Source organism: Triturus cristatus, chromosome 9 (assembly GCF_964204655.1).
Source record: "Triturus cristatus chromosome 9, aTriCri1.1, whole genome shotgun sequence".
Taxonomy (NCBI): Eukaryota; Metazoa; Chordata; class Amphibia; order Caudata; family Salamandridae; genus Triturus; species Triturus cristatus.
Genome location: NC_140592.1, coordinates 872,540,357 through 872,612,445, shown reverse-complemented (window position 1 = coordinate 872,612,445; position 72,089 = coordinate 872,540,357).

The following is a 72,089-nucleotide window of genomic DNA, read 5'->3' as shown; positions in this document are numbered from 1 at the left end:
GACAAGGCCAGGCAAGCTTGCAGGCCTAGGCTTCAAAATGGCCACCAGCCACATGGCCAGGCCCAACAACATCACAAAGGCCACCCCCAAATAACACACTTCCCCAACTCAATCCAATGCCATCCATGCCCTAAATGATGTCTAAATTCAACAGATCACACAGAAAACACTTGATTAATAAAGCTGTGGCTACCTGCTCTGATCCTAGTGGATGAAAAAGCAGGCCTGTTGGCAGACAAGGCCAGGCAAGCTTGCAGGCCTAGGCTTCAAAATGGCCACCAGCCACATGGCCAGGCCCAACATCATCACAAAGGCCACCCCCAAAAAACACACTTCCCCAACTCAATCCAATGCCATCCATGCCCTAAATGATGTCTAAATTCAACAGATCACACAGAAAACACTTGATCAATAAAGCTGTGGCTACCTGCTCTGATCCTAGTGGATGAAAAAGCAGGCCTGTTGGCAGACAAGGCCAGGCAAGCTTGCAGGCCTAGGCTTCAAAATGGCCACCAGCCACATGTCCAGGCCCAACAACATCACAAAGGCCACCCCCAAAAAACTCACTTCCCCAACTCAATCCAATGCCATCCATGCCCTAAATGATGTCTAAATTCAACAGATCACATAGAAAACACTTGATTAATAAAGCTGTGGCTACCTGCTCTGATCCTAGTGGATGAAAAAGCAGGCCTGTTGGCAGACAAGGCCAGGCAAGCTTGCAGGCCTAGGCTTCAAAATGGCCACCAGCCACATGGCCAGGCCCAACAACATCACAAAGGCCACCCCCAAAAAACACACTTCCCCAACTCAATCCAATGCCATCCATGCCCTAAATGATGTCTAAATTCAACAGATCACACAGAAAACACTTGATTAATAAAGCTGTGGCTACCTGCTCTGATACTAGTGGATAAAAAAGCAGGCCTGTTGGCAGACAAGGCCAGGCAAGCTTGCAGGCCTAGGCTTCAAAATGGCCACCAGCCACATGGCCAGGCCCAACAACATCACAAAGGCCACCCCCAAATAACACACTTCCCCAACTCAATCCAATGCCATCCATGCCCTAAATGATGTCTAAATTCAACAGATCACACAGAAAACACTTGATTAATAAAGCTGTGGCTACCTGCTCTGATCCTAGTGGATGAAAAAGAGGGCCTGTTGGCAGACAAGGCCAGACAAGCTTGCGGGCCTAGGCTTCAAAATGGCCACCAGCCACATGGCCAGGCCCAACAACATCACAAAGGCCACCCCCAAATAACACACTTCCCCAACTCAATCCAATGCCATCCATGCCCTAAATGATGTCTAAATTCAACAGATCACACAGAAAACACTTGATTAATAAAGCTGTGGCTACCTGCTCTGATCCTAGTGGATGAAAAAGCAGGCCTGTTGGCAGACAAGGCCAGGCAAGCTTGCAGGCCTAGGCTTCAAAATGGCCACCAGCCACATGGCCAGGCCCAACATCATCACAAAGGCCACCCCCAAAAAACACACTTCCCCAACTCAATCCAATGCCATCCATGCCCTAAATGATGTCTAAATTCAACAGATCACACAGAAAACACTTGATCAATAACGCTGTGGCTACCTGCTCTGATCCTAGTGGATGAAAAAGCAGGCCTGTTGGCAGACAAGGCCAGGCAAGCTTGCAGGCCTAGGCTTCAAAATGGCCACCAGCCACATGTCCAGGCCCAACAACATCACAAAGGCCACCCCCAAAAAACTCACTTCCCCAACTCAATCCAATGCCATCCATGCCCTAAATGATGTCTAAATTCAACAGATCACATAGAAAACACTTGATTAATAAAGCTGTGGCTACCTGCTCTGATCCTAGTGGATGAAAAAGCAGGCCTGTTGGCAGACAAGGCCAGGCAAGCTTGCAGGCCTAGGCTTCAAAATGGCCACCAGCCACATGGCCAGGCCCAACAACATCACAAAGGCCACCCCAAAAAACACACTTCCCCAACTCAATCCAATGCCATCCATGCCCTAAATGATGTCTAAATTCAACAGATCACACAGAAAACACTTGATTAATAAAGCTGTGGCTACCTGCTCTGATACTAGTGGATAAAAAAGCAGGCCTGTTGGCAGACAAGGCCAGGCAAGCTTGCAGGCCTAGGCTTCAAAATGGCCACCAGCCACATGGCCAGGCCCAACAACATCACAAAGGCCACCCCCAAAAAACACACTTCCCCAACTCAATCCAATGCCACCCATGCCCTAAATGATGTCTAAATTCAACAGATCACACAGAAAACCCTTGATCAATAAAGCTGTGGCTACCTGCTCTGATCCTAGTGGATGAAAAAGCAGGCCTGTTGGCAGACAAGGCCAGGCAAGCTTGCAAGCCTAGGCTTCAAAATGGCCACCAGCCACATGGCCAGGCCCAACAACATCACAAAGGCCACCCCAAAAAACACACTTCCCCAACTCAATCCAATGCCATCCATGCCCTAAATGATGTCTAAATTCAACAGATCACACAGAAAACACTTGATCAATAAAGCTGTGGCTACCTGCTCTGATCCTAGTGGATGACAAAGCAGGCCTGTTGGCAGACAAGGCCAGGCAAGCTTGCAGGTCTAGGCTTCAAAATGGCCACCAGCCACATGGCCAGGCCCAACAACATCACAAAGGCCACCCCCAAAAAACACACTTCCCCAACTCAATCCAATGCCATCCATGCCCTAAATGTGCTTGAAAATGAAATACATTAAAAAAACAACAAAAGGAACAGTTGCTTCATCATGCACACACCCATGAGGCCATGCCCATGGCTAGCCCGGGCCTACTACTACTACCCACAATTAAAAAAAAAAAAAAAAAAGGAATGATGATAATTAATTATCAAAAATAAATTGTAGTTACAACAACTGCAATGCCCACAATCAAACAGACACAATAACCACTTACTTGTAAAATATCCTATTCCAAAAATCCTCAAATCCAATTGCAATGATGCAGCAGACAAAAAGAGTGATCTTTCCAGCTCCAAATCAAAAGGCAGAATGAGCAGGAGATGGACAAAGCACTGGGAGGAGCCTGCTGGACAGGAACAGGAAGTTGGAGATTCTGTGTCACTTCCTCCCTCTCTCCACCTTTTAAAAAAAGGACTCCTTGCACAAAAAAGGACAGCCAAATGTCAATGTAAGGAGTTGTTTTCATCCAAAATCAGCATTTGCAGAAGGTTTCATGCTGCTAGAGCTGATATTCCTCTCCAAATTGAAAATTTTACTTGTTCGAGTTCTCGAGCTTCACATTACTTCCACCGGCGTGTCGAAAATGACATGATCGCGTTCTCTTTGTCCCTGTCACGTTGGATATGACGTGTTCGGGGTCTCTTTCTCCTGTTCGCGTTCGATTAGATGTGCCCGCGTCCTCACCCTCTCGCTCGTGATGTAGAATGACGTGTTCGAGATCTCAATCTTCTCATACTCGCGCGGTGCATGATCGCGAGAAGAAAGACGTGATCGCGCGACAAATGACAGCGAGACAGCGCAAAATGGCTACCAACAATCCAACATCTCGTGGAGAACGCGACCGGGTCGGGAAAACTGGTCGGCGAACGCGGGGATTCAGGTAAGAAGATCGCGGGCACTCGAGAATGTATTTTTTTACAGCGCGAGCAAGAAACAAATTATCGCTAAGCTGCGGAATGCGAAAAATTTTACATTTTCGCGCTTTCCGCGGAACGCGAAAATGCCAAAATATCGCAATTTCCGCGAACGGAACGGAATTTTGGCCCAGGCCTAGTGTCTACTTGGAGAGTACCCACCGGCGGGGGTGCCGAGATTAGGCACGGTAGGGCGTCAGACACGTCAGAGCTTCACTAGCGGTGTAAATACATTCCATGTGGATTCATTCTATGCATAGTCGCCTTTTAATGAATATCACGCAAATCATCATGGTGATAGGTACATACGGTTTGTCCAGCATGTCCTAGGTGTGTCTATAAATATATATTTTTTAAAAATAATAAAAAACAAAGGCCGGCCCCGGGGGATGGGGTCCCCGGGGCCATAAGTGGCCTGAGGAGGGGGGCAACGCAGCCCCTCCTAAATATTTGTTTTTTAAAAAGGTCATGACCCGGGGGTTGGGGTCCCCGGGGCCAATTAAGGCCTTGAGAGGGCCAAATTTATTTTTTTCAACAAAAAAAATGAGGGTGCAGGCCCTGGGGGATGGGGTCCCCAGGGCCAGTAAATTAGAAAAAGAAGGGGGGCCACACAGCCCTCCTTCTTAAAAAAATAAAATAAATAAAAGACCGGCATCGCGCCGGAGGCCACGCCCCCTCCTTGCAGAACTCTGCAAACGCGCTCCCCTGGCCAGTTGTAAGTTGGGGAATTAATTCCCCTTCAATACTGAGGATCCCTGAGGGCCAACTAGCCCAACAGGTATCTCCAGTATGCGCCAGGGAGCTGCGTTGCAGACAGGTGTTCTGAGGCCACGCCCCTTTTTACACCTCTATGCAACGCAGCTCTGTGGCACTTACTGGAGGTACCTAGTGGGCTAGTTTGACCCTAGGGACCCTTAGGATTCAAGGGACTTAATCTCTCAACTTAGAACGGCCACAGTGCACATTTACACAGTGGTAAAGGGAGGGGATGGGGCCTGAGGTGACGTGTGCAAACACGCCCTGTGGCACGTTTTAAGTTGGGGAAATAATTCCCTTTCAATCCTGAGGGACCCTGGGGGCCAACTAGCCCACCTGGTGCTTCCAGTAAGCGCCACTGCTCTGCGTTGCAGAGAGGTGGTGCAGGCCGTGCCCCTTTTTACACCTCTCTGCAATGGCGCTTACTGGACGTACCTAGTGCGCTATTTTGCCCCTAGGGATCCTCAGGATTCAAGGGGACTTAATCTCCCAACTTAAAAAACGGCCACAGGGCGTGTTTACACAGTGGGGAAGGGAGGGGACGGGGCCTGAGGTGATGTGTGCAAACACGCCCTATGGCGCGTTTTAAGTTGGGGAAATAATTCCCCTTCAATCCTGAGGGCCCCTGGGGGCTAATTAGCCCACCAGGTGCTTCCAGTAAGCGCCACTGAGCTGCGTTGCAGAGAGGTGGTCCAGGCCGTACCACTTTTTACACCTCTCTGCAACGCAGCTCTGTGGCGCTTACTGGAGGTACTTAGTGGGCTAGTTGGACCCTAGGGACCCTCAGGATTCAAATGAACTTAATCTCCCAACTAAAAACGGCCACAGGACGTGTTTACACAGTGGTGAAGGGAGGGGACGGGGCCTGAGTGAACATGTGCAAACAAGCCCTGTGGCGCGTTTTAAGGTGGGGAAATAATTCCCCTTCAATCCTGAGGGACCCTGGGGTCCAACTAGCCCACCAGGTGCTTCTAGTAAGCGCCACTGCGCTGCGTTGCAGAGAGGTGGTCTAGGCCGTGCCCCTTTTTACATCTCTCTGCAACGCAGCTCTGTGGCGCTTACTGGAGGTACCTAGTGGTCTAGTTGGACCCTAGGGACCCTCAGGATTCAAGGGGACTTAATCTCCCAACTTAAAACGGCCACAGAGTGTGTTTACACAGTGGGGAAGTGAGGGGACGGGGCCTGAGGTGACGTGTGCAAACACGCCCTGTGGCGCGTTTTAAGAGGTAGTTTTAATCCACTGCCCTATTATATACTAGGGGCTTACAGAGGAGGTCATGCTGATCACAGGGGGACTCAAATAAACGGTTCAAAGCCAGGGGGTCGCAGGGAAAATTTTAAGACCAGACAGGGTTAATTCCCCAACAAATGTATCAAAAAACAATGTGAACCCCTGGTGGAATACTTTCAGCAATTTTTTTTATATTTCGTCTGCCGTCCCTGAACTAGTTTTAATACACTTTCCTCACTGCATCATTTGTCTAACAGCACTGCACCCCTCACTCATACAATTAGCTCATCATTTGTGGATTTAGTTCATCCTCTAGTGTATTACTAAAACATCCCTGAGCTCCTCCCTCTCAGAGAGGGGGTTGTAGCCCCCAGAGAAACTAGGTTTTTTCTCTGTGAGGAGAATCCCAAATGATGAAGCATGTCACCTAGGGTGAGTGAGGGATTACGTCCTTAAAAGGGATTGCCCTTTGACTTATTCAACTGGGCCTAGTCCGTGTTTTATACTTCACCTTATTAACTTTGTTTGTTTAGATCTCAGAGTTTCACATTGTTTTTTTATACATTTGTTGGGGAATTAACCCTGTGTGGTCTTAAAATTTTCCCTGCGACCCCCTGGCTTTGAACCGTTTAGCTTTACGAGCAGCTTTTTGGCTGCGGGTCTTGATATATTTTGACACATTAGGAGTGTCTAAACTGTTAGCGGTAGAATTTTCCCTCACTGCTTGTGGTTGGTTTTTCTAAAAAACACATATATAGATTTTTTTGTGAGCCAATATCTTTTGAGAAGGTTGAGACTGACTTTCTTTTCGTTTTTCTTTTTGTTTACAACACTATGGCAGAACGCCTAGGCCTAACTTTTGATGACACTATGGCTCAGGCCATTCTTGATACACCGAGTATCATTGACACATTTCAAGGGCCCTCAATTAGTTCGGAGGTAGACTGGACTAAGATTCTTACCTTGAAAAAATCACACTCACGGGTGTATATCCACGGAGCTATCATGACTGAATATTTGAGAGCTAATTGTGCTCCTACAGGACTCATCGTGACCAATGCACCTAGATTGTTTTTGGATGATAAAACCTTTCTAAATGATTGGTCTTTGATAGCTTGGAGGTGTACCCGGGATTGGCTTATCCTTATCATCAGCACTGCCAAACGGGTAGACGATGCTATCTTGATTGAGATTCAGGCATTAGACTCACAAATAAAAGTGACACTTACAGGCGCAATCTTCAAAAAACAACAAGAAGAGTCCAATAAACATAACAAAGATTTTATGGATTCTGTACTAATGACTAAGATTAACAAATTTAAAAAAGATCTGGCTCGCTTTTCCCTTGAAAAAGTGTACCCATACACACGCACAGACTATGTGCCTCCACAATACAACCGACAGGGTCGCAGATATGGGTCCGACTACTCCACATCAGGGAGTGATGAATGGTCTAGCGGTTCAGATACTGCCCCTGGTGAGGATTCCTCGTTTAGAGGTAATAAAAAGAGAGGTAGAGGCAACAGGAGAAGCCTTCGAGCTGTACCCACGACTATGTATCCTTCTCAGTGGTGGCCACCTGGCCCTTACAATTATCCACCATTTCCTCCTTTTGGACAACCTTGTCCTTATCCCCACCACCCCAAATGTACCCTAACCAGTCTTTCTTAGGGTTTGGCCGTGGCCGGTCAAGGGGAAGAAGACAAAATCAGGTCCATTGGGCAGATCAACAATCAACGACTCCGGCACCGAACCCGAGAGAGACCCAAGCAGTTCCGAGCACAAGCACAACTTAGTTATCAATTTGTCCAATAAGGTCTTGACACCAGAGGAATTGTCCCTTATGAACAAGGGTCTAGGGTTTGTACCTTCTTTCAGAGGTGACTTGTTTACCATTAAACAGGAACTTGCTCAGTTTTTCAGAAAAATTTGTTTGAATTTTTTCTTCCAAAATGATTTCAACACTGAACCTGACAATCAAGATCACAACACGGGATTGCGCAATAAATCCACTTTCAATCCCTTGTCAAGTCAAGTCCCCTCTCAGGTTCTTACGTTTGAGAAAGCGGTGTCCACACAGGTGTCGAACACTTGTTCAGTTGAGAGCCGCCAGTATCAGAATTTGACTAGATCTGAACGACAAGCCTTGAGATCTCTTACCTCAGATGAGACGATCACGATCAAGCCGGCAGATAAAGGTGGTGCCATCGTGATTATGGACAACACCGCCTATCGGGCCGAATGCTTGAGACAGCTCAACAATGATCGTTCATATCGTCCTCTTAGTGAGGATCCCACCAAGAGACTACAACTGGCTATTCAGATTCTGGTAAATGAAGCCAGCACTAATGGCTGGATCACTGCAAATGAGGCCCTATACTTGGCGAAAGCATCTCCTATTGTACCTTCTTTTTACATTCTTCCAAAGGTGCACAAGAATATCAACCCTCCACCAGGCCGCCCCATAGTCTCAGGACTAGGATCCCTCTTGGAACCTTTATCAGCATTCTCTGATCATTTTCTACGTCCTTTGGTTGCAAAAATGCCCACACATCTCAAGGACACCAAGGACATTTTGATTTTGCTCAAGGACTTGTCCTTTGATCCCGAGACTGAATATTTAGTCTCATTTGATGTTGAATCACTTTATACGTGCATTCCACAGGATGAAACGTTAGATGTCATCGAAACTCTCCTGTTGGACAATCCACCTGATTCCATCACTCCAGTCTCCTTTATCATTTCGTGCGCTAAGTTAGCCATGAAAGAAAACTTTTTTCAATTTGAGGAACAGTTATTCCTACAGGTGTCAGGAACATCTATGGGGAGCATTTTTGCTCCCAGCCTGGCCAATCTGTATGTTCATGTTTTTGAGGAGCAGCACATCTTTAGTATCAACAATCCATACAGAAACCAGATACGTATATGGAAAAGATACATAGATGATGTGTTTGTGTTATGGCACGGACCCTTAACTTCACTGCTTGAATTTAAAAACTGGCTGAATGACTGCAATACATTTGTGAAATTTACCTGTGAGTACTCTAAGACCAATCTCCCCTTTCTGGACATTTTGATAACTCCTTTTGAAGGTGGTCTAAGTACTGAATTGTACAGAAAACCTATGGCCATGAATGCTCTTTTAAAATATGACAGCTTTCATCCACAAGCATTGCGCGACAACTTGCCATTTGGTCAGTTTTTACGCCTGAAAAGGAATTGCTCCTCCAGTGAGAAATACCAGGAGCATGCACAAAATATATCCAAACAACTTCAGGCGAGACAGTATCCTAAAAAATTGATCAGAAGAGCGTCGAAACATGCCTCTAACAATAATCGGGAGGCTCTGCTTGAACCCAAGGTTTCCAAAACCACTGATAACCGGTTGACCTGTGTACACATCTTCTGTAAGTTTTCTAACCAAATCAAGAAAACTATTTTGACCAACTGGAAAATTCTGAATATTGGTGAAGTTAAGTTACCTAGACCTCTCTTTGCCTTTAAACGTAGCAGCAACATCAGAGACCAGCTGGTACATACCCGACCTCGGATTCACAAAACAGACACACAACACACCCTTTGGGGTTTGAAACCAGTGTTGGGACATTACCCCTGTGGTTCTTGTGCAGCTTGCGGACATACATCTGTGACTAAAGAGATCGACATAGGGTCCATTAAACCTTGGATGCTTAAAAGTCACACCAACTGCAATAGTTCCAATTTGATATATCTTATAACTTGTCCGTGTCAGTTACGGTATGTCAGAATGACCACCCGTCGGGTTAAAACCCGTATTTTGGAACACAAAAGCACAATTCGGTGGGGTCGTTCTTCGACCAAACTGACCAATCATTTTCTATCAGCCAATCATGCCCCGAATGACCTGCAATGGACAGTTCTTGAAAAACCTTTCATACCTCTCCATCTCACTGATTGCTCTTCTTTTTTGTTTAAACGTGAGCAATGGTGGGTTTATAAACTCAAGACGCACATTAGTGGGTTGAATGATGAAATCCCGTGGCTGCTATTATGAATCCCCTAGAGACAGGCTGTGCTCATACCCTGTTGGACTTTGTCTGTGCATTACTTTAACTTGTCTGCTATATCTGTGCTTCAGGATTATTATTCTCTACAAATAGTGGTATACCACTCTGAGTGTGGTTCTTAGTTCACTCTCGTATCTCTATACCAGTGTATGCCTTAACTAGACATCTTCCTATGTGCCTACATAATTATTAGTCATTTTGGTTTGGCACAGTTGTGTTATTAGGTGTTCATTTTACCATGTGACTCGCCCATCACGTTTCTCATAATACACATTTTATCATTTTTCTCCAATGTGATGACTGAATACACATTTTATATGGAGGTTTCTTTTGTTATGTTTTTGTTTACATAATGCATGCGCATCACCATTTGGGCCGGCGCTTGCTTACACACTTAGTTATTCCATCTGAATGTTTCGCGAGTAATTTACTAGCTTTGTTCATGAGTTCCCCTCGCCATAAAGCATATTGTTTTTATTTTCATTTTCATTACCCGCATAAATTTTACTTTATCAATCCGAGCGACACATTACCCGTTGTCAAGGGTAACAGCGGTCCGGGAAATAGAGCCACTCGGATTGGTCCATTTACTATGAGCCTTTTGATTGGCCGATCCTTCCAGTAATGGACGGTTTATATTTTACACGCCAACAGCCCTGTGGGACCTCCGGCTTCAGGCTCATACAAGCCTCGGTTCCCCGACGGAAAGGTAGGCGTTCTGTTTTGATTTGTGAACGGTCCGGTTCATTAATTAATTTTTTCAGTTTTCTTGTAGCTTGGGCAGTTACGTGTTGGGCGGTTGTATGCCCTGTTAACTCACTATCGTGGTGCTGCGCATCTAGTTCAGTATTGATTTTGACTAAATCTAGAGGCAAGCATTTTTTTCCATGTTCTATCGGCGTGGAATGTGGATCCCTAGCGGATCATATATTTGTTTTATTTACCCACTGGGTTACGTTAATTGTTATACATGAACACACATTGGTGTGTCTCGTTGTAAGAGTCCATTCTAATATAGTCCTTTGGATTCTTTCTCTAGTTAGTTTAGTTGTCAGTCTCCCTTTGAGAGAGTTTTTATGTCTCACTTTAAGTTGATTATTTAGTATTACAAGCATAAAACACACGTTCGTGAATTTCTTGCATCGTATTTTTTCAGAGCGGTGTTCCCTTCCTGAGCAGCTGCCAGGTGGAGGTTATGGTCCCACCCAGTTTTTACGGGTGAGTGGCTCTGTAGTTGACATTTATATATACTATGTGCTTCTGCAGTATGTTTCACAGTGCACCACTATATTCTGATGTACTGACATTCAGATTTTGATTTTCTTTGTTTAGGTGAAGTTGAGACGCTATGCTGACGCACACTTATCAAGCATCTTGTGTGTGTTCGCTGTATCCTTTTTCTGTGTAGGAGTCACACAGTTTTTTTTTTGTGCAGTAGCATGAGTGGTCCTGATGAAAGCCTAGCCTTGTTAGGCGCTGTGGCTGAAACATGTCGACCATTATTTTTTGTTTATTCACCATAGTCTACATTGTTGACTGTTGGTGTACACTATTTTAATCCTGGTCATGTACGGCTGTGGAATACTTTCAGCAATTTTCTTTATATTTTTTCTTTATATTTCGTCTGCCGTCCCTGAACTAGTTTTAATACACTTTCCTCACTGCATCATTTGTCTAACAGCACTGCACCCCTCACTCATACAATTAGCTCATCATTTGTGGATTTAGTTCATCCTCTAGTGTATTACTAAAACATCCCTGAGCTCCTCCCTCTCAGAGAGGGGGTTGTAGCCCCCAGAGAAACTAGGTTTTTTCTCTGGGAGGAGAATCCCAAATGATGAAGCATGTCACCTAGGGTGAGTGAGGGATTACGTCCTTAAAAGGGATTGCCCTTTGACTTATTCAACTGTGCCTAGTCCGTGTTTTATACTTCACCTTATTAACTTTGTTTGTTTAGACCTCAGGGTTTCACATTGTTTTTTGATCACAGGGGGACCCCAACGGATAGTGTTCCCTAGTATATGTAGGTGTTTTCACTGTATTCTGATTGTCTTTTAACATAGCACTGGCTCTAGGACTGGTTAGTCAGACTCAGTTACCACCAGTATCCGTCTGAAAAAGTTGAGGCTACAGGATGATTTTGCAACAAGGCTTCTTTCTGCTCTTCTGTTTGTTCTTTCTGCATGTTATCCTTCTTCCTGCACTTTTCTTCGTCTTTGAGGACTTCTGTTGCTTCTTTCTGCATTTCTTTTTTTTCTTTCTGTGCGTTTTTTCTTCTTTCTTCACATGTCCTATCTCAGTAGGCATAGTTAGAAATTAGCATTTAAAAAACCTTTGAAATTCACTGAAAAAATCATAGGTTTCGGACATGTTATAGTTAGGAATTAGCAGTTAAAAAACCTTAGAAATTCACTGACAAAACCATAGGTTTCAGGGGCGTTATAGTTAGCTGGACTTTTCACTCGTACAAAACCATTGAAATTCCCCCGTTATAGTTAGTTCAGCTATCAGTGATGTCATGAGTGATGTCACTGACCATGTCATGAGTAATGTAATATGTGACTTCATCAGCAGTGCATTGCGGGCCGGCGAGTTATAGTTAGCTGATCTAACTATAACGGGGGAATTTCAATGGTTTTGTACGAGTGAAAAGTCCAGCTAACTATAACGCCCCTGAAACCTATGTTTTATTCAGTGAATTTCTAAGGTTTTTTAAATGCTAATTCTTAACTATAACGTGCCTGAAACCTATGGTTTTTTCAGCGAATATATATCCTATCTCAGTAGGCATAGTTAGAAATTAGCATTTAAAAAACCTTTGAAATTCACTGAAAAAATCATAGGTTTCAGACATGTTATAGTTAGGAATTAGCAGTTAAAAAACCTTAGAAATTCACTGACAAAACCATAGGTTTCAGGGGCGTTATAGTTAGCTGGACTTTTCACTCGTACAAAACCATTGAAATTCCCCCGTTATAGTTAGTTCAGCTAACTATAACTCGCGCGCCCGCAATGCACTGCTGATGACGTCACATATTACATCACTCATGACATGATCAGTGACATCACTCATGACATCTCAAATGACATCACTGATGACATCACTGATGACATCATCCTTGTGATAGAGTGGCAGACCTCCTCTCACCCTAATATAACCTTTGATACACACATTCAAAAATAGAAACTAAAATTTTCAAAACAATGGACATACCAATACCAGTTACAACAACCTCTTCAGTAATTCTAAGATCCACATACACATCCACTCATTCACCAACAGTCCTATACAGTCACTCATACATGTACTCACTCATCATATGTACTCATACACCTATACATCCTGTTACACAACGCCACTCATCCATAGAGTTACTCACACACATAGTCACTCATGCTAATAAAGAATCAAACATCCATTTACTTTCATATACAGTTATACACACACCACCACACTTACTTCTACAGAAATGTATACATACTTAGTCTTTTAAACAATCACTTATAGAAACACATACTTATTCATGCAGGAACTCTTTCAATCTCTCACTCTCACATATACTCACTTATATACACCAATAGTCACATATACTAGTTTAAAACATATGTAGTTACTCATAAAGACACTATTGAGACAGTCATTCACTCACTAACACACCCATGCACACACTCATCCACCCATACAGTCCTGCACACATGCTGTCTTCAACACATACAAACAGTGAGTCACTCATTCATGCACCTATGCACTACGTAATACCCCCACCGAACCATACAGACACTCAGACACTCATACTGATACTCAAAAAAACAACTAATAACCTATATAGACACTAATGTAGCTACTCACCAACCCATGCAGCCACTTATACACAAAGTGAGAGACTGATACAGATATTTACATATTTAAACATTACTCACTAAGCCATGTATTCACTAAGATACACTTAATCAGTCAGTTATACAATCAATTTTTAAAAAACAAATCATCCATTTAGACACTTATATACCCATTTATTCTTCCATCGACCTTGAGATATACATATATAAAACATATGTAATTTTCAGAAAAACACACAGTCACTGGATGATGTTATCAGTGATGACATCAGTGATCAGTGATGTCATTTGAGATGTCATCAGTGATGTCATGAGTGATGTCACTGATCATGTCATCATTCTTTTTTACACAGAATTCTGTGGCAGTAGCACATGGCCTTAAACTTGAACCTCTTCTCCACAGGCAGCCAGTGCAGGGTTGCCAGGGCCCTCGCAGCTATTGCTCTTTTTGGGAGGTTCAAAACTAAATGAGCTGCCGCATTCTGTATCGGCTGGAGCTTGGTCAGTACTTTTTTAGATGCTTCCAAATAGAAAATGTTACCATAGTCCATCTGGGAGCTGACCAAGGTTTGTACAATTGTCTTCCTCGCAGTAATGGGTAGAAGGTCAAGGAGTTTTCTTAGGACTTTAAGAGTCCCAAAACATTTCCCCTCCACCTTCCGGATTTGGCTTTCAAACGCTAGTTTTAAATGTATATATATATATATACATATATATATACATATATATATTAATATATTTATATATATATTCGCTGAAAAAACCATAGGTTTCAGGCACGTTATAGTTAAGAATTAGCATTTAAAAAACCTTAGAAATTCACTGAATAAAACATAGGTTTCAGGGGCGTTATAGTTAGCTGGACTTTTCACTCGTACAAAACCATTGAAATTCCCCCGTTATAGTTAGATCAGCTAACTATAACTCGCCGGCCCGCAATGCACTGCTGATGAAGTCACATATTACATTACTCATGACATGGTCAGTGACATCACTCATGACATCACTGATAGCTGAACTAACTATAACGGGGAATTTCAATGGTTTTGTATGAGTGAAAAGTCCAGCTAACTATAACGCCCCTGAAACCTATGTTTTTTTCAGTGAATTTCTAAGGTTTTTTAAATGCTAAATCCTAACTATAACGTGCCTGAAACCTATGGTTTTTTCAGTGAATTTCAAAGGTTTTTTAAATACTAATTTCTAACTATGCCTACAGAGATAGGACATGTGAAGAAAGAAGAAAAAACGCTCAGAAAGAAAAAAAATAAATGCAGAAAAATGCAACAGAAGTCCTCAAAGATGAAGAAAAGTGCAGGAAGAAGGGTAACGTGCAGAAAGAACAAACAGAAGAGCAGAAAGAAGCCTTGTTGCAAAATCATCCTGTACCCTCAACTTTTTCAGACGGATACTGGTGGTAACTGAGTCTGACTAACCAGTCCTAGAGCCAGTGCTATGTTAAAAGACACTCAGAATACAGTGAAAACACCTACATACAATAGGGATCACTATGCGTTGGGGTCCCCCTGTGATTAGCGTGACCTCCTCTGTAAGCCCCTAGTATATAATAGGGCAGGGAATTAAAACTACCTCTTAAAACGCGCCACAGGGCGTGTTTGCACACGTCACCTCAAGCCCCGTCCCCTCCCTTCCCCACTGTCTAAACACGCCCTGTGGCCGTTTTAAGTTGGGAGATTAAGTCCCCTTGAATCCTGAGGGTCCCTAGGGTCCAACTAGGTGCCTCCAGTAAGCGCCACAGAGCTGTGTTGCAGAGAGATGTAAAAAGGGGCACGGAATAGACCGCCTCTCTGCAACACAGCGCAGTGGCACTTACTGGAAGCACCTGGTGGGCTAGTTGGCCCCCAGGGTCCCTCAGGATTGAAGGGGAATTATTTCCCCAACTTAAAGCGTGCCATAGGGCATGTTTGCACACATCACCTCAGTCCCCGTCCCCTCCCTTCCACACTGTGTAAACACGCCCTGTGGCCGTTTTTTAAGTTGGGAGATTAAGTCCCCTTGAATCCTGAGGGTCCCTAAGGGCAAAATAGCCCACTAGGTACGTCCAGTAAGTGCCATTGCAGAGAGGTGTAAAAAGGGGCACGGCCTGCAACACCTCTCTGCAACACAGAGCAGTGGCACTTACTGGAAGCACCTGGTGGGCTAGTTGGCTCCAGGGTCCTTCTGGATTGAAAGGGAATTATTTCCCCAACTTAAAACGCGCCACAGGGCGTGTTTGCACACGTCACTTCAGGCCCCGTCCCCTCCCTTCACCACTGTGTAAACGCACCCTGTGGCCGTTCTAAGTTGAGAGATTAAGTCCCCTTGAATCCTAAGGGTCCCTAGGGTCAAACTAGCCCACTAGGTACCTCCAGTAAGCGCCACTGAGCTGCGTTGCATAGAGGTGTAAAAAGGGGCGTGGCCTCAGAACACCTGTCTGCAACGCAGCTCCCTGGCGCATACTGAAGATACCTGTTGGGCTAGTTGGCCCTCAGGGACCCTCAGTATTGAAGGGGAATTAATTCCCCAACTTACAACTGGCCAAAGGGCGCGTTTGCAGAGTCTTGCAAGGAGGGGGCATGGCCTCCAGCGCGATGCCGGTCTTTTATTTTATTTTTGTATGAGGGAGGGCTGTGTGGCCCCCCCTTCTTTTTCTAATTTATTGGCCCTGGGGACCCCATCACCCAGGGCCTGCACCGTAATTTTTTTGTTGAAAAAAATAAATTTGGCCCTCCCAAGGCCTTAATCGGCCCGGGGTCCCCAACCCCAGGGCATGGCCTTTTAAAAAAAAAAATCTTTAGGAGGCGGCTGCGTTGCCCCCCTCCTCAGGCCACTTATGGCCCCGGGGACCCCATCCCCCAGGGCCGGCCTTTGTTTTTTAATATTTAAAAAAAAACCATATATTTAGAGAAACACCTAGGACATGCTGGACAAACCGTATGTACCTATCACCATGACGATTTGCGTGATATTCATTAAAAGGCGACTATGCATACAATGAATCCACGTGGAATGCATTTACACCACTAGTAAAGCTCTGACATGTCTGACGCCTTACCGTGCCTAATCCCGGCGCCCCCGCCGGAGGGTACTCTCCAACACCCTTGTCGTTTATTTATACTAACATGGGTAGCTATTGACTGGCACATTTAATACACATGCACACCAAGCCATTCAAAGGGGATTCGACCAAACTATGCAAGAAACCCCCCTCATGGTTAATAAAACACACATCCACTGCCGGATGTGTAATACTTTTTATTTTACTCTCTGGAAAGGAGACGAACCTCACTTGAGAGTCACAGCGTGCTCCTGGCTGAGCCCAATGCTGTGTTACACCCACCAGTGCCCGCCGAGTGCCACACACCTCTGTGTTGTATTCCACCAGCTAGTGCGTATGCTATGACACTCTCTAGCCCATGTGCACTGTAACACCACCCCGTGAATATGTCATGCCACGCTTGCCTTCGCACGGGTTATATTGCCCCATCTAACGTTGCTTCCACGATGCCTATGTTATAACGCACAGCGCTATGCCACACATATTACAATCTGGGTTTCCATATCTTTGTCACAGTGCATATGCAACGTTACACTCCCCAGCACATATTTTATATTACAACTTTAGAGACTTGTTAGGTTACACAACACTGCCCTGTGCATATTACACTCCAAGGTGCATATTGCATAGCACGCGCTAGTGCCTGTGCTATCTCGCGCTCTCCAATGAATCTGTCATTGCGCACAATGTATTGCATATTATATTTCACGCCCCGGTTCATCTTATATCACACTTTTTGGTGCATAGTTTATACCATATACTATATCTAGTTTTCATTTTCAATCGTGCTCTCAGGACTATGTTCTATATAACACTGCGTCCACCTACCCTTTTCACGGGCATTACATTTTGCGATGGGGGTGGAGGGTCAGGGGTGTTTCGCACAGACACACATTTTAAAAACAATAAAGTTCCTAATACCCACCTTCTCTGAACAGTTAGCTTCCTGCCCCAACCACCTCCTCCCTATCCTCTGTTGTCTGAATCCATGGACTAGCCTACTCCCTCCTGCAATGCATGGTCTGATGTGCTGTCACTGCCCTCCATTTAGCATGATGTACCAGTCCACTCCTCCTGCACTCCATTGTCCAATTCTATGGCCCATCATTGACCTCCTACTTAGCCTCTGTGCTTAGCTTGCTGCCCTATTTCTCCTTCCCCCTGCCCTCCGATGTCTTTGTGCATGCCCCTGCTCCATCCTTTTTGCCCCCCATGTTTCATGGACCTGCCACTCCTATCTACTCTGAGTGTTCTGTTGAGCTGCCACTCCCCTCCCACCTGCCTAGCATTGTCAGATGACTGTAACCTGTCCCTGCCACCTCTACCCTGCCTGTCCACATGCCATGCCCCATCCCCTTCCTCCTGTCCTCCATGGTCCATTTTACTGCCACACCCTTCTGCCCTCCCTGGTCTGTTGTGCTGCAACTGCTCCTCCTGCCTGCCCCACACGGTCTGTTGTGAGGCCCCTTCCCCTGAACTCTCTTGTCTGTGCCCAGGTCCTGACCCTCCCTTCTACCCTCCATGGTCCTTTGTGCACGCCCCTGCACCCTCCTTCTTGCCCATCATAGCCATTGTGCTGCCACTACCTCTCCCGCTTGCCATGCATGGTCTTCTGTGCAGCCATGGCCCCTCCCACCTTCCCTGTGTGGTCAGCTAGCTGCCCCTGACCCCTCCGACCTTCCCTCCATGGTCTGTGTGTATGCCATCATAGTCTCACTGTTGCTCTCCATGGTGTGTCTTGTTTCTAGTGCCCATCCTGCCTGCGACCATTGTCATCTTGCTGCTCCTGCACTGCCCCCTTGCCCCCAGCCCTCTGTTTCCATGTGCAGAAACCTATTCCCTCCCTCCTGGGTTGTCTGTTCCATTGTAATGCCCCTGATCCGTCCCTCCATCCCTCCTGCCCTATATGGTCTGTTATGCTGCAGCTTTCTCTCCTGTCTGTCCATTTTGGTCAGCTAGCTACCATTGCTTCTTTCCCCTCTGTTCTCTGTTGTCCATGTGCATGGTCTTGTCCCCTCCCTATTGCTTTCTATGGATTGTTGTGCTGCACTCCCGTCCCACATGCCCTGTGTGGTGTATTGTGCTGCTGCAAACCCTGATGCCTGCCCTGTAGGGTCAGTTTGGTGCATCTCTCCATGTCCCTCCTGTTATCCAAGTCCATTTCCCTACCCCAATTCCTCCTGCCTACCATGATCCAATGTACCATACTTGCGAACATTTTGAACTTGGTAAGAGGGAGATTTCGAAAAAAAAACTGGGGTATTGATTTTCCCCTTTGAGTTACATTGAAAAAGAGGAGATTGTAGACAGGAGACAGATCAAATAAAGCCCATTTGAGCTTAAAAACATTGGACGTTTCCTGGCTCAATCGGGTCTGTTGGCATGTATGGTTGTACTACCACTGCCTCTTCCTTCTGCCCACAATGGTCTATTATATTGCCACAGCCTCTCTTGCCAGTCCTGTGTTGTTGGTTTGTTGCCCCTGCCCCCCTTTCCACTGCCCTCCATAGTCTGTTGTGCTGCCACTGCCCTTCCTGCCTGCCCAGTGTGGTCAAATTGTTGCCTCTGCACTTTCCTACCTGCCTTCAATTTTCAGAGTCCGTGCCCCTGGCCTCTGCCTCTCAACAGTATCCCAATGAACAACTAGATTGCTAACATTCTATATTTATTACAAAAGTGTGGAACGCCTGACGTCATCTGGATGTAATCAAAACTGTAATACCTAGAGCATTTCCTTTCGAAATTATATATATGAGAGGGTCTTATTTGCATCAAAATTATGGCTAGTGCTCTAAAAAACTAAAATGAGGACATATTTTCTGAGTTTTCAAATAGCGACAAAGAACTTTTAAATTATTTGTAATCTTTATGTTTTTTTATCCAGTTGGAGAGGATGTGGTGTTACTTCCAGAGCTGCAGACTTTGCAACTGGGGAACCAGCTTGGAGTTTCTGCTTGTTATGTTATGTTATGTTAGTAAGACTTTTATAGCGCACAGCTACCCTAAGGTGTCCCGGCGCTTGCTGCAGTCCTCCCAACAACCGATAAGCCAGCAAATCAGAAAAGCCATGTTTTGAGCGCTTTCCTAAATGACAATAGATCCTTAGAGTTTCTCAAACTAAAAGGAAGCTCATTCCAGGCCTTGGCTGCCCCCGCCACAAAACTTCTACCACCCCATCTAGCTCTCCTTGTGATGGGAAGTACAATTAGTTTTGCTCCTAGAGAGCGTAGCGATCTTCCTGGCACATTCGACTGAAATTGTTGTTTAAGATGAAGTGGGCTTGTATCCTGAAGGGCTCGGAAAACTAAGCAGAGGGATTTAAAAAGAATTTGCTTCTTTACCAGCAACCAGTGAAGCTTTTTTATTGAGCCAGAAATCTGGAGAATCTGATGTTTTTGTAAATTGCACTCCTGCATATTCAAATAAAGACTGTTGCAGTAGTCAAGTCTTGACATAATCAAGGCCGTAACCACTGTACGCTTACAATCTGCCGGCAAAAGAGGTATAACTTTCCTTAAGGTCCTAAGGATATAGGAGGTGGCAGAGACCACGGCATTCACTTGGTCACGCATAGTGAGATGTTCGTCCAGTACTAGACCCAAGTTCTTAACTTTTCTGGAAGGTACTGGAAGAGTCCCCATAGCCTCTGGCCACCAGCAAGGAGTCCAGAGATTAGCAGTATTACCAAACAAAAAATGCTTCAGCTCAACATTCTGTGATTCTGGTCAAATCACTTAATCTCCCCATGTCTACAACCAAAATTAATTTGATCTTGTGTGATGTAACCAATGCTCATGTAAAGCACTCCAATATCTGACAAGTCTGCACTATATAAAACTGCAAATACACAAAAAATAAGTGTTTTGCACACTTCTGTCATTGGGCTACATGTGGGCTACATCTGGGTGATATTTGTGCTGCATTTGGGCTCTTTTGTCTCTGGTGGCCATCTTGGGAGATTTATTTGTTATGAAGTTTCCTAATTTCCTCATTTACTGCAGTCTCCTCAGTAGGAAATACTTTTCGTTTTTTACTTTGGTTCCATCAAGAAGGCATTCAGATGTTTCACACATTTGCGATAAATTCTGAATGTTAGCACTCTAGTTGCTCATTAGATCACTGTAGTAAAGCTACTGCTCACCACGGAAGTCTGCTGCTGGTATTAAAAGTGCATGATTCAGTCTGCATATCAGAATATTTTAATGAAATAGAAGAGGATTTGAGAAGTCACTCAAAATGTGCCCTAATTTTTCTTTTTTCAGCACTAATCATAATTTCTATGGAAAAATGAACCCCCTCATTGTGTTCCTTTTTAAATTAAATGTTTTAAGTGTTACCAGTTTATTCCAATCAAGATGGCTTCAGGTGTGCCATACTTTTGTCATAAGTAAGACAGTAAGCACTCTAGTTGTTCTTAAGAACACTCTGGGACATTCTGTCATTGGGCTTTACTTGGGCTACATCTGGGTGATATTTGGGCTACATTTGGGCTCTTTTGTCTCTGTTGGCCATCTTGGGAGATTTATTTGTTATGAAGTTTCCTAATTTCCTCATTTACTGCAGTCTCCTCAGTAGGAAATACTTTCAGTTTTTTACTTTGGTTCCATCAAGAAGGCATTCAGATGTGTCACACATTTGCCATAAATTCTGAATGTTAGCACTCTAGTTGCTCATTAGATCACTGTAGTAAAGCTACTGCTCACCACGGAAGTCTGCTGCTAGTATTAGAAGTGCATGTTTCAGTCTGCATATCAGAATTTTTTAAAGAAATAGAAGAGGATTTGAGAAGTCACTCAAAATATGCCCTAATATTTCTTTCTTCAGCACTAATCATAATTTCTATGGCAAAATGAACCCCCTCATTGTGTTCCTTTTTAAATTAAATGTTTTAAGTGTTACCACTTTATTCCAATCAAGATGGCTTCAGGTGTGCCATACTTTTGTCATAAGTAAGACTGTTAGCGCTCTAGATGTTCGTTAGGACACTCTGGGACATTCTGTCATTGGGCTATACTTGGGCTACATCTGGGTGATATTTGGGCTACATTTGGGCTCTTTTGTCTCTGGTGGCCATCTTGGGAGATTTATTTGTTATGAAGTTTCCTAATTTCCTCATTTACTGCAGTCTCCTCAGTAGGAAATACTTTCAGTTTTTTACTTTGGTTCCATCAAGAAGGCATTCAGATGTGTCACACATTTGCCATTAATTCTGAATGTTAGCACTCTAGTTGCTCATTAGATCACTGTATTAAAGCTACTGCTCACCAGGGAAGTCTGCTGCTAGTATTAGAAGTGCATGTTTCAGTCTGCATGTCAGAATTTTTTTATGAAATAGAAGAGGATTTGAGAAGTCAAAATGTGCCCTAATTTTTCTTTCTGCAGCACTAATCATAATTTCTATGGCAAAATGAACCCCCTCATTTTGTTCCTTTGTAAATTAAATGTTTTAAGAGTTACCACTTTATTCCAATCAAGATGGCTTCAGGTGTGCAATACGTTTGTCATAAGTAGGACTGTTAGCGCTCTAGTTGTTCTTTAGAACACTCTGGGAAGCTGCAGTAGAACACAAAGGAATCAACTGACAGTCTCTGCCCTTGTTGGATGTACATGTTTTACTGAGAATGTCAGACTTCATTCTCACATGACTGAGAAAGATAATGTGAATTTACAGAAAATATGCTCTCAGTTTAGCTTATAGATCACCTTCCAAACCTCTGTGGGAAAAGCATAAGAAAATAGTTTTCTCTCAAACATGATTGATGATATCACAGCAGAAGGCTTTTTCACATGGTAAAATCACCTTAGAACACACCACAATTCCTAAAATGAGTATGGTACCATCAACAAATGATTTATAATGTATCTAAAGTCTTAAAAACTTCTATTAACTGCAATGCTTTTTAATGAGGTGATATCATGTATATTGGTCCCAAGATGGCTGCCAACACTTCTTGGATGAAGTACTGACAGCCAATCAGATCTCACGATGAGATGTGCGGTTAGGCTCCGCCCAGATATATCTATCTTTTTAACTCTAATTTTCTCAGGAACTACTGAACGGATGTACACCATTTAAGCAAAAGGCACTAGTCTGAACTGAGGACTACCTCTTTGCCAAATTTGGTGTAATTCCGTTCAGAAGTTCGGGCTGTAGCTGCGTCAACAGGTCCTATGGGAAAATGCATGGGGAAAATGCGTTTTGGGAACTCCCTTTTTTCTCAGCCCCTGCTTGACGAATCACCATGAAATTTTCAGGATAGAAGCGGTCCTGAGCTGGCCAAAAGTTTGGAATATTTCGCGAAGATTCGTCAATCGGCGCCAACGTTATTCCAAATAGAATGTTGCAGATTTCCTCTGGAAAATAGGTCCTAACTATAACTACCTACTGGCGACTGCCAGTAGGTAATATATATATATATATATATATATATATATATATATATATATATATATATATATATATATATATATATATATTATCTACTGGCAGTCGCCAGTAGATAGTTATAGTTAGGACCGTGTTTCCATAGGAAATCTGAAAATTCTATTTTGAATAATTTTGGCGCCGGTTGACAAATCCTCGCGAAATTTTCAAAAATAATGGGGCGCTCCGCTCAGCTCTTACCCTGTAAGTCTCGGGGGGATTCGTCAAGCGGGAGCCGAGAAAAAAGGGGGTCCCAAAACGCGTTTTCCCCATGCATTTTCCCATAGGACCTTTAGTCGAAGGTACAGCCCGAACGGCTGAACAGAATTACTTGATATTTGGCAGAGAGGTAGTCCTCAGGTCAGGGATGTGCCTTTTGCATAGATGGAGTCAATCTGTTCAGTAGTTCCTGAGAAAATTGCAGTTAAAAGCACACACATATCTATAGCCACGCACCGTTCGTGCACCGTGCGCGCACCATGCGAGCACCCTAACGTGCACGAGCGTAATTCTGATTGGTGGTTACATGTTAGTCAACGTTCGAATCGGTCGAAATCAGGAAGTGTCGGATGCCATTTTGTTTGTTTTCAGTGCGAGAGTGAAAAAGGAAGGTGGCGAATGTGAAAAGGGGGCAGGGTAGAGAGTTCCTGACCCCCTAGCCTTTGTCAGGGGGTCCCTGAAGGACACCGAAGGCAGAAAATATAAAAAAACATTTTGTTTTTTTAAATCGCGGGGGTGCGCGCACAGTGCGCGCACGGTGAAAAAGCAAAAAAAAAAATGTTTTAATACGTAGTTTATTGTAAAATAAATATATAAAAAAATTAATAATACATACATAACTTAGCATTTAAAAAACTGTACAAATTCACTGAAAAAGCCATAGGTTTCACACATGTTATAGTTAGGTGGATATTTCACTCATAAAAAACCAATGAAATTCCCCCGTTATAGTTAGTTCAGATAACTATAACTCGCGCGACCGCCACTCTATCACAAGGATGATGTCATCAGTGATGTCATGAGTGATGCCACTGACCATGTCATGAGTGATGTAATATGTGACGTCATGAGCAGGATTGCGGGCGTGCGAGTTATAGGTATCTGAACTAACTATAACGGGGGAATTGTATTGGTTTTTTACGAGTGAAATATCCACCTAACTATAACATGTGTGAAACCTATGGTTTTTTAAGTGAATATATATATATATACATATATATAGTCAAGGTACATACATGTGGAGCTACATATTAGGGGTGGGCGGAATTTGCGGAATTAACCTTCGCAAATTATCGCGAAAATGTTTAAAATTATCGCAAACAAGCAGAAATATCGCGAAGATGCGGAAGTTTTTTTCCGGCATGTTCGCGAGATTTTCTGCATGGTTGCGGGTCGCCAACTTACCCATGTGGTTGCTTGCGGGCGCGGCCATCTTGTTTTGAGTTGTTCTCGCGGTGCATGATCGCGAGAAGAAAGACGTGATCGCGCGACGCATGACGTCACTGCGGGCGCGAACTGTCGCGAGACAGCGCAAATGGCTAAAAACAATACAACATCTCATGGAGAACGCGACCGGATCAAGAAAACTTGTCGGCGAACGCAGGGATTCAGGTAAGGCGATCGCGCGCGCGCGAGAATGTATTATTTTACAGCGCGAGCAAGAAACAAATTATCGCCAAGCTGCGGAAACCGGAATTTTTGACATTTTCGCGCTCTCCGCGGAACGTGAAAATGTCAAATTATCGCAATTTCCGCGAACGGAACGAAATTTTCGCCCAGGCCTACTACATATAGTAAAACTTTGCTTACATACAGACACTTACCCACACAATATTTATGTACTCAATATTCTGGGCTCAATAATTTGTCCCAGCATATTCTGTCTAACCACTGTGAAATTATAGAACATTATGTGAGATTACGCAGAATTCGGTGTGCTACCCAGCATTTAGCTACATTTTCTCAGCATAAAATGCATCCTCATGTGCAAAAAGAACCTTAGAATTTAGTTTGTGCTGCGAAAAGAATACTAAATGCAACTGAACTCAAACTGCAGCAGCAGCTAGAAGCCACTCGTGCTCACTAAATGTTTTGTTTCTGTGGTATCATTGTTGTGCCCAATTACTCATAACTACACAAATGGGCTTAATCAGGTCATTTTTGGTATTTTCACATCAAAAGAGTAATGTTAAATTACCAAAATTAATCCTATTACTCTGCCATAATTAAAATGTTGCCCAGTCTTAGTCATTATACCAAGGAATGCCTCCTTGCTACCTCTTTGTTACCAACTGTTTACTGTGTTTGTAATAATTTGATTCACTATTATATGTATCCTTCACTGGTCAATGGGGCCTTTTCTCTAAGTCCCCCAGACAGTTTAGATAGTAACATCATTCCTGATGAAGGGACCAGAACCTGGCCTTCTTATGTGCTGGGATATGTCACAGAAAGCAATAACTCCTGGTGAAATATAACAACTTTCACTTCCAAGTGTGTATGGGTGAAAATGTATTCTGATCCTGTAGACAGTGAAGTATTTCACAGGCTTCAGTGACAATAACTAAGGCAACACTCCTGGCTTCCACCTGCAGCAGTTCAGAGAAGCAGAGAATGCTCTACCTGGATATGCCCAAACCTGCATGCACCTTTGCCCTTACCCAGTTCTCCCTCCCCCAACTTTCTGCCTGGTCAGATGATGCAGAAAATTCAGTGTTTTCCTCCAGAATCAGGGACAACCGCATGCTAAAAAGTATGGTATCCCTGTGTAGTTATTGCCCATCCTGAGGGGGAAAAATCTAAATTGCCAAACTTTAGCATAGATTAGGTCCTCCTCACTGTCCCCGCTCCTGCCCACTAGTAATGAGGGCTGTATTGGGCTCATGCTAGTGGGCTGAAACATGTTGGCCTGATGTTAGGGTAGATTTATTACCTCTACTTTTTTAACCTTACCAGTTGGCGAGCACAATAAAGTTCCTGATCAGCTATTAGGTAATTGTATTTTCATGATTTGGTCCCTCAACTTTCATTATTAAGAATGGTTTATCTCTGTGAATTTGTTACCGATTTTTCACAGCTTTGCTACTTCAGCTACATGAGCTTCCACAGCTTTAACGTTCTGTCTACTCATGCTTAAAAACTTTGACTCAAGTGCTCTGTGATGACCATGCTACCCTTGGGAATGGCCCAGCATTCTAATAACTTGGGAGTCCGCATTATACTTTGTTACTGAACAAATGAGGCAAATATATATTTTTTTCCTCTGTGGATGGGTTTTTGTTTTTTGGAGCCCAATGAAAATTAAGATTAGATTTAAATAAAGTGAGGCTAAGGTGTAGGCAAGCATGAAGACTCTACATTTTGTGCCATTCTTTCAGGTGAATTAGTAAAACATGTTCAGCAGTGAAAGGTACTGATTTGATGGTTAGTTCGTGGAGGGATCCATTTGATGGATGGATAGACGGTTTAAAGCAGTTTTGAACATTAACAGGAAGACCATTGCTTTCAGCTTGCCACGGACAGGCGAGGAGTGTGGGGGTAGTTTGGCAGAAACACTGCATGTATATGCCATAGAGCAAACAATGGTTGAGTGAAATCAAGAAGCATGTGTGTGCTTCATTTTGTCACAATGTAATCCTTGATATATTAAGTCTTTTCTGTCCTTACTGGGACAAGTTTTGACCACACACAGTGGTGGTCATTAAAGCACATTTTTTGAAGGGGAGCTCGCTTATATCAATCATCATACAATTTCCACATTTCTGTAATTGACATGCCTTCTGTAAATTAGTGATCATCTGTATTGTTTTAATCTTTTTTTTTTTTAAATAGCTTGATAATGATGAATTTGGTTTTGATTGCCCATCATAGGACCGCTGATCCTAATGTTGTTCACAGAAACAGTATTTCTTTGTCATTAGTACCAACTAAACTCTAGTCTTGGGTTCAGGAGTAGTGTGCTACTCACTGCAAAGTGCTTCAACACCTTGTCAGAGGTATTAAACGCTATCTAAATATGATTTACGATTACAATTACAGTCCAAACTTCGCAGATCTACTCGTTAGCAGCCTTGCTTTTTAGATTTGACTCTTTAAAATGCAGGACACTCCAGTAATTTTTGTAATTACACTAAAGATCGGAGTGAAGTTTTGTCCAATTTCACACGATTCTAATGAAAACGATCAGTGGTATGTTGTTTTGTTGAACAATAAATATTGAATATAGACAATCTATTGAAGCAATGATGGAAATGAGACTCTATTGGACATTAAAGGTGGAGACAAAACCCTCAATCCTCCTACCTACTTAGCAGACATTTAGTTACCAAAAACAGACAACCCTGTGTTTGGCCTTGATAAAGCCCTTAATTTATCACTTAGGGCAAAACTTGTTTGGTTGGATTGTTATCACACTGAACAATAAACGAACAATGACAAGCGGAATATTCATCTTGTATTTATCAAGCAACAAACTAAATAATAAGTTGAACACAGCTGACTTAGGAAATGTGCGTTAATTACTCATTATGATTAATCACTGGGGTGGGTGCAGAGGTCATCTCCATAGGACCCTATAATGACCCTAACCTAAGAAACTGAAAAGCAATTTAGACTTGGGCGTCTAGAGACCTCCAATATCTCAATACACATACTAACAAGGTTAGACTTAGCGACCAGAACTGGTCAGTGATGGCAATACCTAGACTGTTTCTTATGGAGAAAATCATCAGTGGCTAATCATTGCTTTTGTAAAAGTGCTTGTGTCTGCAATGGCACTGTCTGATTTTATGTTCCTTTATTAGTCTTTCTCAATGTACACAAGTGACACAATACTGCTTGTCTGTCGTCATTACAAAATAAGAAAGCCCTAATAAAATGGACTACAGTGGCTATCTGCAGGAAAAAATCTTCTTGCATATCTCCATTTATATTGTAGAACACTGTGACTATATCAAACCATAGAATATCAAATGGAAAGGTATTCCTCGTTAGTGTACGTTTTTTGGTAGCTTGTATTGTGTCAAATGTTGGTGGGAAATTGTCTGCAGGCATGTATTCGGGCCACGGAGACTATGAGCCTAATTATGATGTCGGGCAGATTGCCACCGACAGGCCATCAGTGGTGGTCCATCCGACATCGGAGGCTGCAGTCGACCGCTCGATTAGGGTACCAGCAGTCAGAGCGTAACAGTTGGAGGGACTGACTGATGCTTCCTACAGGCTCAAGGAGCCCATCCGGGTGTTGGTCAGCTTGTAATCCCTACAAAGAAGGCAATGCCTGCGCAACCACTGCCATAGGGATTATGATGTCCCTTTCCAATGACGCTTCCATGGCAATCTGACCTCCATGGAAAGGCTGTTGGAAAGGGACTTTGGAGGCCCTAAGAGGACCCTTGTACCGTGTGGGCCGCCTATATGTGACCCTGCGGGCACCTGTGGTGCCCCCACAAACATCCATGCACCGAGTGCAAGACACTACATGGTGCCTGACACATGGTACAGGGATGTTTGAAAAATGCCCTTTACTATTTTGGCTTGTGCAGGGGCCCTTTTCCTGGACGGCTGCTCAAGGCACAATGGTGAACAGCATTTTACAAATACCTCCATGGCAGTCGCATCTTAATTGGGCTGTCTGGACCACCACCTCCTTGTTGGACGGTCCCGTGCCTGAAACGATGGTGGTCGGAATGCTCGTCTGACCGCCATCATAATACGGCCCTATGTCTGGGTCTGAAGAGGAAACAGAAATAGAGGTCGGCTTTAAGCCTTGATTCTCAGCCCTTACCCGTTAGTTGCAAACCATCTCTTCATGAAATAATTGATCCAATAGCCCTTGCAAATGCTGCACCAATGTAAGCATAGAATGAAAGTGGCTATGCCTCAGGCTGTACTAAAAGTGAAGTAGTCTATGACCAGTCTGGACATCCACATGCGCTTGCTGCTTTGCTTTGTCCGAAATAAACAATATGTGTGAGTTCAGCTTGTGACATGTGGCATTATGGTTTCACTGTGATGACAGAAAAGAAGATCCGGTGGAATTAGAAGTAATGAGTAGCCTGTCATCAGAGAAGTGAAATAGATTGAACTTTGATAGGTGAAATTACAGTGTGCACTGTAACTGCACAAGCAAGATTTCCCTTACCGAGTCTAAGCATAGTAGTTACAGATATCATTTTTTAACACTGTGCATTAATATCTGTCAGTATTCACACTCATGACAGCTTCGAAATGATCCATACAGCAATTTTGAGTAAGTGCTACCACTTTGATGCTTGTGAGCACTAAGTATTGAGCGGATTATTACCAGCATGTAGTCTCCAAAGCGGTTCCTGATATAGTTCACTTAGACCCTCAATTGATTGGACCATGGGTATTAAAATGACCTTGAATGGTTACGTAATTACATACTCACACAACACTGCACCTTGCACAAATCACTTTCCAGAAGACAGCTAATCAGCTGTTTTAGGTACAGTTTTTTCTCCATAAAAGTAACTGGTAATTTCTATCAATATTAGGGTGATTTCTTCTGAATGTATAGCAATTGCACAGAAAACATTGGTAACGACTATAAGCATCATAACACAGTAATGCCATAATAATTTAGGGAAAAGTAAACAAGAATAAATCATTATACCTGAAAGTGAATATGCAAGTTTACATTGAAACAACTTTCTTTCTAGGAAATGGCCTACAAAAAACAAAATCACTCTAATTCTTAGCCATGGTTTCTTTCCTCTTTTAACTAAAGGAGACATTTACGAGCAAAAGCCTCTGGTATAACCACATTGAGGGAAGGGCGGTGGAAGCCCTTAGAGCATCTAGTAACTGTCTAAGGTATTGCTGCCTGCTTCTAGCAAGGGCTTGTATTATCTCAGGTCATGGTCTAAGGTACTGCAGTCTGCTACAAAAAGGACTTGAGGGAACTCCTGTAGTAGCCTATGATGGTTTAACCTGCAACTGTAAGAACCTGTAACACACTCAATAAACATCCTATAATAATTACCTATGGTTCAACAGCCTGCGTCAGAAGAGTGCAGATTTTAGCTTATCAAAGTCCAAGGCCATGTGAATGCCAGATTAAGCAGGGAGGTTTTTTTTGTATGTGGTGTGTGTGCGTGTTTGCGTGTGTGTGTGTGCGTGTGTGTGTGTGTGTTTGTGTGACATGCGCAGAGAACAAATTAGTGGCACTGAGCATGCAATATCAACCAATCCTATAGGTTTGGGGTGCATTTTTATTTACGAGGCAGATTGGCTTGGACAGTGATTGTTTAGAACATGTGAAAACTCTTAACTTCGCCAGTGCTTGTAACATTACCTCATTTGAACAGAAATAGCACTGAATCTTGTATTCGTGGACAGTGAGAGTTGTATTCTGAGTGTTGTATTCGTGGGGAGGCAGCCTGTCCACATTATTCAACTCCAAATATAAAATGAACAGCAACTAGTAAGGTAAAGATGCGAACCCTTAAATCTGTTTTCTCCCCTCACTTATTTATGCAGCCAAACTTCTCTTTGCAACAAGTGGCCAATATTGTTTATGAAAAGTGTAAAATGTGTCCCACAGTACATCACAATCTATGACAGCATCCACAAGGTCTCATTTCTGTGCTCTGGGGGCATATTATCAAGACAGGCGATAAAATTATCGCCGCTTTAGCGGCAGACAACTGCCGCTAAATTGGCGATAATGGGCTTGATAATATGCTCTATGGAATTCCAATTAAAGCGCATGTTAGATGTAAAGGACATCTAACATGGGCTTCAATTGGAATTCCATAGAGCATATTATCAAGCCCATTATCGCCGTTTTAGCGTCAGTTTTCTGCCGCTAAAGCGGCGATATTGTTATCGCCTGTCTTGATAATATGCCCCCTAGTTAGCCCATGTGTCCTTGACAACTGCTCGGATTCAATAAACCTCCGCGGAGGCATACAGTTGCTCGGATTCAACAACCTACGTGCATGGATACAGCGCAGTGGTCTTGCTTTTCAATCCGCTTTTCATTGGGTCGGCACACAAGGTGAAGTGTTCCTTGCTCTATATGTTATCATCGCCTGGGGTATCTGGGTTTAGGTGCTAGGTATCTTCCCCGCTTACCTGTCTTGCTGCTCAGCCTGTGTGGATGGATAGTGGGATGTTGGTGTGTGTGATGTAATGATAGAATGTGGAGGATGCCTGATGGATGGATGTCAGTTGTGAGATTGGGCTGAGCAGCAAGGTAGCCGCTCCTGGTGGAGCTTTCTATATTTCTATACTTAAGACCTGATTCTTCTGTAATCCTGTACTAAGATCTAATAAACCTACTTAATCATCATACTTCGGCTAAATTCATACTTATTACATTTGGCGATGATTGGATTGAACCTACACCTGAAGAAACTTCAAGAAACTCCAAGATTAAGATCTACAAGCAAGATAAAAGAATTCCTCAAAAGCAACTCAAGCTTACTGGCACCCCGACCAAGCCCCACCAGTGACCTTCCACCGGTCGCCCTCAACTTTGGATGTGCCAGTTACTGCCTGCATACAATTTAAGCGGTGAAGTGTTCCTTGCTCTCTATGTTATCATCGCCTGAATCCAACATCGCATGCAAACCTTGTTCTCCACTAGCGTGGAAATGCATCTACACGCTTTATAAGCAAAGCTCAATGTGTGACTCCTTTTCATCTAAACATCTGTCACATCACGCTCAATTATAGATGATGCTTGGCTTACTCAGTTTCACACTGTGAAATCCCTACTGTGAGATCCGACACTATTAAAATAATCTCTCAACAAGAGGTTCCTTTATTGTGGTAATGCTACCAGCAAATAAACAATGTCAAAAAAGCAAGAGACATATTTCAACATTACCACGGACTGGGTATATTTATAATGGTTTAAAAGAACTCTCTTTAATGAATCTGTCAGCAATAAATATTTGATGAGCTATTTTCCCTCAGCAGGTAGTTTATATCTGGGAAAGATAGAGAGGACCTCTTATCAGAACAAGTTTTTGTTATTATTATTAGTATTATTAATAATACTGTTAGTAATAATCTTATTATTGCAGCTGTTTGAGTTTGGTGTAGTTGCAATGAATAGGACACGTTACAACGCAAACATTTGCAACGTATGCCTTTACAACGCGGTTTTAACATAGCAACATCCATTACAATGCATGATTTTACAACGCATGCCATCAAAAGGCATTTTTAGAAACTACATTTACAATGCATTCCATTACAATGCACACCATTACAATGCACACCATTACAACACATAATACTTTTAGGGCAACAGTAAGGTAAGTGTTGGATAGTGTAGGGGTACAACATTCTATTCCCACTCCAGTGAGTGCAACAGTACGGCAAGTGTTGGATAGTGTAGGGGTAAAAATTACTATTCCCACTCCAGTGAGTGTAAAAGTAGGGTAAGTGCTGGATAGTGTAGAGGTAAAAATTACTATTCCCACTCCAGTGAGTGCAACAGTAGGATAGATGTTGGATAGTGTAGGGGTAAAAATTACTATTACCCATTACTTATCTTATAATGCGTTGTATTGGCATGCATTGTAGTGACATGCATTGTAATGGCATAAGTTGTAGTGACATGCGTTGGCTGCGTTGTAATGGCATGCGATGTAAAGGCAGTTGCGTTGCAATGACTGCGTTGTAAATGTAGTGCGTTGTAATGACTGAGTTGTAATGGTTGTTTCCCAGTTGCTATTAATATTGTCATTACCACCATTATTGTTATTATTAATAGCATGGCTATTATTGTAATTATCATTATTATTAGCAATAATATTAGAAAGGAATTTGCCTCCAGGTTAAGGCCTGAATTAGAGCTTCCATAGACTACCATTGCTGCTTGGGCTTTTTGACACTATCTTCACTTAAATTGTTATAAAAAAATAATACCTCTGGTTCCCCTTACTGAACTCTGGTCTATTTGGTGTCATTTTACTTATTGCATTTGCTACTATTTTAAAAAAATTGGAGTGGGGTTTATACTGTGTTGTGTCTTTGACTTTTTTAACATTTTTCTTATTTTTAAAAGTTTTTCACATTTTCTTTAAGTTAAGCCTATCTGCTCTGTGCTATTGCTACTGGGGGTTAGGGTCATGTTTCAATTAGTGAAAACCTTCACTGCACATAAAAGTCTAGGGAAGTGACTTCATTACTTGTGATGGACTGCCCTCCACTACTATTAAAAATTCACTTTTATACACTAAGGGGCTCATTATGATGTCGGTCAGGAAACCTCCGCTCGACACGGTCTCAGACTTGGGAGCAACCGCCTTGCGGTTGGTGATTCTGACCACCGGATTATGATGCGACGAACACTGTTCGGTCAGATTCCAATTGTTCTCTATGGGAGCTTGTGTTACAGCCATAAACTGGCAGTAATACAAGCTCCTATGGGGAAATGTGTGTGTGTGTAAAACCCTGCACCCTGTAGTAGGCACCCCATGGTACCTGCCACAGGATTCAGGGATTTACAAGGGGGTACCTTAGGTACCCCCTTGGCCACCAACCATAGGCTGGGGGGCCCCCAAAGTCACTATCTGACAGCCGTTCCATGTCAAAAAGGCCGGCATGGAAAGGATGTCAGAAGCAGACATCGTAATCTCTACGGAGGAAATGCCGTCCATTTGGGGCTATGGTGCGGTACCGACTGACAGAAATACTCCGAGAGCCAATCGGAACCGAGTCGAAATGGCCAGCCGGTTTACGGTCTGACAGCAAACTTCGCAATCGGGTGGGTGGTTGTACCGTATACCGACTGATTCGGTTGAAAGAGCTCCACCGTGGTGAGAAAGCTTTCGACTGTAGGTCGGAATTTTTTTGACCGACGTCATAATGAGCCCCTAAATAGTTAAGTTATGTATTTAGTAGTGGAGGACATCATGTTGAAAAGTTGTGTTAATAGACTGCCATTGGTAACAAGAGCTGAGTGAAAGAACAAGGGTGCCAGAGTGGAGATAGGGTGAATTGGTAGTCTTTGGAAGTGGTAGATTTGACCTACGCATGATTTGAGGCTGACTGCAATGGGGCTTTGGTTTGATATACCAAGTGGATTTGTCCCAGTAAAAGTCTGGAAGTAAAAGTATTTTCAAAATTCTAAGCCCTAATACACAAAAGGGACTTTGAAAAACTCTCAGCATTTTTCTTTAAAAACAAGGTCCCTTTCTGCGTTGAGATTTGGAACATCTGTAGTAAAAAATCCTCTAGAGCTCTATGGGGTCCAGCCGCAATAAAAATCCTACTAGCAGTTCCACAGCATTTAATTGATTTACAGATTTGTCCGTCTCACTGGTCCTTGTAGCTCAAAAAAACAACAAAATCTCTTTCTGAATTTGGACTTAGAAACATTTTGTGCAAAACCTGAAAACTTCAAGGATTCAGTGGTACTAAACTACTTGCTATATCTAATCAGAGCTCCATCACAGTCAAGTTCAAATTGCACCTAGGTCTCTGCCTAATTGGAGCTTTGAACTTTGTGGAGCTGTACTTATATAAAATTCAGAAATTTGTATCTCCAGATTTTTGCTGTTTTAGTCAATTTGTTTTCATTAAACTGTACGCTATTTTTATGAATTGTTTGGGAAATTTCATAGATTAGTCTTGACTTTAATACTGTTTTGGTACTACATAAATCATTTACACATTGCCTTAAGTTAAGCCTATATGCTCAGTGCCATACCTACCAAGTGGTTGAGCTCACCATAATTTAATTACTTTGCAGATTCACCATGACAAGATTCCTTATGTTCTTTGAGGAGGGTGTCGGCCACAACAACTTAGATTTTAATGAGCTTTTAACAATGGCACAATTGGTGCTTCAGTCCATAAGTGATATTTAACTTCCAGGCCCTGGGTGCATTTTCAAAACCATATACTAGGAACTTACCAGCAAGTTAAAAATGTCAATTAAGAATAACGCAGTATAGCCACATTTACCCCAGGTTAACAGGGTAAAGGTGTGCAGGGTTAAAAAAAGAATCTGATCATTTGGACATGATTTATACAGTTTTTGCATGGTTACTCTGTCAAAAATGGACATATATCTTCTCAATAATAATGTAAGTGTATTAGCACTTAAAAAACTTATAATAAGAGTAGCAGAATATCCTTGATATTTGTGAATCAGCAAGCAGTATTATAATAATAAATAGAATGATTGTTTTTAAAAATTAGGACTGTATCTTTTTGATATGTCTACATTTTGTCATTATCCTCAGTACTCTGTGGCTGATGTGTACATTTGTGTGCTTTCAGCTTCATCTGTAGCAAGCAAAAGAGACATAGGCCAGGCTTGTATGGAGCAAAAAGAGAGCTGCTGGGAGCTCAAGGGTGGACCTACAGACACTAAATGACCCGGCAGTAGTGAGCAGCGAATGGGCTGGCTAGGAGGCCACAACTTCTCCAGACTCTGAGGCTTCCGACTCGGGCCAATCCTATTGGTGGTGGTGGGAGGGAAAAACAACCCAGGATGTTCCATCTGTTCATGAGTCCACCACCACCACATCTGCCATCAGTACCCTCACTGCTGTACCTCATAAAGTAAGCAACACCCAGACAGGAAATGGGTTGGGTTTAATTTGCTTAGGCATGTGTCTAACTGTTCTCATCAACCCAGCAGTGATCTCAGTGGAGGACCTTGAAATGTTCTAAATCCTTTCTGTGAGGCAGAGAACATTGTTGAATGCTATCCAGTGTGTCGATGAACAACTGACACAAGTAATCACTGTCATGAATGGCATGCTCTCTGCTCTGCCTACCTTCCAGAGGTTAACTTACTCCAAGAGCCTCCTCTGACACCAGTGCATCCCTCATACCTGCACCTATTTCTTCTTGAAGCCAGATTTACCCCTAGCCAACATTCTATTACCAGCCCACATCAAAGCTATCTGACCCCATTCCACATCCCACCCCATTGTCACATCCAAAACCATCCCAATATCTCCCACAATCCACCTGCACCAACCACACCAAAACCTCTAACCCCTTCCATAACCTCAAAATCTCCCCGCACCTACATACACCCATAGCCTCTCTGCTCCTACATCCTCTGAGACCTCTACACTCTCCCCTGCATTTACATACCCCAAACCCTCCCATGCTCCTCATGCTGCCATAACCCCAAACCTTCCCCAGCTCCTACATCCTCCCATACCTCTATACCCTAACTTGAACCCACATACTCCCATATCTCCAAACCTTCCCACATGCATAAATCCTCACATACCCCAAATCCTCACATGCTGTTACATCCTCCCATCCCAACAAATCTTCCTATCCATCGGGGTCCTCACATATCTCTAAATACTCCCAGACCCGAACGGCTTCCCCTACCCCCTCAGAACCTACCCATTAACCCTAATCTTCCCACGTGGGTTCCCCTCCCTCCACAGAACTACCAGGCCCAATCCAACCTAAAATATCTTAAAGACCCCACCACTTCCTAAGGAACAGGTAAAGTGAAACCGTCCACTCCAGGAGGATCTGTGGTAAATATTTAATTACCGGTACTATTTTTTATGCGGTAAAGTCTTAGTGAGAATAACTCAGTAAAAATAAGAGGCAGAATCCGTGGTATTAGAGGGTTTAAAAGGCTTTATTCCTATACAAAGGAATACAATTCGAATTGTAGGCTTTCTATTCCATCACCACGAAAGTTCAGGAAGGAAGGGCATACATTATTGACAGATAAGCAGTTTTATAGAAAATGCATTACAGTGAAACAGATGCAAGAGGCGTAACAGCTGATAAGAGAGATAAAATATGCATACGTAACCAAAAAAGGCGTAAACATGGGTGTAACTAAAATACGTCATTAAACATGATGTCACAAATGGGTGGATCCATAAGAGAATCCTGCAATGTCAGCAGAAATATTTGGTAGAGATGCGTGCGCAGCCGCATGACGTGTGATTGACGTGCAACTAGAGGGTGAAGGGGATTTGACATTTAGCTCTACATGTGGAGACAGAAGTCTGGGGGTCATGTCAACCTAATCCCAAATCATATCTAATATCCTATGTTTAAAGAACTGTGTTATCCAGAAGGAAAGGTTTCTAGAGTAGAATCTATTCTATACTGACTGTTAGTGCGTGTACAAGCGTCTAAGTGTCTACATGAGATGCGAGGGGATAGGAATATTCCATGGTAACGGGGCCTATGAATTATTTGCAGGAGGACAGCGAGGCCTGGCTCTTTGCACGGTAGCTGGAAGAATGTTTACCTAAACTACTAGACAGGAATGCATCGGATGAGGAGCGGAGTAGATAATCTTGAAGGTGAAATACAGTTTTTGGCAGGCAATATGCTGGATCAGGCACCGTTAGCCGCGCAGAGAGTAGGACAAAGTTCATGGACACAGATGCAGGCTCAGACTGGAGCTTTCAGAGGCAGAAGACAGGAAAAGGCTTGATGACAGAATTCAGGGCCTACTCGCCTGAATCTGTAAAATGTGGAAAGTGAACCACATAAAGTCGGTGGCCTTTCATATTTAGGAATGGAATATCTGACCCATTCATGGCGGATCTGAAAGAGGACATGTTGACGGTGGACGCACATGTATTTGCGTCTTCAAAACTGGAACTGGAGGGAACATACATGTACTTATAGCATGCACATGGAGCCGTTGGGGTCTACGATAGGGGACATAACTGATCACAAAATTCATATTTCCTCATTCCCTCCTTGTCCCCTACGGACCCTCAGGAGATATCGATCTTCATCAATCCATCGATCTGTTCATATAGCATCATTTGTTCTTCTTTCTTCTTCCGGGATCTTGAACGAAAACGTGGATGTGGGATACACGATGTGGCACACAGACCACAAATCGCTGGCCCACATTGTAGACATAAGCAGCAACTGAATCCTAGGAAGGATAGGATTCTCCATCCCCAGGCTGACAACACGCCCCAGAACCAACCGGACCAAGTCCAGGTGCCTGGACTCTGGTGTATCTGGCTTATGATCTTATGAAGGCGGGTTATGGCTTTATATACTGACGGCGAATTTTCTGGTATGAAAATGCAGCAACTTGATCCGATGACCCTACAAGCTCCGCCCCTATCGGCCAGGATGACGTCAAGGACAAGACGATTTTGAAGCACAACAATCCGCATAGCAGACTGCTCTTCTGTTAAATTGCCTAAGGCGGAAATAGTCTCGTTCACTACTGCTTCAAGGGTTCTGGTTAATCTACGTATCAGCTTACTATTAGTGACTGTACCTATATAGGGAAAGAATCCTTTATTGAAATCTGTGTATTTTTCCCATGCTGTTTCAGTGTAATCGACAATCGGGAGATCTCTCTGTTGTCTATTGGGTACTAAATGGGTATTTCTATGATAATCAGGAGGAGCTAGAAAAACAGGTGGCAGAAGGAATGCTATGTAACAGGTACCATCCCAATCTAAAGGTAGACATATATATGCGGTCTGGCCACATATGAAGTAAGAATGATGGGAAGCTCTAAATGTAGACTTGCCTTGGTCACTGAATTTTATTACAGTGGTGCATTTACTGTGGCCCATGTGTATGGAACCATTCTTTCTTACACATAATTCCCCTTTTACTGGGAATACTGACATGGCGGGCAAGATTGGCGTAGCTTCAGATTCAACGTTCAGGATCATGAGGTTAAGTGTAAAATTACCTAATCCATATACTTTATTTTCTAGATCAGTTCCTGTTCTTTTGGGTAGTCCCTCCTTGTTAGGGTAGCAGACTTTAAGCAAAACTAGGTTCAGGTTTCCCCATACCCAGTTGTCTTGGTAAACTGCGGAATTTGAATCTAGGGAATTAATCAAACTAAACCATGCTCCACAGGAGCCATTGTGTGTGAACGGATATGGAAAGAGGGGCAAAACTCCCTTATAGTTCTGATAGGGAGGGAGTCGGCCACATATCCAACAATTTGTGGCATTGCTGGTCTGATGGGAATGATGTAACATACTAATGAATGTGTTGTTGCGCAGCGCAAATCTATAGGACAACTCATGCGGAGGTAATTCGCTAAAAGAATGTTCTGCAGTTACATTGTAAGCACGCTTAAGAATAGGGTAATACATATGCAATAGTATGCTGAAAATAATGATCAGAAGACTTAGAAAAAACAAAATTAATAATGTTACTGTGCAGTGACTACGAAGTGATTTACAATACGCATGTTTTTTCAGCTGCATCTGTTGATTTCTTTCTCTATTCCGGTCTAGAGGATACATGTCAGAGACTAATTCAACCGATTCACCTTGGAGAGGACTTAAACAATCAAATTGTCTGACTTACTAGACCTCAATTTTAGTTTGTAAAGTTCTGATTTTGATTGCTCAACCAAGGGGAGCTTTGAGTCTGTCTGTGGGGGAATACAGGGTTGAGTATTCACACTGGATGGTAGTCCATAAAATTTCTTGATATGACTCGAGTGCAACCACCCTTTGCGACCCTCAATCTTCACAGCAGTCCTTGTAGTCAGTAGAACCAACTTAGGCGACTTCCACCTAGGATCCAGTTGGGTCTTCCGGTCGAAATTCCTGACCAAAACCAGGTCACCAGGAACCACGTCATGGGGCTTCACCTCAGTATTATCGGGAAAAGCTGCGGCTACCTGTGAACGACAAGATTGTAGTGCAGACATCAAGGAAGCCAGGTAATCTGTCAGCATATTACAGTCAACATCAGTGATTTTGCGAGGTATAGGCGTCCCCCACATATTTGGTGGTCTACCGAAGATCACCTCGTATGGGGATAGCCCAGTTCGAGAATGTGCTACCATTCTCATGTAAAAGAGTGCAACTGGTAAGGCTACTATCCAATCGACACCTTTTTCCCTACATATTTTGGACAATCTAATTTTCAGGGTTTGATTATGACGTTCCACGAGACCTGCTGCCTCGGGATGTCGGACACAGTGGAATTTCCATTGGTAGCCTAACAAAAGGGAAACGTGTTTCATTAGTTCGGATGAGAACGGCTGGCCGTTATCTGAGTAGACAACACGTGGTAAACCGTACCGTGGGAAGAATTCTCGAACTAACTGTTTGGCAGTAGTCGGGGCAGTGTAATCTGAAACCGGGTATGCTTCTGTCCAACGGGAAAGAGCACAGACAACTACGAGAACATATTTGAATCCTCGACATCGTTCCATCTGGATATAATCCATCTGGAGGACTTCAAAAGCATGATCGGGAGGTTGAAATCCACCCTGCTCTACGGGGATGCTTTTACCTGGATTAAACTGACAACATATCATACAGGTACGAACTTTCTGTTTAGCTGCTGCTCGCAAATGTTTGTTGAACCAAATGTGTTGAATGCTGTCTAGCATAGCTTTTTCTCCTAGGTGCGCTGGACTATGTATTGTGTTAATGATGACTTGAACCATAGAGTCGGGAAGAAACCATATAGATTTTTCCTTCGTCATCCATCCTTGATCCGTTTGGATCCCTCCTAATTCAGTCCATTTCTTTATTTCTTCTGGTGTAGCATGTGTCTGTATGTCAATTACATCAAGGGCGGGATCCTTAACTGTCATGCAATGTGTTAGTGTCGGAACTATTGTCTTTGTCGCGTCAATTGTGTGAGTCTGATTCTGAGCCGTCTGTTTAGCTGTTCTGTCAGCCAGGTCATTACCCTGAGAAATGATATCGGTAACTTTTGTATGGGCTTTGCATTTCATAATCGATATTGCAGTAGGTAGATGAATCGCGTCTAATAGGGTTTGAATGAGGGGTCCGTGCTGGATGTGGGCACCGTGAGAAGTTAAATAACCTCTCTCTCGCCACAGTACGCCGAAGTCATGGACGACTCCGAATGCATAACGTGAATCTGTGTATATGTTGACTTTCTTATTTTTGGCTTGAATACAGGCTTGTGTCAGAGCGATGAGCTCTGCTGCTTGAGCTGACAAAGTGTTAATACAATTTGTTTCAATGACTTCAGTGTCTGTTGTGACTGCGTAAGCGGCCACTAACTCTCCTGTACTTGTTCTCATACATGACCCATCTACGTACAATGTCAAGTCTGGATCTGACAAAGGGATATCTGTCAAGTCCTGTCTGGGTTTCGTCGTGATAGCAACGACCTCGACACAATCATGTGCCAATGGATCTGTTCCGCCCACTGGCAACAGTGTGGCAGGATTTAACGTATTACAACGTCTGATTTCTATGTGTGGCTGAAATAATGTCAATTCGTAACCGGTGAGTCTCGCTATAGTCAAGTGTTGTGTTTGTGTGCGGTTCAAAAGAACCTCTACTGCGTGTGGTACTTGTACTGTCAATTGATGTCCTAACACTATGGCATCGCTTTGTCTGATTGCTAAAGCTGTTGCTGCCACCGATTTCAGGCATGCAGGAAGAGCCTGAGCTACTGGATCTAATGTACTAGAGAAATAAGCACATGGTTTGTGTGATCCTGCTTGTTCCTGAGTGAGTACTGACAAGGCAGTACCTTCGCGTTCTGTAACAAAGAGTGTAAACTGTTTGCTGTAACATGGTGTTGCTAAAACAGGTGCTTGGCATAAAGCTTTCTTTAAACTTTCAAAGGCGTGTGTATGTTCTTGAGTCCAAGGGAGGACAGTCGATGTGGCTGCCTCCTGTGTTGTCAACTGGATGAGTGGTTTTGCTAGAAATGCATATTGAGGGATCCACTGCCTACAGTATGAAGTGAGGCCTATAAAAGCCCGCACCTCCTTTTGTGTCTTGGGTGGTGGCATGTTAGCGATTAACTGGATGCGGTCGGGTGTAAGCTGCCTTCCCTCCTTGGACAGCGAGTGTCCAAGGTAAACAACTCGCTGGACACAGAATTGCAGCTTAGAAGGGGACACCTTGTGCCCCTTGTCGGCCAGAAATTTCAAAACCGTCAGTGACGCTGTCTCACATTCAGGTTCGCTTCGAGCGGTGATCAGCAGATCATCGACATATTGAAGCAAGGCAGTGTTAACTGGCATGTGGATACTGTCAAGTTCTCGTTTCAGTGCTTGGCTATAGATGCTGGGGCTTTCTGTAAATCCTTGAGGTGCGCGTGTGAATTTAAAACTTCGTCCATTTAAACTGAATCCGAACAGATATTGACTTTCCGGATCGATTGGGACGCTAAAGAAAGCATTCTTGAGATCAATTACAGTGAAGAACGTTGCTTCTGAGTCAATAGCTGTTAGTAATGAAGAGATATCTGGGACCACAGGGTATTGTGGTACAATACATTTGTTTAATTCGCGCAGATCAATAACTAATCGATATACTGGTGGTGCTTTTGGATCCGTTCTTTTAAGAATCGGAATTATCGGGGAATTACATACATTGGAGTCGGTTTCGACAACCACTCCTTGTGCAATGAATGAACTTGTCAATGATTTGCAGCAAAGCCACAACAGCATCGGGTGGTAACTTGTATTGTCGCATTCGTGGTAGTATTACTCCTGTTTTTAGTGTGACACGATATGGTGTAATATTCATGCAACCAACATCAGTGGGGCCTTGTGCCCATAAATGTGTAGGTAAATTCTGCAGTCGGTGATCCATGTCTCTGGACACATAGTGACCTTTGAAGTCACGTAAAAATAGTCGTACTCCTTCCGGAGAACAACATATTATAGCTCCTAGAGCCTTCAATGTTTTTATACCTAACAAGTTTTCTGGACAGGATTTAGTAAGCAATAAATCTGTAGTACGTGTCAATGGACCAATCGTAAGTGGAAGAGGTTGTATTACGTCATTTATTATAGGTTTTCCTGAGAATCCAAGGGAAATATTCTGTGAGCCTGAGAGGGGTGCCCCTGGAACTTCACTGCGTCTTATAGTTGTTCTGCTTGCCCCTGTATCAAGTAAAAACTTTCTGTCTTCCCCTAATAGTTCACTATGTACATAAGGTCCTTCTTGGTCTACAGGAACCTCTATAAGGGGTAAGCCAACTTCCCTCTCTAGGCTATTTCATGTGTATCGCTGATAATCGGGATAATCTGCTTGTGCATACTGATACATCTGTTGTGTTGTTGCTTGTGTTGCAGCAATAGGCTGCGCTTGCGGTGGTGCTACGGTCTGTTGTGGAGCTCCCTGTTGCGGAGCTAGTTGTTGCGGAGCTAACCTAGGTTGTGCATGCTGAGGGATTTGTTGTTGATTCTGATCCTGTCTAGGTGGACGTGGTCTCTCCTGGGTTCTACCTGTAGCAATATTATGTTTCAGGACTGGACAATCGTGTATATAATGACCTGGTTGTTTACAATAGTTGCATATCCCTTTCGTAGGACCTGCGGAATCACCCTTATGATGACCATCGGCTGGAACTGACTGAGCAACAAGCATTTTCATTTTTGTATCTTTCATACGTCTTTGTTCGTGTTCTTGTTCTTCTCTAATTCTATTGTGGTGATATTGTAACATCTGTAACATCTGTGATGGGGTATTACCTTGCCAGGTACTTTCGAATTTCAATACTCTATTCTTGACTTGTAGCAGAGAATTTTCAACTAATTTTGTCACAAACAGATGTGGATATGACTCACTACTGGCTTTTATGCCACTCTTTATACCAAAACATTTTTCAAATCGGGAATAGAAATCACTAGTGTCTTCATCTGGTTTTTGTTTACAGGCTGAGATTGCACCCCAGTCTTCCTTTTTCGTAGTTAATAAACGTGGCAGTACCTGCACTAGTAATCCTGCTAGTGCTGTAGTCTTTTCCCCAAGTCCTGCTCCTGCAGCTCGGGCCCTTTCTTCGTTTTCTAATGCTGTCCAATCTATCTTTTGGTCTCCCACCTCCCATTCCTTTTCTTTAAGTTTCTCATAAACACCGGCGGGTAATAGGACCTTTAATATTTTCATAATGTCGGGGTAGGTATACTCTCCCATGAGTAACATGTCTTTTATTTCACGGTGAAAACCTGCTGGATCCTTGTCATGGCTGGGTACTACTTTCTTCATTTCTAATAATTCCAGTTTAGTTATAGGCGTGTACACAAACACGCGTGTAAAGTTATTACCGTCACCTCTGATTGGGTGTACTTCGCGTAACGGGTTCTGTCTATCTATGTGATACATTTTTCTTCCCATGATGGGAACTGGAACGTGTTCTGGGCATACGAAATTTAAATATTGGTTTCGGAATTCTAGAATTTCCCTAATCAAATCAGTACCTGACCCTCTCCATATGTTCGTGAGTAGTTCTGTCAATATGTCAGGTAAGGGTCCTGGATCGGAGTGTTGGCTTTTATATAATATAAGGAGGTGTTGAATCATGTATATACTAGCTAAACGCTGTTCGTATGGGTCAAGATTCAGAAACGTGTGCGCAAGTACATCATCATTATAGTCGCTGGGACTGTCAGCCCATTGTACTGCGGACCTGGCTAATTCTTGTTCGTCCATGGAATCGAGCATATGGTACCCCCTTCGATCTCGGAGTAATTTATCAGCGGCTTGGAATAGGTGTTCGGGGGATTTTGTATTTAACATAGGATTTGGAAAATGTCTATTATATTCTGGACGTATTGGACGTATCTGATCATTAAAGCCTCTAGTATTATTATGGGGTCTTCCTCGACCTACATAAGCTATCGTTTCTAATTGTTCTGATTCTTGCTCCTCCTCCTCTTCTGATTCTACTCTGTCTGTTTCTCGTCTTTCTTTATGTATTCGTTCTACTTCCTTGCGGATCTTTCGACACATGGCGATTATACACGCCTGTCTATCATGTTTCTCTTCTGATATGTTCTGACCCCATTTGACAAGTCTTTGCATGGTGTCTTGATCTGCCCCGGGCCGGTCTTGATTCCTAATTACACAATTTATGAAAAAACGTAGTAGTTGTCTTTGTACATCCACTTTCTGGTATTCCATAGCTTCGTTAATACTTTCTGGACCTCGTCCTGTTTGGACAAAGCGATATATATTGTCTAGGTGGTCAACCATTCCTGGTATCGTCATTAAATATAATGTAGCTCGTCGTATACGTAGTGATGATATGAGCAATTTGTCCTGTCTACCTGGTACTGGGTCGTATCTACAATCCACAAGCTGTTCTTTAAACATGTCGGATGTCGCTAATTGGGGTGTACGTTGGAGTGCTAAATCTCTAAGGGTCTGTTTATTTCGCGGCGGGGTGGCAAACATATCTGTCGTACCTCCTGTAGCACCATCTGAAGCGCTGGGCACGAAAGGATTCGTTGGACGTAGGATAGAGATTGTGGATGCGGGAAAGACTGTAGAAACGGACGGACCCGTGGGAACTTGTGTAGGAGTTTGTAGTTACGGGGATACAGACGGATGCTCTTGGTGTTGAACACCATCGGCAAGCGGTGTGGGTGGCATGGCATTTGCATACTCGGGAGCTACGTCATCTAAATAGGAGGAAAGGAAAACGTCCTTTGCTGTTTTGGGATGTGTTTTGGGATGTGCTTTTATCGGGAGCAATGGAGGAGTTAAGTCTTTTGGTATTTCCGGGATAGCCTTAGGTAACCCTTCGGCCAGAAGAGGATACATACCATTCATAAGAGTGTTTCTTTGTCTATCTATTTGTTCTGAGTTTACTCGGGTACCTTCCTCAAGTAATAGATTTTCTCGAGTTTTATTTGAATTCTCTCTACCTTTCTCTTCCTGTCTGAGCGCTTTTTCTGTACGTCTGTATGATTCTTTACGCCATAATTCAATGGCATCTTTCTGTGACTGTCTGGCTTTCTTTTTCCATAATTCTTCTTCTACTCTCATGATGCAATCTGCATCCCAGGTCCCTGCTGCGGGCCATCTCTGATTTTCTGGCAAATCCTTGGTGTAGTCCACCCATAAGTCAAGAAATAATACGGCATCTAGGCCATGCTTATGATACATAAAGTATCCTGGAGTGTCCCTAGGTGGAATGGGAACAGCTTCTTCGAGTACCCCTTTCCTAGTTTTGATCTGTCTTAATTTCGAAAAGAGCGGCATTTTTAGACCTTATTACTAGAACACACTTTATAAAACACAATAATGAACAGTCATTCACACCACAATGTATAGAACGTATAAAAACATTTAACGCTTAACATTTTTAACGAACGATGATAACTAATAGAAAACTAGTTACTGACATAATACTGACACTAGATAATACTTATTTATATACAAGACATACTATATATACTGCTAAACAGTACAGATACACTGCTGAAACAGTGCAGACCGGATTTGTGTACCCAAACCCGTCTTGACCGGCACAGACTATGTGCACGTTAAGTGCCTCCCCGGTAATGGTACTCACCGGGTAGCTCGGAACGGAAGGCCTCGTAACGGAACTGAAACTGGACCGGACTGGACTCGACTTGATTGGACTCGGAACTTCGGAACCTGGTGGGCCTCTGTATACCTCGGATCTTGCTCTCTCAGCTAGGCTCTGGTCGGGATACTTCGCACTTCTCACCGCCTCGTCTGGGTGTTGATCGCAGCCTCAGTTGCCCCCGCTTGGCCGGAGGGAGATACAGGAAATCCTGCAGGTACGCGTTTTTGTCCGTTCAGCTGTGGCAGGAGACCGGGCCTGCAACGCACCGCCGGCGCGTGAGATGAGAAAGTGTCCCTGTTCGGGCGCCAATTTATGTGGTAAATATTTAATTACCGGTACTATTTTTTATGCGGTAAAGTCTTAGTGAGAATAACTCAGTAAAAATAAGAGGCAGAATCCGTGGTATTAGAGGGTTTAAAAGGCTTTATTCCTATACAAAGGAATACAATTCGAATTGTAGGCTTTCTATTCCATCACCACGAAAGTTCAGGAAGGAAGGGCATACATTATTGACAGATAAGCAGTTTTATAGAAAATGCATTACAGTGAAACAGATGCAAGAGGCGTAACAGCTGATAAGAGAGATAAAATATGCATACGTAACCAAAAAAGGCGTAAACATGGGTGTAACTAAAATACGTCATTAAACATGATGTCACAAATGGGTGGATCCATAAGAGAATCCTGCAATGTCAGCAGAAATATTTGGTAGAGATGCGTGCACAGCCGCATGACGTGTGATTGACGTGCAACTAGAGGGTGAAGGGGATTTGACATTTAGCTCTACATGTGGAGACAGAAGTCTGGGGGTCATGTCAACCTAATCCCAAATCATATCTAATATCCTATGTTTAAAGAACTGTGTTATCCAGAAGGAAAGGTTTCTAGAGTAGAATCTATTCTATACTGACTGTTAGTGCGTGTACAAGCGTCTAAGTGTCTACATGAGATGCGAGGGGATAGGAATATTCCATGGTAACGGGGCCTATGAATTATTGGCAGGAGGACAGCGAGGCCTGGCTCTTTGCACGGTAGCTGGAAGAATGTTTACCTAAACTACTAGACAGGAATGCATCGGATGAGGAGCGGAGTAGATAATCTTGAAGGTGAAATACAGTTTTTGGCAGGCAATATGCTGGATCAGGCACCGTTAGCCGCGCAGAGAGTAGGACAAAGTTCATGGACACAGATGCAGGCTCAGACTGGAGCTTTCAGAGGCAGAAGACAGGAAAAGGCTTGATGACAGAATTCAGGGCCTACTCGCCTGAATCTGTAAAATGTGGAAAGTGAACCACATAAAGTCGGTGGCCTTTCATATTTAGGAATGGAATATCTGACCCATTCATGGCGGATCTGAAAGAGGACATGTTGACGGTGGGCGCACATGTATTTGCGTCTTCAAAACTGGAACTGGAGGGAACATACATGTACTTATAGCATGCACATGGAGCCGTTGGGGTCTACGATAGGGGACATAACTGATCACAAAATTCATATTTCCTCAGATCGGGAGTCCCCTGGGGAAGATAAGGCTACTCATGTTATGAAGTCAATGACTAGGCCTGGAGACATATGCTATGTGCATTGCCACAGGACACTGTTTCTTCAACCACCCCAGATTTGTTGTCCTATATCCTGTTTATTATCTACCCATATTTCCTAGACATAGAACATTTTTGTTCCCCCATTATTGAATATAAAGTTTGTTTTTACAAAAAAAGCAATCTCATATTTACATCAGAATATATATTGTGTTTACTAAATGTCACAAAGTATGCCATTTGATTAACAAAACACAATTTTCCACATAGTCACCACATCGAGTTGATTTTCTTTTCTAAGCACTATTTTAACAGGTATATAATATCCATGCACATTACCCTTGCTAAACAGTAGTAAAAGGGCTATGCTTCCTGTGAGAAAATGTCCCTTTTTGAGGGCTCCAGCCCATTTTTAGGAGATTTGCATTGGTGTATACTGGAACATTGCTGTCCAGTGCCCAGTGTATGTGCTCTAAACCCTATATCATGTAGAAATTGTCTTACACCTGAATGGCATATTTAACTTTCTTCTAATGCCATAGCATATGATGTATTAATTATACCCATGACACGGAAAGTTAATTGTCACTTGTGGGCTGCAGCACTTATTGTGGCATCCACTGGAGTGACCAGTGACACACAGCTTTAGGCCTGCTGGTGTTTCACAGCTGCTGCAGTTTGAATCTAAAGCCCCACCTGTAATGCTTTTAACAGGAGAAAAACAATTGATTGAAATATTAGTAATTCACACCTATGTAGGCCTTGTGGATTATATGGCAGGGTGCACGGTATTTCAGAATGAGAAATGTAGAAATATAATATTACCATGCTCCTGCAGTGACAAGCCCTCAAAATCTATTTTCGTTGTGGAAGGCCCTGACTGTCCTATGAGAAAACTAATTAAAATATGAATTTTGCTAGCTTGAGTTTGGGACCACCCAGTAAAAAAGGCAACCAAGGTGTGATAGTTAATAAAAGTCCAATTCATTGATTAAGTTGAATTATAATACATATTTTTAAAAAAGTAACTTTTAGAAAATTAACTTTTACCTGCTTAAAGTTACAGCAGGCTAATTCGCATTAACTCTACAGTAACTCTCAGCCTCCATTTGGACTGCATGAGGTGTGAATGAGGTGCAAAATCCCTCTCAGGAGGATCACAAAAGGTCACAGCAATAGACAAGTTGACCTGAATTGGCAACAGTGACTTCTTTGGGCTCAGCTCATGGGTGGGGACTTGCATTGTGCTGACACCACAATGTTAAATCAACTACATTTTACTTAGGTGGCTAGGATTACGAGCCCCACTAAAAAAATACATCAATAATTTATCTCCCAATGAATGAGGTATAATTGTGACATCCACCTTCTCTAACCAGGAAACAAAATATTTAGATGTAACACTGTATATTGAAAATAACAAATAACTCAGAAAACATCCATAGGAAATTCACTGCAGCAAATTCTGCTCTACATACCACCAGTTGTCACCTACAAACATTCCCAAGGGTGAATACCGGAGAGTCAGAAGAAACTGTAGTAAATACGAAGATTACAAATTGAAATCAATTGAAATCACTCAGAGACTAAAGAGGATATATGATAACAACACTTGAGTAAACAAGGAGCGAAATTGAATATGTTAACAGTACCAAACTATAACAAGATTAAAAAAACACAAGCATGAAGAAACCTTAGATTCGACTCATCACCCAATATAGTAATGAACACCAATACATTAGGAAAATTCTAACAAAACCACGGACTAACAAACCAACTGTAAAATACAATATTCATTCTTTCCCAGAACTAAGTTTCAAAAGAACACCAAATCTGAGGAAAATACTTTGTCTATCATTTTTTCAAGAGGCAAACAATGATGTGGGATCTTTCTTAAACAAATCAAAAGGTTGTTACTTTTTACATGTAAAAACTTCTCCATATGCACTTTGGACCAAAACATAATAAAATAACTTAGATGGTAATCGATATGGAATTCAGGAATGCAACAACTGTGAAAGCACTCCTGTAGTCTACAACACAGCATGTCCATGTTGTAAAAAACTATATAGGTAGCACCATCAGGCTGCTGAAACACAGAATACAAAAATATTACTCTAATATCCATAAGACAGATCGGAAACTACATTTGGTTGAACATTACGAGGAATCCACAGCTACACATCTTCACTTGTTGTGGGGTAGAGAATCTTAAACAACACCCTAGAGGAGGAAATCTGAAACCAAAATTCCAGAAAAGAGAAAGTAAACTAATACATGAATATGGCACAGTCAACCGGGCACTCAATAAAGACCCAGAACTGCAAAGCTGGCTTTTATAAAACGACACATAACTATCTTAACTCAGAAGAAGAACATATGGAAGAATATGATAATGGAGCATGGACTTCAAATTGTAGCTCAGGAACTCTTTTTATTTATTGGATTTAATGGTTAAAATTGTTAGGCACCCAGAATGTAACCAGGACTTGTAAACACTGTATTGTAATTCAATTTACTTGGTTTACTCTGAAAACATTTCAAATAAAGATACACCAAGGTATGCACAACTAATGGCTACACACAAAAGACCAAGTATATTCATTTCCATAACCATAGAAACATATGATATTAGAGGCATTAAGTATCCGCCACAGATATGCATGTTTAATTGTTACACATTAATGAATTAATCTATCCCACAAACACAGAAATATTCAAATATATATTATTAGAGCCAATATGTACCCATCAGCCACCACTACTTTTCAATCATCTGGGAGATGCGTCACGTTGTAAAGCCCTGCGCCACATGTAGGCGTTCCAGGGCAGGTGGGGGCGTTCCGGCGCAGGAACGCCTCCTAAAAGTGGCTGAGTGAAATCTACAAGATTTCACTCAGTCACTTTTGAGCCCATGCTGCGTCAAAACCCTGCGCCTGCTTGAAGCAGGCGTAAGGATTGACGCAGCATTGTGCAGATAGGGCCCCCCAGAGCATTGCTGGAGCTGCGTCGCGCTTGCGACGCAACTCCAGCAATGCACCACTTTTACGGCACAGATGCGTGACGCATCTGTGCCGTTTTTGCCCCATGGTGCGCCGCATTATAAATGCGGCGCATCCATGATGGCGGAGCTGGGGCGCAAAATAACTGGCGCATCCCTGCTGATATGCAGGGATGCGTCAGTTATTATAAATATGCCCCCATATTTTGCGATTCACTGAATATGATATCACAAATAGGAATTTCCTTTTTGTGATTTCCTAAGCACATGTACAAAACATTTCCTAAATTCAAAAAGGGCATTTAGGAAATGCTATTACCATCAACACCAAGTTGATGGTAACCATGTGCAAACTAGTACATGGCACCCAAAACTGCAGTTTTGGTAGTGCCATATAGCGCACACATGCCTGTAAGGCATTTGTGCGCTTTACACATTCATCACATTTTTTGGGTGCATCAAGTGGGGGTCCTTAAGCCTAAGGCCCATAGGCACCCTTTGTTTTGCATTTAAAATTTGCAAATGCCTATTAGGAAATCGCACATTTGGAAATGCAAAACCATTCGCACCTATGGGCCTTTCCTAGGAATGAATGGTTTAGCATTTCCTAAATAGCAGTTTCCTAATAGCGATTCAGACTTTGTACATTCCTTTTTCGCAATTCCTAAATTGCGATTTCTTAGGATTAGCTGTTTAGGAAATGCAAACTGGAAGTTTTGTATAAATGGCCCCATACCCTATCAAGGTAACACAAAGATCCCTTTAACCCCTTCCCCGCTCATGACGGAACCACTCCGTCATGAGCCACGGGTGCGCTGTGCTCATGACGGAGTGGTTCCGTCATGCTGCGGCCGTTGGCGGCGGCCTGTGCGGGCGATTAGCGTAGTGGGTGGAGTCATGACGGAACCACGCCGTCATGAGCACAGCTCACCCGTGACTCATGACGGCGTGGTTCCGTCATGAGCACAGCGGCGCCGTCGACCCCCCCAAACCCCCCCAGCGCTGCGGCGGAATTCGCGCCGCAGCGAAGGGGTTAATAAAATCAAATAGAAATGCTGCACCAACGTAAACATAATTTGCTGGAGCCTAAACATACCAAAACCAAGGCACATCACCAAAAACAGGATTTCTTCACATTAGATTCAATGGATATAATTGTCTTTAATTTAAAATGATTGTCTGTTGACCAATCCAAAATGTAAGCTACCAGTAACGTCTGGGAAATTTTCGGGCATAAAATAGCATTTACGCCTTCACCAAACATAAGATGACATCCATGCCACACATATAAATTGAAGAAAATCACTTTGACACATGAATGATAACCATTTTTCCTCAAATAAAAAAGGAAACCGACTTCCTAGATTAAGTTACTCTTTCCCCGACATCTTAATATGGCAGCTGCAAATATCCATAGTCAGCTTTAACATAGTAAACACAGAGGAGATGCTAAGTACTCCCATGTGCTCTTTAACAATGGTACAGATCGAGGACGCCACACAACACTAGGCCTGGTCAAAAATTTCGTTCCGTTCGTGGAAATTGCGATAATTTGACATTTTCGCGTTCCGCGGAGAGCGCGAAAATGTCAAAATTTCCGGTTTCCGCAGCTTGGCGATAATTTGTTTCTTGCTCGCGCTGTAAAATAATACATTCTCTCGCGCGCGCGATCGCCTTACCTGAATCCCTGCGTTCGCCAACAAGTTTTCTTGATCCGGTCGCGTTCTCCATGAGATGTTGTATTGTTTTTAGCCATTTGCGCTGTCTCGCGACAGTTCGCGCCTGCAGTGACGTCATGCGTCGCGCGATCACGTCTTTCTTCTCGCGATCATGCACCGCGAGACAACTCAAAACAAGATGGCCGCGCCCGCAAGCAACCACATGGGTAAGTTGGCGACCCGCAGCCATGCAGAAAATCTTGCGACCATGCGGGAAAAAAACTTCCGCATCTTCGCGATATTTCCGATTGTTTGCGATAATTTTAAACATTTTCGCGATAATTTGCAAAAGTTAATTTCGCAAATTCCGTCCACCCCTACACAACACAGGACCAGAGAAACAGAATGACGCAGGTGATTCAACCCGTGATGGGTAAGTGCCTTTAATATTAAATCATCTGTCTGAGGCTGGCTCAGTATATGATGTACACTTATGTAAGTGGCACCTTGCACTGCTCCAGGCAACCCTTATGGGGATTTTAGTGATCTTAGACAACCTTAGAAAGCTCTCTAAGTAGTAGCTGTGGCGAGCAGCCTTCAGGCTTAGTTCAGAAAGAGTGTAAAGCAGCTTGTTTTACCAGAACATAATCTTATAGGTATTGATTAAGTGAAAAAGAACCACACAGTGTATTTACAAAAATACGTATTTATTATAAGGCACTCACTAACACATGGATATCTCCTAGCTGGAGATATACAGAATCCACACAATACTTTTCAATAGAAACAGGTGAGTAGCAGAGAATACACAGTGGTCCCCAGGGGGACACAAAACCATATACTAAAATAGTGGTTTGGAAACCACGACTCGAGTATAGACAGTATGCATAGGACGCATAAGTGCCAGGCACCCAAGTAACCAGCCAAGGTGAGTATCTAGGAGCACCACAGTGGTCTTGTGCAGTGTTGGAACACAACCGCGTTCTCCGTACAAATCAATGTGTAAGTCGCAGTTGCAATTTAAAAAAAAGAGGACCCTTCACAGTTGAACCTGAAGAAACCCGGTGAAAGACAAGAGGTTGGAGAGCCACCCCACCCGTGGATACCTTGGGAACGAGATTATCTGCACCAGGGAAGCCGGGGGCATATGTGTGAAGTGGCATCAGAAACCGCTGTTGAACCCAATGGACGACTTCAGGAAGATGCCGCTGCTCAGGAAGGTGGAAATGTCCAATGGAACCCATAGGTGGATTCAGGATGTGAAGAACCTGCAAGCTGAGGGGACTTAGTCTATGCCACTCAAGAGTGACCAGGAGACACGGAAGACAAATGCCCACCTATGTCCGGTGTTACAGTTGGGATGATGGTGACCTTAAAACTGCAGCTGTGTGGACCAGGCAATGCTGTGGAAGACCAGGAGCTGTACATGAGCTGTCCCACGTTGGATATCGAGAGGTGATGAGTCGATGTCTGGCAGGAGCCCCAACAAGCCTTGGCAACTGCAACCGACAAGGAAGTTGAAGAAGGTGCAATGTCAGGACCAGCAAGGTCCAGGAGACTCCCCACAAGCAAGGGAGTCAGGGCAGGCCCTAAGCAATCAGGAAAGCCCAAAAGAATTCAAAGGTGACCCTCAAGAGACCCACAGGCCGGAAGCACTGGAGTCACAGGGGACCTCAAGCAGCTCACCAGAGATGCAGGACCATGGTGCAAGTGATGTGGTGAGGAAAAAGACCTTGGTCACTAGAGATGCTTGAGGTTGGGGCTACATGAAGCGGGAAGATCTTGGTGAAAGGAAGACAACAAGCCTTTGCAACTGCAAGTTAATATTGTGCACAGGGGTTTGGTTCATGCGGCTCCGACGAAGGATACTAGCCTCAAACCTGGTGAGAGGACAGGGTAGGCCTCAAGGGATATGAAGAACTACCCCCTGTGTTGCTGAGCCTTTCAGAGTCCATGGGAGCCCAGGATCAGTAGACCGGTCAAAGTTGATGTGGTGTCTGAATTGTATCATGTCCCACAACGAATCTAGGGACCCACCCTCAGATAAGCCCTTAAATACCCTAAGGAAAGGGTTAGGACGATTCAGGGGTCCCTCCCTGAAGAGGGGCTGAACAAGGAGGAATATACTCTCCTGTCCTTTGTCCAGTTTCAAGCAAGACCGGGTATCAACACCTCCCTGAACTGGTTCAAACTAAACTATGCATGAGGGCACCAAATGTGCCCTGCACACAGGCTAAGTGGCGCTGGCAAGCGCTCCCACCCTGCCACAATACACTAAACCCTGTCTGGCAGGTGGTCACAACTCCCTGTGACAGGATGCCTATTGTTCTGCCTTCCCCTGCTCAACCTTGGCTCAGCAATAGGAGGGCAGAATCATGTCTCTGGTTGGCAGCAGCCATGTTCTGATGTCCAGGTCTAGAAGACTAGTACCGAGAGCGCTGAGGGCCTATCAGAGGGCCTTTATAGTGCTTGGAATCATACCAACCACACATCTTATGGTTTGGGGGTATGATTTCAACATGTTTGTTACCAAACACAACAGAGTTTGTTCCAGCCAGTTTTGTGATGGTCATTGTGTAATGACACGGTGCCCCTCTATATGTTATAGGGGTGTCTCACTTACAACCCGGGAGAATGGTCTCTGAAGGTTGTAAGTGTGTCCTGCACATGCAGGGACACCCTCACACTTAGAACCAAGCACCCACCCTTCATGATTGAAAAGGCCTGCTGTTGGGGTGACATAGTTTTTAACTGCAGTGACCATAGATCTAGATAAACCTATAACTTTTGTAAGTGGTGCTAGCACCAGCTTACACAGTCTGCAATGGCAGGCCTGTAGTGATAGTCTGAGTGGTCTCCCATAGGTGACATAATACATGCTTCAGCCTATTGGGGGACCCATAGGGTACCTATGTCCTGGGTACCTTAGTACCATATATTAGGGACTGATAAGGGTACCCCAGTATCCAAAAAGAAGGTAGATGAGAGGCAATACACAAAATCAGCAAAATACAAGGCACACAAATTTATGTTCATTCCAACAGTAGTTTGTAGGTTTTGTTGTATGTTCTTTATTTAACACAAGCTCTGTGTATAGTTGTAGAGAACAGCCAATGCATTTCACCCTGGCAAGGGCTTCTTCAGGGCTGTAATAGCATACAACATAGACACTTTTTAGAAACTGTCCATTAAAGTCATTAAAACATATGAAAAGAGCAAGGATTAAAAAAGAAAAAGAGTGAGATTGGACAATCAGAGTCCCAGAAATGTGAAAGGAAGATACAGAAAAGGTCATATGCGAGGAATCATATAGCTGTGCTACGTGGTAATATATATGCAATTTCACTAAGGTTGTGAGAAGCAAAGAAAAGAAAGAATGCCTGTAACCAAGTTCTCCGAAACCATTATGTGATCCCATAGTAGAGCCAACACCCAAGTGCCACTCTACGATATAAAAATATAAGATGTTTTCTAGTCAAAAGCTTACCAAGAAATGGCAGTAATGACGTATATCTACTAGTCAGTTCAGTCCGGATAGTGTATCTTTCGTGCAAAAACGTCCTTCATGTGGACGTGTTCTCCAAAGCATGCCTAGGTATAAGAGAGAAAAAAGCTGTGTGGTAGCCTACTGCCACATAAACTAAGCAAATGGGGAATGAATTGCTCCAAGTGGCGCGAGAACATACATTTGGGCCAGTAAAGGGTGCCCATATATCGTCTGCAAAGTTGTAAAATATGTAGTATCCTAAGCAGCAGGAGTGTAAACCCTCAAAGTACCTGCGTGTAAGATAAATGGAAAAGTGAACCCAAAATTTTAGGTGGCGATCACGTTAATCAAAGTGAGGTGTTCATGTATTACCCGGAGAGTAAGAGAATCCCCTCTGCTGGTCGGTGATACTAATCTGGGAGAAAAGGAATAATTAGGAATAATTGCCTGTAGAAGCTAATATCAATGCTCCAGCTCTATTAAGGACCAAAATGTACTTTAATGAATGGTTTCTAATGGTTTCTAAAAAGTGTCTATGTTGTATGCTATTACAGCCCTGAAGAAGCCACTGCACCCCTTTTCCCTACTTCTACACCTCTGTTGGTTCTTTCTGTACTGCGCTTCCTTCTTTATGCACCTCTTTTGCCTGTTTCTACAACTCTCTTGCCTGTTTCTGCATCTCTCTTTCCTCTTTCTGCACCTCTATTGCTTTTTTTGTACTTCTCTTACTTCTTTCCACACCTCTCTTGCTTCTTTTTGCACCCCTATTACTTCTTTCTGTACCCTTCTTTTCACTTTCTCCACCTCTCTTGCCTCTTTCTGCACCCCTGTTCCCTTTTTCGGCACCTCTCTTACCTGTTTCTACAACTCTGTTGTCTCTACCTATAGCTATCTTCCCTCCTTTGTACCTCTGTTGCTTCATTCTGAACATCTCTTGCACATTTCTGCACCACTCTTGCCTCTTTCTGCACCTCTGTCGCTTCTTTTTGTACTTCTCTTGCCTCTTTGCGCACTCCTCTTGTCTGTTTCTGCTCCTCTGTTGATTCTTTCTGCACTAGTCTTGCTTCTTTTTGCACCTCTCTTACAAAGTTTGGCACTGCTCTTCCTTCTTTCAGCATACCTCTTTCTCCCTTCTGCACCTCTGTTGGTTCTTTCTGAAGTACTCTTGCTTCTTTGTACACCCCTCTTGCCTCTTTCTGTATCTCTGTTCCCTCTTTCTGTACCCATCTTGCCTCTTTCTACACCTCTGTTGCTTCTACCTGCACTACTCTCACCTGTTTCTCCACCTCTCTTGTCTCTTTCTGCACCCTTGTTCCCTTTTTCTGCATCCCTCTTGTCTGTTTGTGCACCTCTGTGGATTCTTTATACAACAGTCTTGCTTTAGTACCTTTCTTATACATTACACTTCTCTTGCTTCTTTCACATACATGTTTTCCTTCTGCACCGCTGTTAGTTCTTTCTACACTTCTCTAGTTTCTTCATACACCCTTCTTGCTTCTTTCTGCGTCCCTCTTCCCTCTTTCTGTACCTCTCTTGTCTCTTTCTATACCACTCTTGGTTCTTTCAGCACTTCTCTTGCCTCTTTCTCTACCCCACTTGCCTCTTTCTGCACCTCTCTTATTTCTTTCTGCACTCCTCTTGCTTCTTTCTACACTTCTGATACTCCTTCTGCACCCCTCTTGCCTCTTTTTACATCCTTCTTCCCTCTTTCTGCAACCCTATTTCCTCTTCCTGCACCTCTGTTGCTTGTTTGTGTACTTCTCTTGTTTCTTTCTTCACTTTGCTTGATTCTTTCTGCACCCTGTTGCCTCTTTCTACACCTTTCTTCCTTCTTCGTGCACCTCTGGTGCCTCTTTTTGCACCCCTCTTGCCTCTTTCTGCACTTCTTTTGCTTCTTTCTTCACTAATCATGCCTCCTTCTACAGCCTTCTTCCCTCTTTCTGCATTTCTGTTGTTTCTTTCTGCAATGCTCTTGCTTCTTTATGTACATCTCGTGTAAATTTCTGCACCCCTCTTGCCTACTTCTGCACCTCTGTTTGTTCTTTCTGTACTGCTCGGCCTTCTTTACGCACCTCTTTTGCCTATTTCTGCATCCATCTTTCCTCCTTCTGCACCTCTATTGCTTCTTTTTCAACTACTCTTACTTCTTTCTCCACCTCTCTTCCATATTCTCTTTACCCCTCTTACCTCTTTCTGCACCCTTCTTCTCTCTCCACCTCTCCTACCTGTTTCTACACCCCATTCCATTTCTCTGCACCTCTCTTGCCTGTTTCTGCAACTCTCTTGCCTCTTTCTGTAGTTCTCTTCTCTCCTTTTGCACATCTGTTGCTTCTTTTTGCAACTATCTTGCCTCTTTCTGCACCCCTCTTGCCTCTTTCTGCACCTCTGTTGCTTATTTTTGAACATCTAGTGCCTCTTTCTGTACCACCCCTGCCTCTTTCTATACCTCTGTTGCTCCCGTCTGCACTTTTCTAGCCTCTTTCTATACCACACGTACCTCTTTCAGTACCTCTCTTACTTCTTTCTCCACTGCTCTGGCTTATTTCTGCACTTCTGTTACTCCTTCTGCACCCCTCTTACCTCTTTCTACATCCTTCTTTCCTCTTTCTGCACCTTCCTTTAAATTTCTCCACCCCTGTTCCCTTTTTATGCACCTCTCTTGCCTATTTCAGCAACTGTCTTTCTGCAGTTATCTTGTCTCCTTGTGCATCTCTGTTGCTTCATTCTGAACATCTCTTGCAAATTTCTATACCTCTCTGGGCTCCTTCTGCACCCCTCTTGCCTCCTTCTGCACCTCTGTTGGTTCTTTCTGCACTCCTCTTGCATCTTTTTGCACTTCTTTTACCTGTTTGTGCACTTCTATTGCCTCCTGCTGCACCTCTGGTGTTTCTGTCTGCACTCCTCTTGCTTCTTAGTTATTTATTCTGACTATGTTCAATACCTAACTACTAGTAAAATGGTAAAGCAGCAGCACCAGAAAAGTAATGTTTAACATATGTTGAGTGACAAAATAGTGATTATGACATTTTGTAAGACTCTTTGAGAAAGTTCACTTGAAGTGCAATCTGTGTCTCTTTGATATATGAAGTGCACTCTCTCAACTTTTAACGTCTTCATGGTCTTCTGTTTAAGATATGTATGAACTTGCACATGTATTGTGATATGTTTTATACATCTGAACATACTACACATATAAAACACAGATATACATCTATTTGTATGCTATGTTTCTCTGATGTATGATACTACTAACAAAAGGTACAGACATATGCATGCATGTTTTTAAGAAGATGGTGAGCCTCACACCAGAGACATATGAAAGATTGCTGCTATATCTTTCACTAGACACAACACCCTATATAGTCAAAGAACAATGAAGCAGAGGCACAAAACTGAGGTTTAAGGCATATTAAGAGAATAATCAGTTATATGGCTACTTTGTATGAGTCTGTGGAAAGCTGCACTTCAAGTATACCACATCATTTTCATTATCTTCCACAAATCTGAACAGCAATCTGTCAAGTTTTAAGGTCTGCATGGTGTTGTAACTAAGGTATATCTCTACTTGCTCATGTATTCTGGTACATATTATGCATCTGAAGATGCTATACATATAAAACACAAGTAAACATTTATTTATATATTACTTTAATATACAATATTGCTACCAAAAGATACAGAAATATGTATAAATGTTTCCCACAATATGTTAAGACTTACAGATAAGATATATGATGGGTGTGTCTCAGTGATTGCATGACTCTATGGGTAGTGCCTGGGTGATTGTATGAATGCAAGGGTAATGTCTGAATAGTTGCAGTAGACATTGGATATGGATTAACTGAATACATAACTGCAGACGTAGAGACTGTGCGCATGGATAAGGGCATAAATAGACCCAGAATGCATAGATGAGTGTATAAGTAGTGCCTAGATGAATGAATGAGTGCAACAGTAGTGTCTAGGAGTGCAGCAATAATAGCTGGGTAATTGCAGAAAGGGATGAATAGTAATAGTAACTGGCTGATTACATGAGTGCATAAGTACTGCCTGTGTGTTTTAATGACAGCATCGGTAAATGGAATGAGTGCACAATTCGTGACTTAGAGCATGGGTAAGAGCATGGATAGTGCCCAAGTGATTACATGAGTGCAGGGGTAGTGCATATTAAATTAGAGAACTGCATGAGTACTACCTAAGTAATTGAAGAAGTGGAAGGGTAATGCTTGGGTGATTCCATGAGTGCAGGGCTAGCGCCTGGGTGATTGGAGAAGCGTTTGGGTACTCTCTGAATAATTGAAGAACGGCAAAGCTAATATCTGGGTGATTGTATGAGTTCAAAGATAATGACTGCGCGATTAGAGCAATGCACAGATGCTGCATTGGTACATGGAGGAATGTATGAGTAGTGCCTGACTGATGGAACAATGCATAGGCAGTACCTGGGTGATTGCGTGAGTGCAAGGGTTGTGCCTGGATGAATGGAGAACTTCATGGGTAGTGTTTAGGTGATTGCATGAATGCAGGGCAAGTGGCTGAGTGCATCTATGAGTGCATCGATAGTGCCTCAGAGATTGCATCAGTGCATCTGTACTGCCTGGGTGATTGGAGTAGTGCAGAGATAGTGCCTGAGTGATTGCATAAGTGGAGGGTTAGTGTCTGACTGATTGAAGAACTGTATATATAGTGGCTTAGTGCATGGTTGAGTGCATGGGTAGTGCATGGGTCATTGCAGACTTACAGCTGAGACATATCTTCATGTTGCTGCTTTATATTTGACAACACCCAGCATCCTGAGTAGTAGAAGAATAGTGAAATAGCAACACAAAAGTGTGGTTTATGACATGGTGTACAATGTTCTAGTACAGCTTCACCATTCTCTAACTGTTCAGGGTATTGGGCCTACCCAAATTTAAAACATCAAACCTACACATAGCTCTGTTATAAATCTCACCATATTCCTGAAAGCATGTATGCATGTGTCTCTACCTTTTACTAGTACTACCATACATAATAGAAACATACAGAAAAGATATATCTCTCTTTCATACATGTAGCATCTTCAGATGCATAACACATATGAAAATATATATGCAACTAAAAAATACATCAATCACACAACCATGCAGACCTTAAAACTTGACACTCTACACTTAACACTTCAAATAGACACCTAGATTTATCTGGCATACTTCAAGTAACGTTTTACATAGAGTCTTTTAAACCACCATAATCAGTAATTCTTCATCCAACATATCTTAAACATCACTTTACTACTCCTGCTCCTTTACCATCCTTCTACTACTACTCATATGTACAGCCCACCAAAATGCAAAGCAACAACCCTTCACATATCTCTGTTGTAATTCTCCCCATGTTTCCAAAAGCATGGATGCATGAGTCTCTACCTTTACCAAGTACCATCATATATAAAAGAAACATACAAATAGGTATATACCTGTATTTTATACATCTACCATCTTTAGATACATAACACATATAAAAATACATCTGCAAGTACAGACATGCCTCAGTCACAAGATGATGCACACCTTAACACTTAAGAAGCTGCACTTTTCATTTCAAGTAGAGACCTAAAATCATGTGGTGATTTTCAAGCACTTCCCAGTGCAGCAGTAGTGCCTGGGTGATTGGAGGAGTGCAAGGGTAGTGCCTGGGTGATTTTATAACTGCATGAGTAGTGGCTGGGTGATTGAAGGAGTGCATGGGTAATGCCTGGGTGATTGCATGAGTGGATGGGTGATGTCTGGGTTATTGGAGGAGTGCATGAGTACTGCCTGAGTGATTGAAGGAGTGCATGGTTAATGCCTTGGTAATTGCATTAGTGCAGGGATAGCACCTGGGTGATTGGAGGACTGCATAGGTAGTGTCTGGGTGATTTTGTAAGTGCATGGGTACTGACTGGGTGATTGATAGAGTGCATGGGTACTGCCTGGGTGATAAGAGGAGTGCAATGGCATTGCCTGGGTTATTGCATGGCTGCATAGGTAGTGACTGGGTGATTGCATGAGTGCAGAGGTAGTGCTTGGGTGATTGGAGGAGTGCATAGGTAGTGCCTGGGTGATTTTATAACTGCATGGATACTGCCTGGGTAATTTGAGGAGTACATGGGTAGTGCCTGGGTGATTGGAGGAGTGCAAGTGTAGTGCTTGGTTATTGTATGAGTGCACGGGCAGTGTCTGGGTGATTTTATAACTGCATGGGTAGTAGCTGTATGTTTGGAGGAGTGCATGCATAAAGTAAAAGTGATTGCATAAGTGCAAGGGTAGTGCCTGGTTGACTGAAGGAGTGCATAGATAGTGCCTCAGTACACAGATCACTGCATGGGAAGTGGCTGGGTGATTGGAGACTTACAGCTAAGACATTTGATAGGTTGCTGCTTTATATTCGACTAGGCCCAACATCCTGAGTAGTCGCAGAATAGTGAAATTGCAGCACAAAAGTGATAATTATAACATGGTGTACACTTTTGTACTACAGCTTCACCATTCTGTAACTTCTTTAGGTGATGGGCCTACCCAAATATATATTAGTGATTAGGCTACTTTTTATAAGTCTCTAGAGAGGTACAGTTAAAATATGCCACATAATGTTTGGTGTTTGCTTGAAATGAAAAGTGTTTTCTGTGAATTTTTGAGGTGTGCACATTGTTGTGATTGCAGAAAGTCTCTACTAGGACATATATTGTGATGTGTGTTATGTATCTAGAGATGGTAGATGTATAAAACACATGTATGCATCTATTTGTATATTTCTTTTATATATGTTGCTGCTAGCAAAAGGTGCACACATATGTATACATGCTTTCAGGAATATGGTGAGATTTACAGCTGAGACATGTAATGGGTTGCTGCTTTATTTTTTACTACACCCAACATCCAAAGTAGTAGCAACATAGTGAAACTGCAGCACAAAAGTGAGGTTTAATTCCTCTCTCAACATGTCTTAAACATCACTTTTCTACTAATGCTGCTTCACTATTCTAGTACTAATCAGGTTTTGAGCATAGCTAACAGCAAAGCAACTCATCACTTATCTTTGTTGAAGTCTCCCCATATTTCTAACAGCATGTTGCATATATGTGTACCTTTTCCTAGTATCATCATATACAAAAGAAGCATACAAATAAATCTATACCTGTATTTTATAAATCTAGCATCTTCAGATGTATAACACATATGAAAATACGTCTGCAAGTACAGACATACCACAGACACAGAACCATATAGATCTTAAATATTACGAAGCAGCACTTCTCATTTCAATTAGACACCTAAATTAATGTGATATATTTCAACCATACCTTTCAACAGACTCATACATAATACCCTAATTATTAATTCCTCTGCCAACATGTTTTAACCCCTTCCATGCTCATGACGGAACGGTTCCGTCATGAGCCACGGTTGAGCTGTGCTCATGGCGGAACCGTTCCGTCATGGTCCCACCCGCGCTCGTACCCTTCAGCACCGCGGCGGAATTCGCCCAGCGCTGAAGGGGTTAAACCACAGTTTAGAGCTGCAGCTTCCCCATTCTACAACTACTTATGCTATTGGACCTAAACAAATATAAACTAGCAACCCTTCACAAGTCTCTGCTGTAAGTCTCACCATATTCCTAAAAGCATGCATGCATATGTCTGTACCTTTTACAAGCAGCATCATATATAAAAGTAACATACTGATCGATGTATACCTGTGTTTTACATAGGGGTGGGCGGAATTTGCGAAATCCACTTTCACAAATTATCGCGAAAATGTAAAAAATTATCGCAAACTCACGGAAATATCGCGAAGATGCGGAAGTTTTTTTCCCGCATGTTCGCGAGATTTTCTGCATGGTTGCGGCTCGCCAACTTACCCATGTGGTTGCTCTCGGGCGCGGCCATCTTGTTTTCAGTTGTCTCGCGGTGCATGATCGCGAGAAGAAAGACGTGATCGCGCGACGCATGACGTCACTGCGGGCGCGAACTGTCGCGAGACAGCGCAAATGGCTAAAAACAATACAAAATCTCATGGAGGACGCGACCGGATCAAGAAAACATGTCGGCGAACGCAGGGATTCAGGTAAGGCGATCGCGCGCGCACGAGAATGTATTTTTTTACAGCGCGATCAAGAAACAAATTATCGGCAAGCTGCGGAATGCGGAAATTTTGACATTTTCTCGCTTTCCGCGGAACACGAAAATGTCAAATTATCGCAATTTCCGCGAACGGAATGAAATTTAAGCCCATGCCTAGTTTTATACATCTATCATCTTTGGAAGCATAACACGTACCGTAATACATGTGCAAGTAGAGACATACCTCAGTCACAACACCATTCACAGCTCAAAACTTCACAGACTACACTTCAAATTTCAAACAGACACTGAACATCATGCAGTATATATGAAATGTAGCTTTCCACACATCATACATTTTACTATAATAAATAATATCTCTACAAACATATCTCAAACCTCACTTTTGTGCTGCTGCTTTACCATTCTACAACTACTTATAATGTTACACCTAGCCAAATGCAAAGCAGGAACTATTCACATGTCTCTGCTAAAAGTCTCACCATATTCCTAAAAGCATGCATGCATATGTCTGTATCAAAACACTATCCACACCTCAAAGATTCACAGAACAAACTTCCAATTTCAAGCAAACACCCAAAATTATGTGGCATATTTCAACTGTACCTCTCTAGAGACTTAAAAAAGTAGCCTAAACAATAATACCTTATGTCAACATCTTTTAAACCACACTTTTATGCTGCATCTTCACCATTGTACTACTACTCACAGTCTTGAGCCTACTACATAAAAGCCACAACACCTCTTTGTTAGACATCATGCACCTTCAAATGTATAAGACATATGAAAATACATATACAAGTAGAGACATACTTCAGACACACGTCCATGCACACCTTAAAGCTTGACAAACTGCACTTCCAATTTGAAAGAGACACTAAATATTATGCCCATATCCACACATTAAAACAAACTACCATAATCACTAATCCATCTTCCAATATACACATATTACTATATAGAATCTATTTCAAACAACATTTAACTACAATAAAACAAACTACAATACACATATCTACATTGAATAATCTATTTCAAACATCACAGTTCTTGAATCATTTTTAAAGTTTAAAAATAAAGCTAATACATAATACACCTCACACATTTATAACTCACCTTCAAAATTGATTTTTAGAATATGAAATATCACAAACTAATAAAAGATTTTCTTATGCACACAATCAATGTAATGCACCACTCTCAACAAGGTAAAACCATTAATGGTAAACCTTACCTTTCTTTCTCCACACAAAAAAATGTAAGTAACAAATCACATTGCTTCCTACATAATTTCAGATTGTAAAATACATTTCAATTGGTTAGACATATTAACCCTTAACAACTGACTTCTAAAAGTGCCTAAACTGGTTCTGGAATTTTTGGGAGTCAGGACTCCACCGTGCACCAACGCGATCTAGCTGCAAATCCATACAGGAGTTCAAAAATATATTTCAAATAATAATACCACTATTTTTAGGAACACTCCACTTCTAAAGATAGTACTGACTTGGGAAATTATACTTTAATAACATATCACTTATATATAAATTACAATTTCACATTTTAAGTCCACAGTTAAGTTTCAACCCTTCCCCCATTCTGCTTAATGCCAGTTTCAATAGTAACAGTACATAAAACTATATTTCAAATAAAAATACCACAATTTTTTAGGAACACTCCACTTTTAAAGATAGTACTGACTTGGGAAATTATACTTTAATAACATATCATTTATATATAAATTACAATTTCACATTTTAATTCCACAGTTAAGTTTCAACCCTTCCCCCATTCTGCTTAATGCCAGTTTCAATAGTAACAGTTCATAAAACATTCAACTGAACTGGCAGGTCACAAGTTCACCATATTTTCAAGTCCAGCACATAAGGTTACAAATGCAAACAGCAGGTGTGGTTGATGTTTGCAAAATATCACCTTATCCTATCTACTGTACCTTTCAAACATTTTCTACTAACCAATAAGAAACTTGCTTTTTAAAGAAAGTAACATGCACTCTATTGTTTAATGTACAATATTCTTAAACAGCCAATCAATTCACAACTTTTTAAAAAACAGCATTGTGTCCACCATTTTATATACCTCTCATTCTACCAACCGGCTACCTCAGCTACAGACATCTTTTCATTACTTCCAGACATCCCTTCAGGATGCTTACAGTATGGATTGTTGGATTGTTTTCTGGTGCAAAAGGTATGCTGAACGCAAAGGTATTGAAAAAGACCTAGCTTTGCAAAATGTGGATATTAAATGGATTGTACAGACAGGAATAAAGTGGCTCCAATTGATGCCTTTGGTTAAAACCTTATTGCATCTCCAACTCCCTGACCTCATGATTGAGCACTGTGGTGGCAATGACCTAGGCACATTGACTGGGGTAGGTCTGGAAATGCTAATGAAGGACACCTTTGCACAATGCATGTTGCTTTTACCTCAAACTGTCTTTGTATATCTAACATATGCCAAAGACAGAAATGGAAGTGGTCAAATCAATTCTGTCCACAGATTGAGAAAGCTAGAAAGAATGTCAATAAAGCTGTTTCTGCTTACCTCAGAGACCATAGGATGGGCTCCATCTACACAACAATCTACGTTTTGATGTGGATGACATCTACAGAAGTGATGGAGTACACTTCACAGATCATGGAAACAGAGTCTTTCTCAACAACCTAAAGCTGTGCATCCACACTTACATGTAGCCAAAACAAACTCAAAATGAAAACAAGGGCTCTTTTTAGAGCCAGGCTATATCACAATAATGAATCAAAATTTTGTTTACACATACATATTTATTTTTAAATTTTTGTAGATTCGTGCACCTGACGCAAATCTGCAAAAGCATGAATTCAATATCCTGCAACACAATATACTTTTCAGGTTTAACTATTCATTTTTAATTATATATATTTTTACAACTCCATCAATTGTAATCTTGTCATTAACTTCAATCACAGTACCTCTTTACAAAAACTTCACAAATACGACACTACCTTCTAAATTATATACTACTAAATTATTTATTTGAGGTGAATCCTCAAATCCAATGTGACGTTACACAGGGGGGCCACGCTGAGAGCCTTGTTTGGGTCGCGACTCCTAAATAGAAAGAAAAGAAAAGAAAAAAACACTCCACTTTCATTATTCAGTATTCGCCCCGGAGACCCCATCCCCCGGGGCATACCTCTCTTCAAAATATTTTTAAAAAAGGAACAGGGGGCCGTGGCCCCCTTCCCTCAACCACTTCAGGCCCCGGGGACCCAATGCCCCGGGGCCTGCCACCATATGTTTTTTTCAATTTTGGAGGGGCGCCATGTGGCCTCCCACCAAAGGCCGATATTGGCCCTAGGGAACCCATCCCCCTGGGGCATTGCCTCTTTTTTATATCTTATATTTTATATCTCTGGAGGAGTTGCGAATCCTCCTCGGTGCTCAGATATCGATAGTTTTATTTTTTTACTTTCTCAGGAACTACTGAATGGATTTACACCATTTAAAGGAAAGAGGACACTCTGGAACAACAGCTACCTTTCAGCCAAATTTGGTGTAATCCGGTCAGCAGTTCGGACTGTAGCTGCGACAAAAGTGTGTAGTGAAATTATGTGGTATGTTGTGCAGTAAAATTAAGTGGATAGAAAGTATGTGGTATTTAGTGTATAGGAAGTATGTAGAGTGGGATTATGTGTTATAGAGAGTAATTATGTGGTATGGTAGTCTGTGTTGTGGAGTGGTAACCTCAGGTTTAGTCTTCCTTGTTCCATAGAAGATAAACTATAAACTCAATGAAACGAAAAAAAGAAGGAACCACTGAGTAGCACTTCTGGGCCTAGTCAGAAGTATGAGCAGGGCCACTGGACTGTTTGGCTGCACCAACTTTCACACTATTATACATTTTCCGCATTTGACACATAATCCATCATCTGCTGCATAATCCACAGATTTGAAAAAAAGACCCTTGTTTCTAGCTCAAATGGTTCAAACGTTACCAAAAATGCAGAGACAAGGGGTATCGCATGGTAGAAGGCCCTTTGCAAACCTAGAATGGTCTCCTCTTACTTATTGTTAAATGTGGGTGTTAGATTGGTACTAATGGTGTGCAAACCACTCTTGCTTGTTTCTGTACCTCTTTTGCCTCTTTATGCATTTCTCTTGCTTCTTTCTGCACCTTTCTTCCTTTTTCTGTACTTCTGTTGCACTACCCTTGCCCCTTTCTGAACTTCTCTTGCTTTTTTCTGCACCTCTCATTTTTTCTGCAACTCTTTTACCTCTTTCTGCACCTCTTTTGCTGCTTCCTGTACCCCTCTTGCTTCTTTCTGCACCCCCTTGTCTCTTTCTGTACCCCTTCCCTCTTTCTGCATCTTTCTTGCATCTTTCTACACCTCTCTTCCCTCTTTCTGCTCCTCTCTTGCCTCTTTATGCACTCCTGTTCTCCCTTTCTGCACATTTGTCACCTCTTTCTGCAACTCTCTTGTCTCTTTCTACAGTTCTCTTGCCTCTTTCTGCACCTTTGTTGCTTCTTTCTGCACTGCTCTTGTGTCTTTCTGCACCCCTCTTCCCTCTTTCTGTACCTCTCTTGCCTCAGTCTGTACCCCTTTTGCCTCTTTCTGCACCTCTATTGCTTGTTTCTACTCCTCTCTTGCCTCTTTCTATACCCCTCTTGCATCTTTGTGTACCTCTGTTGGTTCCTTATGCACTGCTCTTGCTTCTGTCAGCCACTCTCTCATACATTTCTGCACCCTTCTTGCCTCTTTCTGCACCTCTGTTTGGTTCTTTCGGCACCTCTTTTCCCTGTTTCTGTAACTCTTGCCTCATTCTGCACTTTTATTTTCTTTTTCTGCACCTCTGTTGCTTCCCTCTGCATTTCTCTTGCCTCTTTCTGCACCTCTCTTGCAAATTTCTGCACTCCTCGTACCTCTGTGTGCACCTCTCTTGCCTCTTGCTGGTCCTCTCTTGCCTCTTTCTACACTCCCCTTGCCTCTTTCTGTACCTTATTCACTTTTTTCTGCACTTGTCCCACCTCTTTCTGCACCCCTTTTGCCTCTTTCTGCACCTGTTGGTTCTTTCTCAATTGCTCTTGTTTCTGTCTGCTACTCTCTTACACATTTCTGCACCCCTTTCGCCTCTTTCTGCACATCTGTTGGTTATTTTTGCACCTCTCTTGCCTCTGACTGCACCCCTGTTCCTTCTTTCTGCACCTCTTTTGCCTGTTTCTGTAACTTTCTTGCCTCTTTCTGCACTTTTCTTGCCTCTTTCTGCACCCTTCTTCCCTCTGTCTGCACTTCTCTTGCTTCTTTCTGTACCCCTCTTGCCTCTTTCTGCACCTTTCTTCCCTCTTTCTACACCTCTCTTCCCTCTTTCTGTTACCACGCTTGCCTCTTTCTGCACCCCTGTTCCCTCTTTCTGCACATCTCTTGCCTGTTTCTGCAACTCTCTTGCCTGTTTCTGCAGTTCTCTTGCCTCTTTCTGCACCTCTTTTGCCTCTTTCTACAGTTCTCTTGCCTCTTTCTGCACTTCTCTTGCCTCTTTCTGAACCCCTCTTGCCTCTTTCTGCACCGCTATTGGTTCTTTCTGCACTGCTCTTGCTTCTGTCTGCTACTCTCTTGCACATTTCTGCACCCCTCTTGCATCTTTCTGCACCTCTGTTGGTTCTTTCTGTACCTCTCTTGCCTCTGTCTGCACTCCTATTTCCTCTTTCTGCACCTCTTTTGCCTGTTTCTGTAACTCCCTTGCCTCTTTATGCACCTCTGTTCCTTCCTTCTGCACTTATTTTGCCTCTTTCTGCACCTCTGTTGCTTCTTTCTGCACTTCTCTTTCTTTTTTCTACACCTCTCTTGCTTCCTTCTGCAAACCTCTTGCCTCTTTCTGTACCCTTCTTTCCTCTTTGTTCACCTCGCTTGCCTTTTTCTGTACCTCTTTTGCCTCTTTCTGCACCCCTTTTGCCTCTTTCTGCACCTCTTTTGCTTGTTTCTGCACATCTTTCGCCTCTTTCTGTACCCCTCTTGCCTCCGACTGCTCCTCTGTTGTTTCTTTCTGCAGTGCTCTTGCTTATTTCTGCACCTCTTTTGGCTGTTTCTGCAACTCTCTTGCCTCTTTCTGCACCTATGTTGCTTCTTTCTGTACTTCTCTTACCTCTTTCTGCACCTCTGTTGGTTCTTTCTACACTTCTCTTGCTTCTTTCTGTGCTTCTGTTGCTTCTACCCACACCCCTTTTACCTCTTTCTGAACCCTTCTTTCCTCTTTCCGCACCCCTCTTGCCTCTTTCTGTACCCTTTTTTGCACCTCTCTTGCCTGTTTCAAGAACTTTCTTGCCTCTTTCTACAGATCCCTTGCCTCCTTCTGCACCTCTGTTGCTTCTTTCTGCACTTCTCTTGTCTGTTTCTGCACCTCTTTTGGTTCTTTCTGCACTGCTCCTGCTTCTTTCTGGACCTCTCTTGCCTGGTTCTGCAATTCTCTTGCCTCTTTCTTGCCTCTTTCTGCACCTCCGTTGATTCTTTTTGCACTTCTCTTGCTTCTTTCTGCACTTCTGTTGCTCCTTTCTGTACTCCGCTTGCCTCTTTCTGTACCCTTCTTCCCTCTTTCTGTACCTCGCCTTCCTTTTTCTGCATCCATGATCCCTTTTCTTTACCTCTTTTGCCTGTTTATGCACCTCTCTTGGGTGTTTCTGTACTGCTCTTGTTTCTTTCTGCACCTGTCTTGCAAATGGCTACACCCCTCTTGCCTCTTTCTGTACCCCTCTTCCCTCTTTCTGTACCTCTCTTACGTCTGTCTGTTCCCCTATTGCCTCTTTCTGTACCTCTGTTCCTTCTTTCGCAACTTCTCTTGCTTCTTTCTGCACCCCTCTTGCCTCTGTCTGCACCTCTGTTGCTCCTTTCTTCACTTCTCTTGCTTCTTTCTGCACCTCTCTTGCAAATTTCTGCACCCCTTGTGCGTATGTGTGCACCTCTCTTCCCTCTTTCTGCTCCTCTCTTGCCTCTTTCTGCACCCCTCTTGCCTCTTTCTGCACCTCTATTGCTTTTTTTCTGCACTTCTCTTACCTCTTTCTGCACCCCTCTTGCCTCTTTCTGCACCTCTGTTGGTTCTTTCGGTACCTCTCTGCCTCTGTCTGTATCCCTATTTCCTCTTGCTGTACCTCTTTTACCTTTTTCTGCAACTCTCTTGCCTCTTTCTGCACTTTTCTTGCCTCTTTCTGCACCTCCGTTCCTTCTTTCTGCTCTTATCTTGCCTCTTTATGCACCCCTCTTGCCTATTTCTGTACCTCTGTTGCTTCTTTCTGCACTTCTCTTTCTTTTTTCTACACCTCAATTGCTTCTTTCTGCAACCGCTTGACTCTTTCTGTACCCTTCTTTCCTCTTTGTGCACCTCTCTTGCCTCTTTCTGTACCTCTTTTGCCTCTTTCTGTACCACTCTTTCCTCTTTCTGCACCTCTGTTACGTCTTTCTGCACTTCTCTTCTTTTTTCTACACCTCTCTTGCTTCTTTCTGCAACCCTCTTGCCTCTTTCTGTTCCCTTCTTTCTTCTTTGTGCACCTCTCTTGCCTCTTTCTGTACCTCTTTTGCCTCTTTCTGCACCCCTTTCGCCTCTTTACGCACCTCTTGTGCTTGTTTCTGCACCTTTCTTGCCTCATTCTGCAGCCCTCTTGCCTCCTTCTGCACCCCTCTTGCCTCTTTCTGCACCTCTCTTGGTTCTTTCTGCACTTCTCTTGCTTCTTTCTGCACTTCTGATGCTTCTTTCTGCACCCCTTTTCCTCTTTCTGCACCATTCTTCCCTCTTTCTGCACCATTCTTCCCTCTTTCTGCACCCCTCTTGCCTCTTTCTGTACCCCTGTTCCCTTTTTTGCACCTCTCTTGCCTGTTTCTGCAACTCTCTTGCCTCATTCTACAGATCCCTTGCCTCCTTCTGCACCTCTGTTGCTTCTTTCTGCACTTCTCTTGTCTGTTTCTGCACCTCTGTTGGTTCTTTCTGCACTGCTCCTGCTTCTTTCTGGACCTCTCTTGCCTGTGTCTGCAACTCTCTTGCCTCTTTCTTGAGATCTTTTGCCTCGTTA